This window comes from Ovis aries, chromosome 26 (assembly GCF_016772045.2).
Source record: "Ovis aries strain OAR_USU_Benz2616 breed Rambouillet chromosome 26, ARS-UI_Ramb_v3.0, whole genome shotgun sequence".
In the NCBI taxonomy this organism is placed as follows: Eukaryota; Metazoa; Chordata; class Mammalia; order Artiodactyla; family Bovidae; genus Ovis; species Ovis aries.
The window spans coordinates 31487358-31559446 of NC_056079.1; the positions used below are offsets into that span (position 1 = coordinate 31487358).

Consider the following 72089-nt stretch of genomic DNA (forward strand, 5'->3'; position numbering starts at 1 on the left):
GTCTTTCTTCCTTTTATTTTTTTCAACTGAATAAAGAAATGACTTGATGCTTTTCCTCTTGATAATGATGCTCTCTCCTTGCCTATAATGAGAAGGTTGAATACAACACCTTCAATATATGTGGATTCAAAAAGAGAAGGTCAAATTTTTGCAACAGAATTGAAAAGCAACAATTTGCTAGGATCTCTCATTAGCTAACATCACACCCAGAAAATGCGAGTGAAAGCAGAGTGGAAATAAAAATGTTTTGGCACTATCTATTGGGTTGCCACCTATTGTAATTTTAAAAATTGGAAGTTTGGAATTATTTGGGTTTGAACTATGGGTTCACTGATCATAGTGCGACTGTAAACGTCATTTATTCACCCAGCATTTACTAATATTTACTCTATGTTATCACTGCAGATGGTGATTGCAGCCATGAAATTAAAAGACGCTTATTCCTTGGAAGGAAAGTTATGACCAACCTAGATAGCATATTGAGAATCAGAGACATTAGTTTGCCAACAAAGGTCCATCTAGTCAAGGCTTTGGTTTTCCAGTGGTCATGTGTGGATGTGAGAGTTGGACTGTGAAGAAAGCTAAGCCCTGAATAATTGATGCTTTTGAACAGTGGTGTTGGAGAAGACTCTTGAGAGTCCCTTGGACTGCAAGGAGATTGAACCAGTCCATTTTAAAGGAGATCAGTCCTGGGTGTTCTTTGGAAGGACTGATGCTGAAGCTGAAACTCCAATACTTTGGCCACCTCATGTGAAGAGTTGAGTCACTGGAAAAGACCCTGATGCTGGGAGGGATTGGGGGCAGGAAGAGAAGGGGACAACAGAGGATGAGATGGCTGGATGGCATCACCAACTCAATGGACGTGAGTTTGGGTAAACTCCGGGAGTTGGTGATGGACAGGGAAGACTGGCGTGCTGCGATTCATGGGGTCGCAAAGAGTCAGACACGACTGAGCGACTGAACTGAACTGAACTGATTCTGTGTTATGTCCTGAGATATAAGTGTTTGTGTGTGTTCATTTGGTGGTACATAAATAAATAAAATGTGTAACTGGCCGTGTGTTTTGATAGGAAGCAAACAAGCAGAAAAATACAGAAGACGGTGTAGGGGCTAACAGCTACCGAACTTGAACTGGGGTGGAGGTGGTCAGGAAGATTTCCTGGAAGATGATGTTTGGACAGCATCCTTGAAGGACCAGGAGAAGTTAGCAAGGTGGTGTGGGGAGAAAAGTAGGCAGGAATCAAGCAAACTGGAGATGACATGAGAGGTCATAGAGCCCAGGAAGGCCTGACATAGTCACAAAGCCATAGGGAGACCTCTGTGGTGGGAACACAGGGGAGAAGTGGTGGTATCGTGATGAGAGATGGTTCTGGGCAGGCGGGCATAGCCTAGATTAGGAGCGCATGTGTGTGTGCTCAGCCGCTAAGTTGTGCCCAGCTGTTTTGCGACCCCATGGACCGTAGCTCACCAGACTCCTCTGTCCATGAGATTTTCCAGACAAGAATACTGGAGAGGGTTACCATTCCCTTCTCCAAAGACTCTTCCCAGCCCAGGGACTGAACTTGTGTCTCCTGCATTGGCCAGCAGATTATTACCACTGAGCCACCTTGGAAGTCTTTTAGACCAGGAAAGTCCTTGCCTAACATCCTGAAGACCTGAACACCTCTGTCTAAACAGAGGGGTGGCTAAGGAGAGCCATTTACCAGCAACTTAATTGCAGTAGAATCATAATGGATGTCAGTTAATATTTGCACTAAATTCTGCTGAAAGGGGAAAAAAGAAAAACCAAATCTGTCTTTTTGTCAAGTAGGCTAGGCAGTTAACCAAAGCTTTTTCATGCTTTTTCTGAACAGCAGAGGGCGCTAAATAGCATGAGGTGTACAAGGATGAGCCGAAGGAAGAAGGAAATAGTATTCCGGGTCTGTACTCTGTAGCTTTGAAAAAGTCAGATCACTTAGTTTAATTCTCAACATTTCGACACAACAAGGCACACACGAAATATGAAACAGAAAATGCTTTAGAATCTGACATAATTAAATATGCCACCATTTGCTTGCTCTGAGTCATCCATTGTATTCCCCGTGGTAAGAATCACTGTAAAAGAAGAGAAATTCTCAAGGCATTTTCATGACCCAGTGATTTTCACAGGCCCCCACCCTCAGTCCCATCCAGAAATTCTATCGTGGGTCTGTTTTACCATCCAGGAAAAAAAGAAGACAGCTTCCTGTTCTGAAATTTAGAAGGAAGGTACATTTGATAAGAAAGAAAATTGCATCATAGTTTTATAGGCTGTTCTATTAAATTTCTCAGGGGGAAAAAAATTGCTCTGAGAAGGGCTGTGATTCAGTTCAGCTATTTTCCTGATACACTTCAGGGTGTAGTTCATGTAATAACACTCCATTTCCATAGCAGGCCTTTTGTTCAAGGACCTCCAAGCACTTTTAAATGCATCATCTTCTCCACTCTCTCAGCATCCCCCATGAAGTGGGTAGCAGGCAGCAGAAGGGCTCGGCTCTCTTTTGCAGATGAACCACCCGAGGGCCCCAGCTCAGGGCTCCATCCACTGGCCTCCACAGCCTCTCATTCAACGTCACAGTTGGCCCAGCTGTGTCTCCCCCAGATAAACTTACATATGTTAAATCCTCAGGGATCCTGACGCTTCCCAGGGAGGAATGGCCGTGCAAATTGGAGATGCAGAAAAGTCAGTTTCCATTCATTCATACAGATGTATTGATCACTTGGTAAATACCAGAAACAGTTTTAGGCACCGGGCAGGGAACAAAGCAGAAACAAACGAACAAAATATCCAGGCCTTTCTGGAGCGAAGGCGCTCCTGGGGAAATTGACAATATACACAGAAAGGGAGTGAATTACACGCTATGCCAGGAGATGATAAACCAGGGGGAAAAATTAGAACAAAGTAAGGACGGGTTGAAAGGAGGGTGATTTTTAGGGGTTGCGGTCCTCATCGAGAGGGTGACTCTGGAGCTAGGAGGCTCCGCGGGACAGAACATTCCAGGTGGACAGAAGACTCCTGCAGAGGCGGTGAGACGGGGCCTTGCCTGGCGAGTTTAGGAGGCCGAGGAAACAGGTGGAGGCCAGTATGGCTGCAGTGGCAACAGGAAGGTGGAGAGAAGGGCCCACGGGGTCCAGAGACACCAGGGCAGAGGTCGTGCAGATCTTGGAGGCCCCCATGAGGACTCAGCTCCTGCCTCAGGGAAATGGAACACAGGGAAGGATTCGGCCAGAAGGCTTGTTTTCTCCTCTTTGCACACAGAAGCTAGCAGGACATGAGGGGCTTTATTTTTGACGCTTGTTCTTCTAAAACAAGAGGGTTTTGTTTTGATGTTCAAAATATAAAGCTACATAAACTATCTAATACAGCTATTTCTTTTCAAATTCTATATGTGGACTAGTTCCCCAGGGCTGCCTTCAAAAGGCACCACACGCTGGGGGCTGACAACAACAGAAAGGTGTCTTGGAGGCTGAAAGTCCAAAAGCAAGGTGGGCGGGGCAGTGGTCCTTCCAAAACACGCTTCTGCGCCTCCCCAAGCTAGCAGCTTGCTGGGCATCTTTGGCGGTCCTTGGTGGACATCTTTGGTGGTCCTTGGCCTGCAGCTGACTCACTCCAGTCTCTGCTTCGGTCATCACAAGGCACCTGCTCTCTGTGTCTCTCTCTTCTTACAAGGATGCTGGTCCTACTGGATAATGGGCCCACCCTGCTTCTATGACCTCATCTTAATGTAACCCATGACATCTGAAACGGCCCTGTTTCCACATGGTTTTTGGTGTTGAAGTTTAGCTGATTTATAATGCTGTGTTAGTTCCTGGTGTATGGCTATATATTCCCTGATGCTAGGGAAGATTGAAGGCAGGAGGAGGAGGGGACAACAGAGGATGAGATGGTCTGATAGGATCACTGACTCAATGGACATGAGTTTGAGTGAGCTCCAGGAGCTGGTGATGGACAGGGAAGCCTGGTGTGTTGCAGTCCATGGAGTTGCAAAGAGGTGGACACAACTGAGCAACTGAACTGAGCTGATATATATATACACAGGGCAGCGGCCGAGAGTGCCAGGCTATGACGTCGCAGGAACGGCCGAGAGGAGCTACCCCGCATCCAAGGTAAGGGGCGACGGCTGAGAGGAGCCACTCCGCACCTGAGGCCAGAAGCGGCGGCCGGGAGGAGTAACCCCACATCCAAGGAGCGGTGGCTGCGGGGGCGCAGGAGGGCCTAGAGGAGCCATCCCACATTGAAGGTCAGGAAGGGCAGCGGTAAGGAGATACACCTCATCCAAAGTAAGGAGCAGCGGCTGCGCTTTTCTGGAGCAGCTGTGAAGAGACACCTCACACCCAAGGTAAGAGAAACCCGAGTAAGATGGTAGGTGTTGCAAGAGGGCATCAGAGGGCAGATACACTGAAACCATACTTGCAGAAAACTAGTCAATCTAATCACACTAGGACCACAGCCTTGTCTAACTCAATGAAACTAAGCCATGCCCGTGGGGGAACCCAAGACAGGTGGGTCATGGTGGAGAGGTCTGACAGAATGTGGTCCACTGGAGAAGGGAATGGCAAGCCACTTCAGTATTCTTGCTTTGAGAACCCCATGAACAGTATGAAAAGGCAAAATGATAGGATACTGAAAGAGGAGCTCCCCAGGTCAGTAGGTGCCCAACATGCTACTGGAGATCAGTGGAGAAATAACTCCAGAAAGAATGAAGAGACAGAGCCAAAGCAAAAACAATACCCAGCTGTGGATGTGACTGGCGATAGAAGCAAGGTCCGATGCTGTAAAGAGCAATATTGCATAGGAACCTGGAATGTCAGGTCCGTGAATCAAGGTAAATTGGAAGTGGTTAAACAGGAGATGGCAAGAGTGAACGTCGATGTTCCAGGAATCGGCAAACTAAAATGGACTGGAATGGGTGAATTTAACTCAGATGACCATTACATCTACTACTGCGGGCAGGAATCCCTCAGAAGAAATGGAGTAGCCATCATGGTCAACAAAAGAGTCTGAAATGCAGTACTTGAATGCAATCTCAAAAAAGACAGAATGATCTCTGTTCGTCTCCAAGGCAAACCATTCAATATTACAGTAATCCAAGTCAATGCCCTAACCAGTAACGCTGAAGAAGCTGAAGTTGAACGGTTCTATGAAGGCCTACAAGACCTTTTAAAACTAACACCCAAAAAAGATGTCCTTTTCATTATAGGGGACTGGAATGCAAAAGTAGGAAGTCAAGAAACACCTGGAGTAACAGGCAAATTTGGCCTTGGAATGCCGAATGAAGCAGGGCAAAGACTAATAGAGTTTTGCCAAGAAAATGCACTGGTCATAGCAAACACCCTCTTCCAACATCACAAGAGAAGACTCTACACATGGACATTACCAGATGGTCAACACCGAAATCAGATTGATTACATTCTTTGCAGCCAAAGATGGAGAAGCTCTATACAGTCAGCAAAAACAAGATGAGGAGCTGACTGTGGCTCAGATCATGAACTCCTTATTGCCAAATTCAGACTTAAATTGAAGAAAGTAGGGAAACCGCTAGACCATTCAGGTATGACCTAAATCAAATCCCTTACGACTACACAGTGGAAGTGAGAAATAGATTTAAGGGCCTAGATCTGATAGACAGACTGCCTGATGAACTATGGAATGAGGTTCGTGACAGTGTACAGGAGACAGGGATCAAGACCATCCCCATGGAAAAGAAATGCAAAACATCAAAATGGCTGTCTGCGGAAGCCTTACAAATAGCTGTGAAAAGAAGAGAAGCAAAAAGCAAAGGAGAAAAGGAAAGATATAAGTATCTGAATGCAGAGTTCCAAAGAATAGCAAGAAGAGATAAGAGAGCCTTCTTCAGTGGTCAATGCAAAGAAATAGAGGAAAAGAACAGAATGGGAAAGACTAGAGATGTCTTCAAGAAAATTAGAGATACCAAGGGAACATTTCATGCAAAGATGGGCTCGATAAAGGACAGAAATGGTATGGACCTAACAGAAGCAGAAGATATTAAGAACAGGTGGCAAGAATACACAGAAGAATTGTACAAAAAAGATCTTCACGACCCAGCTAATCACGATGGTGTGATCACTCACCTAGAGCCAGACATCCTGGAATGTGAAGTCAAGTGGGCCTTAGAAAGCATCACTACGGACAAAGCTAGTGGAGGTGATGGCATTCCAGTTGAGCTATTTCAAATCCTGAAAGATGATGCTGTGAAAGTGCTGCACTCAATATGCCAGCAAATGTGGAAAACTCAGCAGTGGCCACAGGACTGGAAAAGGTCAGTTTTCATTCCAATCCCAAAGAAAGGCAATGCCAAAGAATGCTCAAACTACCATACAATTGCACTCATCTCACATGCTAGTAAAGTAATGCTCAAAATTCTCTAAGCCAGGCTTCAGCAATACGTGAACCATGAACTCCCTGATGTTCAAGCTGGTTTTAGAAAAGGCAGAGGAACTAGAGATCAAATTGCCAACATCCACTGGATCATGGAAAAAGCAAGAGAGTTCCAGGAAAACATCTATTTCTGCTTTATTGACTATGCCAAAGCCTTTGACTGTGTGGATCACAAGAAACTGTGGAAAATTCTGAGAGAGATGGGAATACCAGACCACCTGACCTGTCCCTTGAGAAATCCGTATGCAGGTCAGGAAGCAACAGTTAGAAATGGACATGGAACAACAGACTGGTTCCAAATAGGAAAAGGAGTATGTCAAGACTGTATACTGTCACCCTGCTTATTTAAGTTATATGCAGAGTACATCATGAGAAATGCTGGACTGGAAGAAGCACAAGCTGGAATCAAGATTGCCGGGAGAAATATCAATAACCTCAGATATGCAGATGACACCACCCTTATGGCAGAAAGTGAAGAGGAACTAAAAGCCTCTTGATGAAAGTGAAGGAGGAGAGTGAAAAAGTTGGCTTAAAGCTCAACATTCAGAAAACAAAGATCATGGCATCTGGTCCCATCACTTCATGGGAAATAGATGGGAAACAGTAGAAACAGTGTCAGGCTTTGTTTTTTTGGGGCTCCAGAATCACTGCAGATGGTGATTGCAGCCATGACATTAAAAGATGCTTACTCCTTGGAAGGAAAGTTATGACCAACCTAGATAGCATATTCAAAAGCAGAGACATTACTTTGCCAACAAAGGTCCATCTAGTCAAGGCTATGGTTTTTCCTGTGGTCATGTATGGATGTGAGAGTTGGACTGTGAAGAAGGCTGAGCGCCAAAGAATTGATACTTTTGAACTGTGGTGTTGGAGAAGACTCTTGAGAGTCCCTTGGACTGCAAGGAGATCCAACCAGTCCATTCTGAAGGAGATCGGCCCTGGGATTTCTTTGGAGGGAATGATGCTGAAGCTGAAACTATAGTACTTTGGCCACCTCATGTGAAGAGTTGACTCATTGGAAAAGACTCTGATGCTGGGAGGGATTGGGGGCAAGAGGAGAAGGGGACGACAGAGGATGAGATGGCTGGATGGCATCACTGACTCGATGGATGTGAGTCTGAGTGAGCTCCGGGAGTTGGTGATGGATAGGGAGGCCTGGTGTGCTGCGATTCATGGGGTCGCAAAGAGTCGGACATGACTGAGCGACTGAACTGAACTGAACTGAAGTGTATGTGTCAGTCTTTATAAGTTTGTTCTCAAAAAAGCACAAAATCTCTGTGGAATTCCCTGATGTTAACCTTGAGCAATTTAAAGCTGAATTTGGCAATAAAGAGTTCATGATCTGAGCCACAGTCAGTTCCTCATCTTGTTTTTGCTGACTGTATAGAGCTTCTCCAACTTTGGCTGCAAAGAATATAATCAATCTGATTTCACTATTAACCATCTGGTGATGTCCATGTGTAGGGGGTCTTCTCTTGTGATGTCAGAAGAGAGTGTTTTCTATGACCAGAGTATTCTCTTGGCAAAATTCTACTAGCCTTTACCCTGCTTCATTTGGCATTCCAAGGCCAAATTTGCCTGTTACTCCAGGTATTTCTTGACCTTCTATTTTTGCATTCCAGTCCCCTATAATGAAAAGGACATCTTTCTTGGGTGTTAGTTCTAGACGGTCTTGTAGGTCTTCATAGAGCCGTTCAACTTTGGCTTCTTCAGCGTTACTGGTTGGGCATAGACTTGGATTATTGTGATATTGAATGGTTTGCCTTGGAAATGAACAGAGATCATTCTGTCATTTTTGAGATTGCATCCAAGTACTGCATTTCGGACTCTTCTCTTGACTATGAAGGCTACTACATTTCTTCTAAAGGATTCTTGCCCACAGTAGTAGATGTAATGGTCATCTGAGTTAAAGTCACCCATTCCAGTCCATTTTAGTTCGCCGATTCCCAGAACATCAACGTTCACTCTTGCCATCTCCTGTTTGACCACTTCCAATTTACCTTGATTCATGGACCTAACATTCCAGGTTTTTATGCAGTGTTGCTCTTTACAACATCGAACTTTACTTCCATCACCAGTCACATGCAAAACTGGGTGTTGTTTTTGCTTTGGCTCCATCCCTTCATTCTTTCTGGAGTTATTTCTCCACTGATCTCCAGTAGCATATTGGGCACATACTGACCTGGGGAGTTCATCTTTCGATGTCTTCTCTTTTTGCCTTTTCATACTGTAGTCATGTACAGATGTGAAAGTTAAGTTGGTCTATAAAGAAAGCTGAATGCTGCAGAATTAATGCTTTTGAACCGTGGTGTGGGAGAAGACTCTTGAGAGTCTCTTGGACAGCAAGGAGATCCAACCAGTCTATCCTAAAGGAAATCAATCCAAAATATTCATTGGAAGGTCTGATGCTGAAGCTGAAACTCCGATTCTTTGGCCACCTGATGCAAAGAACTGACTCATTTGAAAAGACCCTGATGCTGGGAAAGATTGAAGGCAGGAGGAGAAGGGGATGACAGAGGATGAGATGGGTGGATGGCATCACTGACTCAATGGATATGAGTTTGAGTAAACTCTGGGAGTTGGTGATGAACAGGGAAGCCTGGAGTGCTACAGGCTTCCATGGGGTCCATGGCAACACAAAGAGTCGCATACAACTGAGCGACTGAAATGAACTGAACTGAACGGAATCTTGAGCAAAATGAAACAGGCCAGTTATGAGTTGTCTGGGCCTGTCAGCCCCAAAGAGTCATGTCAGCATTCCAGAACCCACTGGCCGTCACCTTCTTTTCACTGAGGAGAAAGAAACCCACCTCCCTTTCCTCCTGCTCAGAATCTGGAAGAGATCAGCAGGACCTCTGTAAAAGTCCAGCTCTACACTCACAGCCTCCTGATCATTCAAAACAAGATGGTGGCAGGAGAATCAAATAGCCTGAGCAGTTGTTTCTAGCTTAGCACAAGAATCCAGGAACTTCCCCAACAAGACTGCTTACAGCAAAGGAAAGGGGAAGAAGGACGGGCCTAGGTTATTCCAAGCTCTCACGAAAGAAAAAGATAATTTATGAGCAAGTACTTGGGAATAAGTACTGTCCAGAGCAGAGTGTGATTTAAACGTTGGACCCCAAGTCCTTGGTGAGGTAGCTTATGAAGGGGAGAAAACAGAGTTGTTCCCTGACATTCCCAGGCCTTTCGTTATATCATTGGCCAGAGTAGAGGAGGCCAGGTGGCCTGGATGGCCTGGACCTTAGCCTCTTCCTTGATATAGTGAAGCTTATCCTCATGGAAGAAGAGTCAGAGTTTGCTTAAAGACCTGTGGAGCTGGTAGGGAGTACATGGACCTGATGGAGAGAGGGCAAGGTTGTCAATTCTAGAACATTAATCACCAGTTATGGAGGACAAAGCAGGCACATTCACAAAACTCATTCAATCCTCACCAGCACATAGGAGGTGGAAGGATTAGTGTTCCCCTTTACAGATGAGGAAACCGCCCCACACAGAGATGGAGTCATCAGCTCAAGGTCAACAGTAACTCTGTAGGAAACCGTTTCCATTCTGCCAAGGTTGGTGTTACTGCAAGTTTTCTTCATCCCCTTGGAGACCAGACCAGGTCACCACCCTTCATTCCTGGCCGTTGGAGAATGGTAAATCTTTGCTTTAAAAGATGTTCAGCTCTGGATATCGTCTGTGCATTTCAACTGGATTGAGTTGGAAACCACAGAAAGTCACCCCACCCCAAACCCTCCCCAATATCAGAGCTAGAAATTTTAAAGATGAGAAATGCCCTGGGGTGAGGGGCCAAGCTGCTCCTTCTCATCAGTTTAGTGATATCCAACATCATTTACCCTTCCTCACCTCACTTTCCTCATGTGAAGACAAGCTGCTACTGCTTGGAGAAGGCAATGGCACCCCACTCCAGTACTCTTGCCTGGCAAATCCCATGGACAGAGGAGCCTGGTGGGCTGCAGTCCATGGGGTCACTAGGAGTCAGACACAACTGAGCAACTTCACTTTCACTTTTCACTTTCATGCATTGGAGAAGGAACCTCACTTTCCTCATGTGAAGGCAAGAGTTTCATGTAAACTATACTGTGGCTAAATGCTAGGATTCTGTTGTATACCAAGAAGGTGTGTCATAAAAAAAAAAAAAATCAAGAGTTCTTTGGGAAAGATTCAAGGTTCTCACAGAGCTTTGTAAAAACTGACAGTTGTCAGGCATTATGGTGCTTTAGTTTTATAATTTTGTTTATGTATCTGTTTCTGGTTGTGCTAGGTCATCCTTGCTCTGCAGGCTTTTCTCTAGTTGTGGCGAGTGGGGGCCACTCTTCAAGGCGTTGTGTGGGCTGCTCGTTGCAGTGGCTTCTCTTGTCGCGGAGCACAGGCCCTAGGGCACGGGGGCTTCAGTAGTTGCTGTGCAGGCTCAAAAATCTCGGTTCCCAGGCTTTCGGGCACAGGCTCAGTAGCTGTGGTGTACAGGCTTACTTGCCCTGAGGCCTGTGGGATCTTCCCGGACTGGGGATCGAACCTGTGTCTCCTGCCTTGGCAGGTGGATTCTTTACCTCTGGGCCTCCAGGGAAGCCATAGTGCTTTTATGATTATTACACAGCTAGCCATGAAATTAAAAGATGCTTGCGCTTTGGAAGAAAAGTTATGACCAACCTAGACAGCTTATTAAAAAGAAAGAGACATTACTTTGCCAACAAAGGTCCATCTAGTCAAAGCTATGGTTTTTCCAGTAGTCATGTAAGGATGTGAAAGTTGGACTCTAAAGAAAGCTGAGCACCAAAGAATTGATGCTTTTGAACTGTGGTGTTGGAGAAAACTCTTAAAAGGCAGACTGTGTGGAGATCCAACCAGTCCATCCAAAAGGAAATCAGTCCTGAATATTCACTGGAAGGAATATGCAAAGAACCAACTCATTGTAAAAGACTCTAATACTAAAAAAGATTGAAGGCAGGAGAAGAAGGGGACAACAGAGGATGAGATGGTTGGATGGCATCACCAACTCAATGGACATGAGTTTGAGTAAGCTCTGGGAGTTGGTGATGGACAGGGAAGCCTGGCATGCTGCAGCCCATGGGCTCACAAAGAGTTGGACACAACTGAGCAACTGAACTGAACTGAGCCAGGAAGCACTTACAAATGTAACAGGAACAGGGCCAAAGCCCTGACCAGGTAAATTGTACAGGAATCTTTGATAATAAAGAATTCTATTTCCCATGGGGAGTAAAGAGACAACCCAGGAACCCCAGGTCCCCTGGCCTGAACCAGTACATCTGGAATGTGGCAGCCTTTGTAGATAACTCATAGGAGCTCTTCTCACCCCCCACAAGAGTGTGCAGAGTTTCCCAGGACGGGGAGGATGCAACCCTCCCACTGGCTCAGTGGAGCTCTCTGTCTCTCTCCTCCTCGCCACCCAGTGCCCTGCCACTCACCCCACCGACCCCACCAGCAGCCCTACATTTGCCAGTTGAGTCTCATGAGCTTCTGACCAAGGAACATGTTGATGAGGCCCTGCTCAAGGATTCCAGCCTCGCCAGAAAGTTAAAGACAGGGGTCTCTCCCGTAGCCTCTTCTCAAACTGCCATTTCCCCAGATACGGTGAACTCTCCTGGAATAAAAACCGAGTAAAAGAGGCAGATCTAGAGATGTCTTCAAGAAAATTAGAGACACTAAGGGAACATTTCATGCAAAGATGGGCTCGATAAAGGACAGAAATGGTATGGACCTAACAGAAGCAGAAGATATTAAGAAGAGGTGGCAAGAATACACAGAAGAACTATACAAAAAAGATCTTCACGACCCAGATAATCACGATGGTATGATCACTCACCTAGAGCCAGACATCCTGGAATGTGAAGTCAAGTGGGCCTTAGAAAACATCACTACGAACAAAGGTAGCGGAGGTGATGGCATTCCAGTTGAGCTATTTCAAATCCTGAAAGATGATGCTGTGAAAGTGCTGCACTCAATATGCCAGCAAATGTGGAAAACTCAGCAGTGGCCACAGGACTGGAAAAGGTCAGTTTTCATTCCAATCCCAAAGAAAGGCAATGCCAAAGAATGCTCAAACTACCATACAATTGCACTCATCTCACATGCTAGTAAAGTAATGCTCAAAATTCTCTAAGCCAGGCTTCAGCAATATGTGAACCATGAACTCCCTGATGTTCAAGCTGGCTTTAGAAAAGGCAGAGGAACCAGAGATCAAATTGCCAACATCCACTGGATCATGGAAAAAGCAAGAGAGTTCCAGGAAAACATCTATTTCTGCTTTATTGACTATGCCAAAGACTTTGACTGTGTGGATCACAATAAACTGTGGAAAATTCTGAGAGAGATGGGAATACCAGACCACCTAACCTGCCTCTTGAGAAACCTATATGCAGGTCAGGAAGCAACAGTTAGAAATGGACATGGAACAGACTGGTTCCAAATAGGAAAAGGAGTACATCAAGGCTGTATATTGTCACCCTGCTTATTTATCTTATATGCAGAGTACATCATGAGAAATGCTGGGCTGGAAGAAGCACAAGCTGGAATCAAGATTGCCGGGAGAAATATCAATAACCTCAGATATGCAGATGACACCACCCTTGTGGCAGAAAGTGAAGAGGAACTAAAAGCCTCTTGATGAAAGTGAAAGAGGAGAGTGAAAAAGTTGGCTTAAAGCTCAACATTCAGAAAACAAAGATCATGGCATCTGGTCCCATCACTTCATGGGAAATAGATGGGGAAACAGTGGAAACTGTCAGACTTTATTTTGCTGCTGCTGCTACTGCTAAGTTGCTTCAGTCATGTCCGACTCTGAGTGACCCCGTAGATTATTTTGGGGATCTCCAAAATCACTGCAGATGCTGATTGCAGCCATGAAATTAAAAGACGCTTACTCCTTGGAAGGAAAGTTATGACCAACCTAGATAGCATATTCAAAAGCAGAGACATTACTTTGCCAACAAAGGTCCGTCTAGTCAAGGCTATGGTTTTTCCAGTGGTCATGAATGGATGTGAGAGCTGGACTGTCAAGAAAGCTGAGTGCCAAAGAATTGATGCTTTTGAACTGTGGTGTTGGAGAAGACTCTTGAGAGTCCCTTGGACTGCAAGGAGATCCAACCAGTCCTTTCTAAAGGAGATCAGCCCTGTATGTTCTTTGGAATGAATGATGCTAAAGCTGAAACTCCAGTACTTTGGCCACCTCATGCCAAGAGTTGACTCATTGGAAAAGACTCTGATGCTGGGAGGGGTTGGAGGCAGGAGGAAAAGGGGACGACAGAGGATGAGATGGCTGGATGGCATCACCGACTTGATGGACATGAGTCTGAGTGAACTCATGGAGTTGGTGATGGACAGGGAGGCCTGGCGTGCTGCGATTCATGGGGTCGCAGAGAGTCGGACACGACTCAGCAACTGAACTGGACTGAAAAGAAGCAGCTCATCTGAAAGAGGGAGATTTATGAGACTGGTGTCCACTCTCCTTGGAGGCATCACTCTCCCCTGGGCTGAGCTCTGCACCCCGAAAGCTCCTGCAGCTGCTCCGGCTATCCCCAGACCCCTCCCCTCCCCGTCCACATTCACCGGGAGCTACACCCCCATCTCTCTCGGTAAATTAAGCCCTCCTAGCCTCCCACTCTTGGAGGCCATGTGTTGAGCCCCAGGAGCTGACGTGTGGCAGTTATTAGCGCAAGAGGAAAAGTGCTTGCCTCATCAGAGAGAGCAGCTGGAGACAGAGCGCTTTGCAAAGGCAGAGGACTGACCTCCAGCTCCTCGGCTGGATGCTGGGGTATTGCAGACTCAGACAGTTCTCTCCCTCTCTCTGCAGCCTCCACCCACTCCTCCAGTTCAGTCCTGACCTTGCAGGGCCTGAACCACCTCCCCGGCCCACCCCCCCCCAACATCCATCTCCCTACATTGTGTCTCTCCGGTGAACTCATGCTGGGAGATTAATTGCTCCTATCACCCCTAATCCATCACACTTCCCAAAGATTGTTTTGACATCTAGTTAATTTTTGGCTGATGATTTATCAAATTCTTATTACCGTGCTCTGAAGGGGCTCATTTATTGTGTTGATTCATGGTAATGATAAAGGGGAAGCATTTTGAATTTTAACTACATTTCCCTCCTGCTTTTTCTACCCAGTGTAGCTAAAAAAAAAAAAAAAAAAGGAAAGGAGGAGAGGGGGGAGGGGACTGTAGCCAGGAAACTCTTAAACAATTCAAACTGTGAAAGAAAAGGGAAAGGGGGAAAAAGAAAATTCTTCCATTATGTGAGCAAAAGCCAAAAGTCTGAGAAAGGTTATATATATAATATATATATGAAGTACTCTTACCATCTGGGTCTGAACTACGTTTGGAAAGCTCATACCCCTAAGACTCTTAAACATTTATTGCCCTGTAATATTACCTAAATGTCTACTACCATTTTATTCAAATAGAACTTAATGGGAAATGATTTCAGGCATGTACCAGTGGAAATGTAAAATGAGTGTCTCTGCCAGGCCAGATGGCCAGCCACCTTTTAAAAGTGCAAAGAGACTTTTCTCTGCCACTCAGGTCACTTCCCAGACCTTCCAAATGAATCATTTGCCACTCGGCTCTCTTTAATAAACCCAGATGGCAGGAAGGGGCCCAGATCTCATGCCCACATTTTTATTTTTTTATTTTTTTTTAGAATCAGAGGAGCTGGAGCCTCAGAGATGGAGCCTAGAGGTGACAGGAGTGTCCCAAGAGAGAGGGACTTATCCCACAGTCACAGTTCCTGGAGGATGCAGGGGACACAGTTAATTCAGGCAGAAAGGCCAGGCAGTCACTTGCTGTCAGGCTCTGGGTCAGGTACTTCCACAAAACAGGAACAAGACTTCCAACCAAAGACAGGACGGGAACACGGAAGAAGGAAGGACTGTAAGAGGCCTTTTATTTCTTTCAAGACTTTTTTTGACGTGCACCCTTTTTTTTTTTTAATCTTTATTGAATCTGTCGCAATATTGCTTCTGTTTTATGTTTTGGTGTTTTTGGCCACGAGGCATGTAGGATCTCAGCTCCCTGACCGGGGATCGAACCCACACCCCCTGGATTGGACAGTGAAGTCTTAACCACTGGACCCCCAGGGCAGTCACCGTAAGGCTCACCAGGAATCCTCACAGGAAGGCCCTGTGAGAAGATGCATACACAGGCTTTTTGGGTACAACACAGACACTTTCTGCTGTCCTTCGCCCCAGGAATGTACCAGGGGGCGTCCAAGCCCCTCTTTCTCCACACTCCTCCCGACACCTGCCCTAGTTCCCCACCTGCCTGCCTTCTTTAATTCTCACAAAACCTGGCTCATCGAGGAAGTCAGGGTCACCCTGAAATGTGTAAGATCACCATGGATGTGGCTGCTCTGTGAGAAGGCATGTTTTACGGATGAAATGATCTGTTACGGTGGTGAGGGGAGACGAAAATACCAAACCCCTCCCTCCTCCCTCAAAATTATATGAGGCGATTTTCTCTCATTTTCTATTCCTTGAAAAATTAAATATAATTACTTGTCTCTTAAAACTGGGGAGGGGCAAGATAGGAGTAGGGCCTTAAGAAGTACAAACTACTGTGTATAAAATAAGTAAGATACAGGGATATATTGTACAGCCCAGGGGATATAACTGATACATTAAAATAACTTTAAATGGGGTATAATTTATAAAAATATTGAATCACCATGTTGTACACCTTAAACTAATAAACTAATGTAAATCAACTGGACTTTAATAAAAAGAACTATATACGTAAAAGTAGCAAAATTCATGTATATAATAGTCTAAGCTTAGAAATATATTTACTTGTATATCTGTTACATATATACACACATATGCATACATATATATGTGCTCATTAAAATAAATAACAAAATAGTAAAATTTATACATATAATACTCTTGGCTTGGGAATATATTTATATCTAATATATATATACACACTTAAATACATCGGGCTTCCCTGGTGGCTCAGTGGTAAAGAATCTGCCTGCCAAGCTGGAGATGCAGATTTGATTTCTGGGTTGAGAAGATCCTCTGTAGAAGGAAATGGCAATCCACTCTAGTACTCTTGCCTGGAGAATCTCTTGGACAGAGGAGCCTGGCAGGCTATACTCCATGGGCTCACAAAAGAGTTAGACATGATTGAGCAACTAAACAGCGAAACAAATACATACATATATAGTATACATAAACACAAACACTTAGAGGGGAATGAAAAAATGAAATTATTTCAATTTTTAAAATAGCTATTGATTTTGTCATATCTTAATTTACTTTTTGCCAATTGTGGTGTATTTTTCCCATTCTCCACCTTACCTTAGTTTACTAGCATAGGAACTTACTGCTGCTAAAATATTTCTTCCAACATTTGCAAACTCTATCTCACCTGTGACGTCTCTCGTTTAACTTTCTCCTGTGTGTGTTTGCATCTTCTCTATTTCACTTGATCAGTCTTGCCAGAGGTTCAACTACTTCATTAACCTTTTCCCAGATGAAGAACAGCACCACCAGTCAATCAGCTGGTCGGGCTAACGTCTTAGCACCATCCTGACCTCATGTCGGATCCATGTACAAATCCACTGGGACAAGATACACTCTGTATCTCACTTCTCTTCCCTCCCACCCCCTTTACTGGCCTCAGTATCCCCCCTGGACCACTTCTTCAGGATCTGACTTCCAGTTCCCTCTGTGACCTCATCTGCCCCTTTCTACTCTCTCGTCAGCCGCTGGCCAATGTGACCTCCTTGTTTTTCCTCCAACGAGCCAGAAAATCCCTCTTGCAGGGTTTCCCCATTGATGCTCTGTCTACCTGAAATGCTGGGAGAGTGCAATTGGTATTTTAAATCTTCTCAAATTCCATCTTCCATCTTGCTCAGTAAACTAATTCAGCTCCTACCTCATGATGAAAATAAAAGCCAAAAGATATCCAAGATTTAACATGGAGTGAGAGTTGGGGACACTAAGAGGAGCCGGGCTTGGTTGCCTAAGACAGGTGGCCAGGATGTGGGGAGATGCAGAAACACGCTCAGGGTGGGCACCATGGTGGGCAGGAAGGTGAGCACGTACAACGTCTCCAGTCTCTGTCTTCAGTGAGAGTCTTGTGGTCCTCCAGCTGTGTCAGAGGCTGACCCCAGGTTTCTCGATGTTTCTCTCAATTGCAAAACCACTTTACAGTTTAAAAGGCACCAACCACACATGGTGAATGTTCTCTGGGAAGCAGTTGTTCTTGACCCTTCACTTCCCAGCTAAGTCCACTTGCCAGCCACCTCTACACATATGCGCACACACCGTCTCCTTCCATCAAGTCTGAAATGAAGCATGTCCTACCTGGTCACAGGTCTCCACGTCTGCTGTTTGCCTGGGAGAATACATCTAACCAGAATCTCCTCTGTGCTCCCCACTGTCCCCCCAACACCCACCCCACCCTACAGACCCTTCCTCTCATCAGCATGAAAACAAGGTCAAGTTGATCACTGCTTAGAAATAAAATACCTCCATGGGCCCTCTAGCTTCCACCCTGTCTGTCTACATCCCATTCACAGCCAAGATGCCCAAAGAGGGTATCTCACTCCTGTCTGCACCTCCTCTTCTCTGTCTCACTCCTCAGTCCACCACATCAGGCCCACACCCCACGGCTCCACACTACTTGCCCAAATCCCAGCTTCGTCCTTAATCTGCACCTCTTATGCCTTCACTTTCCTGACCTCTCGGTAGCACTGAATGCTATTGAATCCCGGAAGTGCACCACCCCCAATCTGGCCCCATCTTCAGCAGTCAGCGTGGCACCGTTTACTGTTTTATTGCACTCACCCCGTTAGATCTTAGATTGCTTCTCCTCCCTTGGACTCCACGGGTCCATTCTCTTGGCTTTTTTCTTAACTCTCAGACTTGTTCATAGTTTCTTCTTCCTCAGCCCATATTTCCAGTGATGTCCCTTAAGTGTGGGTGTTCTTCAGAGTTCTGGGCTCAGCCCTCTTCTCTGCAAAATCTCCCTGCGTGAAACCATCCTGGTTCCAGTGGTCACCCTTATGTTGACGTCTTCCAGATGACAGATAGATTAAAGGATATTGGATCAACAGATAGATAAATGATAGATAATGATAGATGACAGGTGGATAGATGATAGAGAGATAGATTAATAGACGTTAGATAAATTGATAAATGATAGATGACAGACAGATTGATAGATGATAGATAAAGGTAGTTACGAATACATATCTCACTCAGACCTTCCTTCTGAATTGCAACCTCTTTCCTGGTGGACAGCCAATAGGCACTTCAAACTCAATATATCCACAGGCATTTCCCACTGACCACCCAAACCTGGTCCACTGATCCTATCTCAGGAGCAAGACCACTACCACCATCCCACCCAGTTTCCCAAATAAAATCTGGGGGCGCTATTTGGCTCTTTATTTTCCCCCTTTTCCCCTCCCTCTGCCACCTACCATTAGATGGAAGAGATCAGTTTCTTTCCATCTCCAATGCATTTGCCTCAGTTTTGACTTTCTAGTTTCCATGACTCCAACAAGCCTTGTCTACTTTCTGCTTTTGATTTATACTCTCAAAATTCATTCTCCATGCTTTGGAATGTGTTCTGATTACAAAAGTCCTATGTATCTATTAAATGTTAAAACCACGTAAGAACACAAAGATAAAAATGAAAATGGCTCATTCTATATATGTGCGTATATTGTATGTTGCATACTTTAAAAAAAAAATTGAGATCATACCCTATATGTATTATTTTGATACTATTCTTCTCCACTAAATAATATACCACAAAACATTTCCATGTTAACCATTTGTAACTATGCCAATTTCATAGGCAAAATAAAGTATTAGTATCTTAATTTACATTTCTTTGATGAAGTCACTTAAACATAATTTTATGTGATTTTTAGTTATTTGAATATGCTTTCCCTAATGATTGGTTCATGGCACTTACACATTTTGCTTTTGATGTTTATTTATTATTAATTTATTTTTGTATGAGACTTCTTATAGGTATTATATATGTCCCAGATCTTCCCAAAAATTGTGATCTTGCTTTCATTTTTACATATTACAGTTTCAGTTCAGTTCATTTCAGTCACTCAGTCGTGTCTGACTCTTTGTAACCCCATGTATCGCGCGCAGCACCCCAGCCCTCCTGTCCATCACCATCTCCCAGAGTTCACTCAGACTCAAGTCCATCGAGTCAGTGATGCCATCCAGCCATCTCATCCTCTGTCGTCCCCTTCTCCTCCTGCCCTCAATCCCTCCCAGCATCAGAGTCTTTTCCAATGAGTCAACTCTTCACATGAGGTGGCCAAAGTACTGGAGTTTCAGCTTTAGCATCATTCCTTCCAAAGAATACCCAGGACTGATCTCCTTCAGAATGGACTGTTTGGATTTCCTTGCAGTCCAAGGGACTCTCAAGAGTCTTTTCCAACACCACAGCTCAAAAGCATCAATTCTTCGGCGCTCAGCTTTCTTGACAGTCCAACTCTCACATCCATTCATGACCACTGGAAAACCCATAGCCTTGACTAGATGGACCTTTGTTGGCAAAGTAATGTCTCTGCTTTTCAATATGCTATCTAGGTTGGTCATAACTTTTCTTCCAAGAAGTAAGCGTCTTTTAATTTCATGGCTGCAGTCACCATCTGCAGTGATTTTGGAGCCCCCAAATATAAAGTCTGACACTGTTTCCACTGTTTCCCCATCTATTGAATTTAATATAATGGCATCTGTTAACATTTTCCCTTACAGTTTTCCCCTTGCTTTAATGCTTAGAAGTCTTCTCCTTGATAACAGGTAGAAAGTCAACTGTATTTTCTACTCTTATTTATGTATTTTTGAACTTTGTCATTAGATGGTTTCACACATTTGGAATCAATTTTTGACTATGGTATAAGGTGGGTTCTGTGGACATATTTCCAATTATTTACTCAGCTGTCGAAATATCATCTATTAACCAAAACATTTTCACATATACAAAATTCCAGAAATACGCTTCAGTCAGTTTGGGCCTTTCAGTTTAGTTTCCCTGATCTGTGTCTGTCACTCTCAGTTTTCACTATTTTAGTATTTATACTGCAATTTTTACATGCAAGAGCAGCAGCGCTTCATGTCTTCTCTATCAAAATGTCTTTGGTTGCTATATTTTCTATACAAACTTTAGTATTATTCTTTAGTGTTTTCCAATTTCTATTCAAGTTTTGATTGCAATTACATTAAAATTAAAGTTTTCTATCAACTGTTATTTAAGTAGTCTTTTGTATGTTTCAATACATGTATGAAATTTTCTTCATGTATCTATTGCAAATTTTCATGTGGTTATTTTCCAGAAATGGAATAATTTGCTAATGCTATTTGAGTGGGAGTTTTATTCGTATATTATCCAATAGTCTGTTTATAGTGTAGAGCAAACCTATGAAACCTCGTACATTTATTTTGTAGCTAGACAACTCATTAAGTGGGCTCTCCTGGTGGTGCAGTGGTAAAGAATCTGCCCGCCAGTGCAAGAGGCGCAAGTTCAATCCCTGGGTCGGGAAAAGAAAATGGCAACCAACTCCAGTATTCTTGCCTAAACCCATAAACTGAGAATCCTGGCAGGTTACAGTCTATGCGATCACTAAAGAGTTGGACGTGACTTAGCAACTAAACAACAACAATCTTATCAAATACTTTTTAATGCTAGTAGTTTTTCAAATCCATCCTGTAAATTTTCAAGGTTATCAAGAATAGAATATATGTCAAGAATATAATCTGTTATATCACATCAGATTTTTTCTTCTTTCCAATATTTAAGTTTCATATTTTCTTGTTCTATTTCTAGGACTTTCAGAATTCTATTAAGTAATAATGCTGGTAGGCAGTGTTTCATAAACTTAAATAGGACTGTCTAGGGTGTTCTTTGGAAGGAATGATGCTAAAGCTGAAACTCCAGTACTTTGGCCACATCATGTGAAGAGTTGACTCACTGGAAAAGACTCTGATGCTGGGAGGGATTGGGGGCGGGAGGAGAAGGGGACGACAGAGGATGAGATGGCTGGATGGCATCACCGACTCGATGGACATGAGTTTGAGTGAACTCTGGGAGTTGGTGATGGACAGGGAGGCCTGGGGTGCTGGGATTCATGGGGTTGCAAAGAGTTGGACATGAGTGAGCAACTGAACTGAACTGAACTGATAGCTGTTTTATTAAACATATTTATGTCTCTTTATTTAATATACCTGTTATTCACCACTTTAAAGTATTTTTATAGTTCAAATTTCATAAGAATGTGTTTGTAATTAAATAGGATTGGAAATTTTACAAATTTGGGGGGAAAATCTACTAAGATAATGTCATAATTTGACTTGGCTATTGGTATGGTGAATATTATTTAAAATAGATTAATGCTAAAGCATCTTTACATCTCTGGAATAATCCTTTTCTGGCGACCCATAGTCAGCCTTCAGTGTTCTATTGGATGCTTATGTTTGTGCTTACTAAGTCACATCAGTCGTGCCCAACTCTTTCGGACCCTATGGACCATAGCCCGCCAGGCCCCTCTGTCCATGGGATCCTCCTGGCAGGAATACTGGAGTGGGTTGCTGTGCCCTCCTGCAGGGGCTCTTCCTGACCCAGGGATTGAACCTGTGTTTCTTAAGTCTCCTACATTGGCAGCCAGATTCTTTATCACTAGCACCACCTGGGAAGCCCATTCTAGTGGATACAATTTACTAATATTTCCAGGATTTTTGCACTTAGACTCAATTGTGGGATTGACTTATAGCTCTTATATCTGAAGTATTAATTGTCATCTGGCCAACTGGGAAGTTTTCCACCTTTTCCTCTGCTCTGAAATGACTTAGGATAAGAAGCATTTCCTTCTTGAACATTGTCCCATAAAATATTTTGGGGAGATATATATTTTGCTCATTTTTCAAATGCATCCATACTTACTGGTAACTTTCTAAATAGTCTAAATAATTGTAGATTCGATTTGCTTTTTATTTCATTCCGTGCAAAAGTTGTATTTTTGCCTTTCTAATGTCCAACTGATAGATGGTTTATATACGGGTTTTTATTAGAAATTTTTATTTTTGCATCATGATCAGACAGTGGGGCCTGTAAAATTTCTAGTCTGTGAAATTTATTGAAGATTTCTTTGTAGCCAAGAGTGGGATTAAATTCTCATAAACATAGCATGGATGTTTCAAAAGAAGATGTATTTCTATTTAGAAAGTACATGATTCTGTATATATTAAGACGTCTGATGTATGTTTCATTAGACTCAATGTCATTATTTACCGAAAGTTTGTTGAACTTACATGCTGGATTGTCGGCAATATTCTTCCTGGTCCTTGGCATTGCCCTATGTTTTTCCTACTTTATTTTTAATCTTATAAGTCATTTTCATAGGATTCTGGGAGGCAGAAATCAGACATTCACAATCACAACTTCGTTTTACACTCAAGTCCCTAGAGAAGTCTTTCTCAAATGCAAGTATCGTAACAACACTTTTTGTCTAAAACTTTTAAAATATTGCATTTCCACTCCCTACTCTCTATCCCTTCCCGTGGTGCCCTTGGGATAGAAGGCAGACCCTTTAAAATGGCCAGGAGAGCCCTTCCAGTATGGATCCTGCTTGCCTCCTCCTCCTCCTCTCCTGACACTCCTCCCATGTAACTCGACCCATCAGGCATTGAGAAGCTGGGCCTGCTCCACTCTTCTCTCTTCCTTGCTGCATGATTTCTGCCCCTGCGACCCCATAACACTCAGAACATATTCCTCACCCTCTGCCTTCACTTAGATTCTGCTTGCCCCTTAGGACAGGGGTCCCCAACCTCCGGGATCTAACGCCTGATGATCTGAGGTGGAGCTGATGTAATAATAATAGAAATAATGTTAGTTACTCAGTCATGTCTGACTGTGCAACTCCATGGACTGTAGCCCGCCAGGCTCCTCTGTCCATGAGATTCTCCAGGCAAGAATGCTGGAGTGGGTTGCCATGCCCACTTCCTGACCCAGGGATCAAACCTTGGTCTCTCATTTTGTAGGCAGATTTCTTTACCATCTGAGCCATCAGGGAAGCCCTAATAGAAATAAAATGCCCAATAAAATAATGCACTTGAATCTCAAAACCGTCCCTCACCAGTCCACGGAAAAATTGTCTTCCGTGAAACCAGTTCCTGGTGCCAAAAGGTTGGGGAACCAGTGCTCTAGGTCTCAGCTTAGATATCGCTTATCACCCTAGAAAGAAAAGTGAAAGTGAAAGTCGCTCAGTCGTGTCCGACTCTGCAACCCCACGGACTATACAGGCCATGGAATTCTACAGGCCAGAATACTGGAGTGGGTAGCCTTTCCCTTCTCCAAGGGATCTACCCAACCCAGGGATTGAACCCACGTCTCCCACATAGCAGGCGGATTCTTTACCAGCTGAACTCCAAGGGAAGCCCAAGAATACTGGAGTGGGTAGTCTAGCCCTTCTCCAGCGGATCTTCCCGACCCAGGAATCGAACAGGGGCCTCATTCATTGTAGGCAGATTCTTTACCAGCTGAGCTATGAGGAAAGCCCTCCCACCCTTGAGCTGGGTCTATAACTCCTTCTGAATTCCAGCTTACTTCTTGTTGCTGTATTTAGTATTTATCTCCTTGTGCCATAATTGCTTCCTGTTTCAATTAGTTGTGAGTTCCTGTGCCCAGATATCAGGTCACATATTCATGGCTTAGAGAAGTGCTCTTCACAGAGTCAGCACCCAACAGAACTGGGCCAGGGTGAAGGCTACAGGAACACTTCCGGTCTCACTGTGTGTGGATCCATGCTGATGACCAGGCACCGGGCAGAACTGAGCTTTCAGGCTGAACACTTTGGACAAGTAACAATTAAAAGTATAAGTGACTTTTTTTATATACTAAAAAGTGTTATGCTCCGTGTCCGTGTCCCCTACCCGACCGAATGAACAAGTCCACCAAAGTAATGCAAAAGGCATAAAGGGAGTTTATTTTGTCCTAGCCTCTGACACAGCAGAATGCGGCTGGACCCCGAACAAAGAGGTATGGCGGTTTATATACAGTTTGTCCCTTAGTCCAGCAACAGGCATAGTTGGCACTACCTGATTGGTTACATGCGAAGCTGAGCTCATACATTCCCCTGATGCTGCTTCCTATGGTATGGAATGTTTAGCGCAGGAGCTACTGACCTCCTTATTTGGTTATGGAATGTTTAGCGCAGGAGCTACTGTCCCAGGTCCCTGATGTAGTTACACACCTCACTAAGTCTTCCGATAACCTAACAAAAAGTATAAGTGACTTTTAATTATTATTTTAATGTTCTTTAAAATAAAAACAATTATTTTCTGGTGGCAACCTAGAGGGATGGGATGGGACGGAAGGGTAAGAGGGAGGTTCAGGAGGGAGGGGCCATATGTAAACTTATGGCTGATTCATGTTGTTAAATGGCAGAAAGCAGTACAACATTGTAAAGCATACATTTTGTTTGGTTTCTTCACTTCAAGTCAAAGAATAAACTTTGCTACTCTATGTTGGACGGAAGCAAAGTCGCCCAAAGTTAATTTTGATGTAATTGGATGTATTCATGGTTTGCTTCCGATGTGTGCTTTTGGACTAAGAAGTAGATTTCCATCTAAGGGATTCCATTTTTCACACTTAATCCACCAGGAACTTAATTATATGTAGAAAATGAAGCGGATGTCTAATTTTGTGAGTGGTTTGAGGGGCAAATCGAACTGAAAGACATTCTGGTTTGCCTCTTGGTTACCTCCCACGTGACCTTGGGAAATGCATTTCTTTCCCCTAAGCCTCAGCTTTCCTCACTTGCAAAAAGAGAGTAATCTCCCCCAACCTCAGAGTATTCTCATTTAAATCAAATGGTATCCATCACTCCCAGGGGCACAGTGCCTGCTATCAAGTAGGTGCTCAGAAATTCTGGTTCCACATGCTCTTCTAACCACATGAGTTATTTCCTATGACTTAGTTATTTCTTACGTGATAATCTGTTTAATGTTCGTCTTCTGAATGCACTGTGAGATCCATTTGTTTTGTTTTCTGATCTGTCTCCAGAACCATGAGTCCAGCCCACTGCAGGCTCTTTGTAAATATTTGCTGAATTCCTCATCAAGTGTCTCCTCTTCCCATGCCCTAGCTCTCATCTCTGCCAGCTACTGTCTGCCTTGTTAATTAATGGTTACTAAGAACAGTCTTAGGTGTAAGATTGATATAATTTTATTCACAATTTTGGGAGGAATAAATGAAGGCCAGAGTTATAAAGAAACTTTCAAAGTCCCTGACACTGGAAATGCCCCAAATCCAACTATTATTCTCTCACATGAACTATCCATGTTATAGGAATTCACCAAATACTCACTTTATCCATAGGACCCCTTTCATGATTTCGTACTCTGTAGAGTCGTATGTCAATTCAGCTCAGTTCAGGTCAGCCGCTCAGCTGTGTCTGACACTTTCCTACCCCATGGACTGCAGCACACCAGGCTTCCCTGTCCATCACCAACTCCTGGAGCTTGCTCAAACTCATGTCCATTGAGTCAGTGATGCCATCCAACCATTTCATCCTCTGTCGTCCCCTTCTCCTGCCGCCTTCAGTCATTTCCCAGCATCAGGATCTTTTCAAATGAGCCAGTTCTTCGCATCAGGTGGCCAAAGTATTAGAGTTTCAGCTTTAGCATCAGTCCTTCCAACGAATATTCAGGACTGATTTTCTTTAGGATGGACTGGTTTGATCTCCTTGCAGTCCAAGGGACTCTCAAGAGTCTTCTCCAACACCATAGTTCAAAAGCATCAATTCTTCAGCACTCAGCTTTCTTTATAGTCCAACTCTCACATCCATTCATGACTACTGGAAATACCATGCTGCTGCTACTGCTAAGTCACTTCAGTCATGTCTGACTCTGTGTGACCCCATAGACGGCAGCCCACCAGCTTTGACTAGACAAACCTTTGTTGGCAAAACATTTTTTGTCTCTTCTTTTTGATATGCTATCTAGGTTGGTCATAGCTTTTCTTCCAAGGAGCAAGTGTCTTTTAATTTCATGGCTGCAGTCACCATCTGCAGTGAATTTGGAGTCCAAAGTCTGTCCCTGTTTCTATTGTTTCCCCATCTATTTGCCATGAAATGATGGGACTGGATGCCATGGTCTTAGTTTTCTGAATGCTGAGTTTTAAGCCAGCTTTTTCACTCTCTTTTTCCACTTTCATGAAGAGGCTCTTTAGTTCTTCTTTGCTTTCTGCCATAAGGGTGGTGTCATCTGCATATCTGAGGTTACTGATATTTCTCCCAACAATCTTGATTCCAGCTTGTACTTCTTCCAGTCTGGCATTTCTCATAAAGTACTCTGCATATAAGTTAAATAAGCAGAGTAACAATATACAGCCTTGACATACTCCTTTCCCAGTTTGGAACCAGTCTGTTGTTCCATGTCCAGTTCTAACTGTTGCTTCTTGACTGGTGTACAGATTTCTCAGGAGGCAGGTCAGGTGGTCCATATATTAAAATGGATAACCAACAAGGACCTATTGTGTAGCACAGGAAACTCTACTCAATGTTTTGTAATTGCCTGTATGGAGAAAGAATCTGAAAAAGAATGAATATATGTATAACCGAATCAGTTTGTTGTACACCTGAAATTAACACAACATTGTAAAACAACTATGTTCCAGCATAAAATAAAAAAAAGAAAGGTAGAAAAAAACAGTAAGTCAGAACCTATGAGAGAAAGGAATCAGAAAAGAAATATATATGTGTGTGTGTATATATATATATACACATAAATATACACACACATATATGTATATAAATATAACTGGAAAAGACATATATATATATATAAAAACTGAATTGCTATGCTGTACCTCGGAAACTTACACAATATTATAAATCAACTACACTTCAAATTTAAAAAAGGAAAGAAAAGGAAGAGACCACAGCTCCCTCTCCGGGGATACCCAGAGAGAAGGTATCTTTCTACAACTCAGGAAGAAAGCTCTCCCCAAGAACCAAATTTCCTGGCACCTTTGACTTCCCAGCCTTCAGGAAGTTAAGAAATAGATATCTGTCGTTAAAAAAAATATATATATATGTATATATGTCAGCTTACCTTGCTTGTCTAGTCTTGCTGGGGACTGAGAAGTAAGAACATGTCTTTTCAAGATAGAATTGTGTGTTCATCGTGGCTGGGAAGGTAGAAGGGTGATCCTGGGAAAGTAAGAAAGAAACATGATTGGTTAACCATTTCCCTTCATCCCACAATGGACAGTTACAGGAGTGTCCAGGCCCTGATTGCCACAACAAAACCGGTCAGCTCCCAGTAAGGGGGGAGTGAGTGAAGTGAGTGAAAGTCGCTCAGTCGTGTCCGACTATTTGCGACCCCGGGGACTAAACAGTCAATGGAATTCTCCAGGCCAGAATACTGGATGGATGGCCTTTCCCTTCTCCAAGGGATCTTCCCAACCCAGGCATCGAACCCAGGTCTCCCATATTGCAGATGGATTCTTTACCTCTGAGCCACAAGGGAAGCCCAAGAATACTGGAGTGGGTACCCTGTCCCTTCTCCAGCGGATCTTCCTGATCCAGGAATCGAACCAGAGTCTCTTGCATTGCAGGTGGATTCTTCACCAACTGAGCTATCAGGGAAGCCCCATATAAAGAGTGACTTGGAAATGATGGTGAACACAGGTAGGGAAAAGGCTAAAGAATGACAAATGTTTCTTGTTAAATAGCAGCTTAGGTGCTAGATGGGATCCAGCCTCTCTCTCCAACGTTTATGCAGAGAAAGAAATTTAAAGAACAGAAAGAGAGGGAGGAAGGGGGAGCCAGAGAGAGAGAGGAGAAACACCACCAACCAAGCTACTTGGGCTTGGATTGGCCGCTGCATGACTCATTAGCTTTCCCGAGGAATGATCAAGAGTGTCATTAGGATGCATTAAGCATCGTCTAACAGGGCCTGGGGAGTGCAGGAAGGCTCTCTCGCTCCTGCATAATCGATGCCGATTACTCAAAACTTGCTCCTCTCGGAATATCCTCACCCCATTAGCACGAACCCTTGTCTCTCACATACAGACTTTCACCTCATCCCTTGAGTCTTTCCTCTGGGGATGGAGGAAGCCCCGGGCTTTCCAGAACAACCACCCTGGACTCCTCAACTGCGGAGGGAAGAAGGACAGGGCGGCATTAAAGAGCTTCCTCAATGTATTTCTTGTATCAGCTCGTTCCGTGGGGCGCCGGATGTTTGGGTTGGCATCCGTGTCCTTCTCGCTCTGCCTCTGGCCTTTCACCTCGTCTGCTTAAATCCCTCCTACACAGCCATCCCTTTGCCTTCAGGCCGGCTTGGTCCCCTCCACCCCTGCTCCCCCTCCCCGCTCCCCCTTCCCTCCTCCCTATCTCATTTTCTGTCCCTTTAAATGAGGTCACCCTGACTGAATGAAGGACAGGAGGCCCAGAAGAGGTCAGACATTAGCACTGCTATAACTGCGCTGCTACTGAAACTGGGCAAACCCATCCATCACTGGCTCCACCACTCCATTAGGCCTCCCGTGAAATATGCCCTGCTCTGAATCGCATAGCCATACATCTCCCGGTCTAGACACCTTCCTGTTGTGTGAAGATCAATGCCGCACGGTCGTGCATCATGTGTCATCCGGTAGCCCTCACTCTAATAACTGTGCCTCTTCTCTAGTCTGCAGGATAAATTATGGCTCTGAGAAAGTACTATATTATTCAGCAACCTTGGTCACTAATGGATTATTGGGTTTATTGGTTGATAATATGAGCTCCCTTTCTCTCTGGCTTTCTTTCCCCCTCCCCTCCGTTTTTTGGCCGAATCTCGCTTTTATTTATTTATTCCTCTCTATTTCTATTTGATTTGGCCCAGGCGTTGAGTGATGGTTGCTTTAGACTTCTGTCAACATATCCCCTGAATCAAACCCCGAAAAAGGATGATGCTCTGAGATAAGCCCAATCAGAAAGAATTCTCTGTGGTCACCTGTGAAATGATGGACTGAGTCCAGGGACGTTTTGTTTTGGCTTCGGTTTGCTGAGGCTTCCGTGGAGGTGCTTTCTAATCGGAGGGCAGCTTTAGAGAACCAAGTTCAAGTTGGGCACCCGGAGAGGCACGTGTCCCATGAGTCTCAGCGTCACAGCCTCCTTCTGCACGGGCTTTTCTGCGTCTCTGATTACTTCCATTCAGCACTGCAAGATGCTGATAATTGCTATGGTAACACTGACTCTTAGCTTTCCTCTCTGGAAAATGGGTCAGGGGGGTGGAACTCAAGTGGACACAAAAGGAGGAAGAAACCAATTAGAGGGAAGAACTCTGAAGGTTTAAGTGTTAATGCTGACCCATATTAACTCTGGGGGAGAAACGATGGTTTCCAATTAGTAACTTTTGAGAACAATGAAATTTTACACTTAAAATGGTAGGCTTCCCTGGTGACTCAGTGGCCAAGAATCTTTCTGCCTACCAATGCAGGTGGCCTTCCAGCCCTCATCCAGGAAGATCCCACATGTTGCAGAGCAACGAAGCCCACGCGCCCCAGCTATTGGGCCAATGTGACCTTTCATGTTCTGTCCACTCTTTAGATGCTGTGATTTTATGATATATATGGCAAATAGCACTGTTTGAGACACTTTTTAAAAGACATAATTTTCAGCAGTAATCACTGGGAGGGAGATGTGGTTGACCACAGAGGCTCTGAATGCCTTTTTCCCGTGTGTTACTTCATATCTGGGTTCCCAGGGGTAGATGCTTGTTCTGATGCTTGTTCTTTCCATTGTTCTGCTCAACTGTGCTTCTGAACAAGAGCACCAGGGCAGAGTTAGGACCTGGGCAACGCTGGAAAGGGAAGAAGCAGCGGGAGCCAGAGGCTCAGAAAAGATCTTCATCTGATCCTCAAAACATGAACCATGTAGCCATTTCCCCAGTTCACTCAAAGCCTAAAGCCACTTGCAAAATTCTCTCTCTGACCTCACATATTTCTCTTGTCCCCTCAGTTCTCAGGCCGAAGAGCCCTGCCCTGGGGCCAGCTAGGGCCTTGCACCACTTCAGGGCCTAAGAGTCTGAATGTATCTTATTTATATGTTGATTTTTTTAATTAATAGACTTATTTTTAAAGCACTTATAGATTTACAGAAAATTTTAGCAAAAAGTACAGAGCAATTCCCATATAGAGAATTCCTATATCCCCTTCCCTTCCCTTAACATAGTTTTCCTTATTATTAACATCTTATATTAGTTTGATACATTTGTTACAACTGATGAGCAAATAGTGATTCATCATTATTAAGTAAAAGAAGGTGGCATCTGGCCCCATCACTTCGTGACAAATAGATGGGGAAACGATGGAAACAGTGGCAGACTTTATTTTCTTGGGCTCCAAAATCACTGAGGACAGTGACTGCAGCCACAAAGTTAGAAGATACATGCTCCTTGGAAGAAAAGCTATGACAAACCTAGACAGTGTATTAAAAGGCAGAGACATCACTTTGCTGACAAAGTTCTGTGTAGTCAAAGCTATGATTTTCCTAGTAGTCATGTACAGATGTGAGAGCCGGAACATAAAAAAGGCTGAGCACCAAAGAATTGATGCTTTTGAACTGTGGTGTTAGAGAAGACTCTTAAAAGTCCCTTGGACAGCAAGGAATTCAAACCAGTCAATCCTAAAGGAAATCAACCTTGAATATTCATCATAAGGATTGATGCTGAAGCTGAAGCTTCAATACTTCAGCCGCCTGCTGGGAAGAGCCAACTCATTGGGAAAGAAACCCTCATGCTGGGAAAGATTGAGGGCAGGAGGAGAAGGGGGTGACAGAGGATGAGATGGTTGGATGGCATCACTGACTCAATGGACATGAGTTTGAGCAAGCTCCAGGAGTTGGTGAAGGACAGGGAAGCCTGGTGTGCTGCAGTCCACGGGTCACAGAGTCAGACACGACTGAGTGACTGAAAACCAGCAGCAATTTGTTAAGTAAAGTGAGTGGTTCATGTTAAGTTTCACTCTGTTGTACATGCTGTGGTATCTGACAAACGTTATCTACCAGAACAGCATCTTACAAAGTAGCTTCCCAGCCCTGACAACTGTCTGCGCTCCATCTATTTAACCCTCTATCTTTTTCCCCAAGCCCCTGGAAACCATTGATCTTTTTAGTGTCTCTATAGTTTTGCCTTTTCCAGAATGTCTTACAGTTGAAATCATGAAGTATGTAGCCTTTTCAGGTTGGTTTCTTTCATTAGCATTGGTTTTTCCTTCCGGTCTTTTCATAGCTCAGTAGCTTATTTCATCTTCTCACTGAATAGTATTCCACTGTATGAATGAACCACAGCTTATTGATCCATTCAGAATCTTACTGAAGGTCATCTTGGTTGCTCCAAGTTTTTGTCGTTATGAATAAAGGTGCTAAAATCACCCACATGAAGGTTTTTATCTGGATGAAAAATTTCATCTCTTTAGATAAATACCAAGAATTGTGATTGCTGGATCGTATGTTAAGGGTATGTTCAGTTTCATAAGAAACTTCCAAACTCTTTTCCAAACAAACTGTACATTTTGCTTTTCCACCAGGAACAAATTGGAATTCTTGTTGTTCCACATCCTTGCCAGCATTTGGTGTTGTCAGTGTTTTGGACTTTAACCATTCTGGTACATGTGTAGTGAGATTACATTGTCATTGCAATTTGCAAATCCCGAAAGATATGTTGCGGAGAAGGCAATGGCAGCCCACTACAGTACTCTTGCCTAGAAAATCCCATGGATGGAGGAGCTTGGTGGGCTGCAGTCCGTGGAGTTGCTAAGAGTTGGGCACGACTGAGCGACTTCACTTTCACTTTTCACTTTCATGCATTGGAGAAGGAAATGGCAACCCACTCCAGTGTTCTTGCCTGGAGAATCCCAGGGACGGGGGAGCTTGGTGGGCTGCCGTCTATAGGGTCGCACAGAGTCGGACACGACTGAAGCGATTTAGCAGCAGCAGCAGCAAAGATACGTTGAGCATCTTTTCATTTGTTTACTTGCCAATTTTGTCTTTTTACCGTCACAGTCCAGGTTTCTGCCTCTGCTAATCAGGCTCCAAGTCTCCCAGTATCCCCAGGAAACTTGCAAATGAAGTTGCCTGGGCAAAGGTGTCCACCCTTCCTAAGAGAGAATGTTTGTGTGAGTGGGGGAGGGGTGGGGAGGGAGAGGATAAGTACAATGCATGGGGTGCCTAAATGGGGCAAAACACACTTTATGCACTTTATTATGGTTTTCTATTTTAGGGTCACAACCATTCTACTAGATAGATGTGGCAATCCCCATTTTACTAGCAATTAATCTGACATTCACATTAAGTAGCTTGTGTAATTATGGAGTGAGGGTCTAAGCACGGAAGTTGGGTTTCTTATTCATGTTTGTCTTGTTCTTGGTCCATTGGCTTTCCACCGTAACACGTGCTTCTCTGGCAGCGGCAGCCCAGTCAAGGAACACCCTCCCTGTCCTTGATTCCCTTCTCACAACTTCCTCGGGGTACCAGAGGTACCAGTGGAAGGTGGCTGATGCCTCGTACTGAGCCTGCAGTGGGGCGTGTGGGACCCATAGATTCCTTTGCTGCATCAATGAAGAATGGAGCAGGGAGAGGGGCAGGGAAGTAGAATTGCAGCCAGATCTGTGTGAGCTACAAGCAATCTTGCAGTCATTTCTCAGTCTTCCCTGAGCAACCGTCCTCTGGTGCCTGGTCTGAAGGACTCTGTGCTGGTGTGAGGGCGTTAACCAGGAAAGAACATGGCTTTGCCACTAGCTTCCCCTCCCAAGAAAAGCCAATGCTCAGGTGGGCGTCCATGCCTGTCCCTATGGCCCAGCCTTTGAGGCTCAGGACACAGACCCACCATCAGCCCTGAAATCACAGATGCAGAAACATCCCTTTGTCCAAAGGAAAATCAACAGTGAGCATTTCTTTGCATCATCCAGGCATCTCCTCAGGTGAGAAAGGAAGTCTGTAGGGCTTCTGGAAAGGAAGCCAGCCTGCTGGACTGCCCAGGACACCCATTCCCCACGGGGAGATTGCTCTGCCTGCTTTTGCCGCCTCTCCGTGCCTGGCACTAATCTGTTGTTTGTTTGAACTTGACAGTAATGTATTTACCTAATTAGGAGATGTCAGAGTTCCCCAATATGTAACCGGGAGTTAGGATTTCCTGATGGCTTCCCAGGTGGCTCAGTAGTAAAGAATCCGCCTGTAATGCAGGAGACGTGGGTTCGATGCCTGGGTTGGGACGATCCCCTGGAGGAGGAAAGGGCAACCCACTCTGGGAAATCCCTTGGACAGAGGAGCCTGGCAGGCTACAGTCCTTAGGGTCGCAAAGAGTCGGACACGACCAAGTGACTGAGCAGGCACACACAGAGAATCAATCACAGGTCTGCCCCCCTGGTGAAAGCAGCTCAGGATATGAGGAGGCTCTGAGACCCTGGGTTCCAGCAGCCCCTTTCATGCCTTCCAGAAGTCTGATCACGCCCTCTGGCCCTTCTGTGCCTTGGCTTCCACTCCTTTAAAAGACAAGAAAGCAACCGCACCTGACTTCCCCTCCCACCCTCCGTGAAGAACCAAACGCATCATTCTGCTTGCACTTCTCAGAGGTGACAAACAGTGTCAGAGGAAGCCGCTTCCTACAGGGGAGCAATTTCTGTTTACATATGTGATGCCGCCCCCCGCGGAAATGCTGGCTGCCCCGTGGCCCGGCTGGGCGATCCGGAGAGAGTGTCATAGGGTATGGCTTCCACCTTCTGCCAAGAGAACAGATTTGCTGCCTGCTCTGAGGACAAATCCTTTACCAGAGGTAAGTCCTGGCACAGGTTCTCAGATTTTTCTTTTTTTTAAGTGGGGCAGGGTGGTAGGGTAGCTCTAAATCAGAGCCTGAGAAGCAGGGAGGGAACCATGCAAACAAAATCAACCGGATTCCAGGTCTGAGAGTAATGGGCTCCTGTGAAAACTCAATATTCTCCTTTAACCCGTGAAGGATGCAAATGAATGAAATCATGTTCTAGTAAAAGTAGAAGTCGAGGAGGAATCGGCCATAAAATGTTCCTGGTTGTAGGCATCTAGACGTGGAGTAAGTTTGCTGGGTGAAGTTCAGCAAGAGCCAGGGTGAATGAGAGGCTGCCTTTCACATACTCATGCCACTAGTTAGAAGGTGACCAGAGCTGTCATTTTCCACAATAGGATATGTAGATGACCACAAAAAGAGGTGTGTAGCTACTGGAGGTCTCATAAGATAACCTGGGGATTTCTCAGCTTCCGCGGTCTCCAGCAGAGAGTCCTCGAGGCTTTGGCAGCCAGAAACCTGCAATCAGCTGCGGGCTGTATCTCTCCCTCCAAGACACAGCCTCAACCGACCTCGGAAGCCCCTGCACAGATAGTAGCCCCCTTGCAAGACACAGTGGAATGGTCCTTAAGGTCCCCCCAGGTCTGCCCTGGTGGCTCAGTGGTAAAGAATCCGCCTGCCAGTGCAAGAGACACAGGTTTGATCCCTGGGTCGGGAAGATCCCTTGGAGAAGGAAGTGGCAACCCACTCCAGTATTCTTGCCTGGGAAATCCCATGGACAGAGGAAAAAGGGCAGGCTACAGTCCTTGGGGTCTCAAAAAGAGTCAGACATGACTTAGCAACTAAACAACAATGTCCTGTCAAGAACATGTGTCTTCCCTCTTCATCCATCCCTGAACTCCCCTGCTCAGGTGCATCAGTGACCAAACTGACCTTGGGAAAATATACATGAGGTTTTAGGGAACCAAGGGCCTGACCAGAGAGGGTGAGTTTATAACTACGTTTCCTACTGCTCAGGAATGAGCTAGACCGACTGACTTAGGAGCATGCCTTGTTGTTCTTCAGTCGCTCAGTTGTGTCTGACCCTTTGTGACCCCATGGACTGCAGCACGGCAGGCTTCCCTGTCACTCACTATCTCCCAGAGTTTGCTCAAACTCATGTCCATTGTACCAGAAAAGTACAGACCTGATGAGAATGATCTGGAACACGGGGAGATGGAAATGAGGAGATAACGTCCGACCAGAAGGTATGTGTTTTTATTAATATCTCCAAAAAATAAAAAAGAGAGAAGCAAATGCATGTCCAGAATGGGGCTCTTACTTTCAACCTGACAGGCTGTCCTTCTCACCTTGACCATGGGGTCCACCCAGCTCACCGTGGTCCACAGAGTGGGCGGCTTGACACGTAAGAGGTACAGACGCCATGTTGGAAAAGGAAGAAAAATAACCCAGGTCTGCGCCTCCAACCTCCACACAGAGCACGTTTTGGGGGCCCGGCACATCGATGTCAGAAAGCCTGAGGTGTACTCATCACTGTGCGTGCCCATTCAGAACCTGGTTCCAAACGGTCCGGGCTTCATTCTGGGTCAGAAAATTCTCCCTTTAATTGAATATCTTCCTCTCCTACAAATTCTTGCACCAGAAGATATTTCTATGTTGGTATTTCTAGTATTTCGGCCCAAGGAAGGGAGTCAGGTGGCCACAAGAGTAAAGGATGGCTTGACTTTTTATCTCCCTGCAATTTGGTGTGGTCATTTGCCAAGTTACCCTCAGCACCCTAGGACTAAATAAATATATAGAATTAAATCATATCTGGATAAATCCTAAGCCTAGAATACTCAGACAGATTATTTTAAAAGACCTGTTCCAGAAAGGAACAGAATAGTAAATACAGGTATTTCAAGAAAACTATCATGGCAACCTGGCAGCCGGAGGTCATACAATGAACCTGGAATCTAATCTTGAAGGGCAGTTGCCTCAGAGCAGTATGTTTTACAACCAAACATTCTTGTCATCCCTTCTGTCCCCAAGATAGACAGACGTGTGATATTCTGGAAAGCGCGGAATTCTGGAAGCCTTGGACAAAGCTGACCTGGATCCTAATGTTGAATCTGGTATTTACTAATTGTGTTGCCTTGGGCAAGATCCTTGAAGATCTTCAACTTCCACTGTTATGAAACCAGAATAATAATGTCTACAATTAAGCTGTAAATGCTAAAGAAATGATTGCTGTTAGGATGAGAATAATAATTATCACTACATCGATGCATCATTGTTAATGATAAGACATCCTTTCAAATTAGAGGAAAGGAAGACCACAACAGAGATCTTAAGGAAACAGAAGATAGAATCTGGTCTCTGAATTTGGACTTGCCCCAGGGCATTCTGATGTCTTGGAAAGACGTCTCCGAATTGGAGGAAAGAAGCCTGCATAAAGAATGCTAACAAACAGGACTAAAATTTCAAAATTTACACATGTTAGACCAACAAATGCAAAAAGACATAGAAATACTGAGGAGATCCCTTAGTCGATGCTGCCAAAAATGCTATTATGTATTCACCCAACTGGAGTTCCTTCTAACAAACGGCCACGGAGCATATGGCTACCTTGGGCATTTTTTCATTATCGCCGAGTGTGTCTGCAGTCCCATGTCGCTAAACTCCATCTGTATCTCTGTCAATGGAAGAAATTTCCATCAGGAAATATCAGCAGGAATCAGGGGAAAGACCTTTCCAATTTACCAAGATCAAAGGAAGTAACGGCAGGGTTCCCCTCCATCCGCCTTCCTTTTTCCCCAACTCCAGCCAAAAAAATGTCTTATTTTCTTGCCCAAAGATTATCCCATCAGCCTCCACTGTGTGCTCAGGGGAAGCCCCTGGGTGGTCCCCGGGCTTGTGGTGCTGCCCATGATGAACAAGTCTGTATTCTGGGTCACGGGAGCCCTTCCACTCCCTCACTGGACGGTAATAAAGGGAAGAACAAGGGAGGAAGGGTCTCTGCCTCCTGTGAGCACTGCTCCGAGGGGTCATGAGAAGGAACAGCCCTGGGTATCTTGTTGATGCGCCCTGGTCTCTTGAACCTTTCCATCCTACACAGCATCCATGAGGAACAAGAGTGAGGTCATTTAAAAAAAAATTTTTTTTTTTTTTAATTTGGCTGCCTCAGGCTAGTTCCAGCACTCAGGTTCTTTTCCTAGCAGTGCGCAGGACTCCCTAGTTGTGGCACATGGTCTCAGAGGTTGCAACAAGCGGGCTTAGTTGCTCTGAGGCTTGTGAGATCTTAGTTCCCCGACCAGGGATTGAACCTGCGTGCCCTGCAGGTGGTTTCTTTACCACTGGACCAGCAGGGAGTTCCCCTGGGGCAGGTTTTGACCTTCAGGCAGTGATGCATGTACCTTGGTGGGCAGGTGGGTGGGTGGGGAGGGAAGCCTGTTCCCATGGTTGGACGTGGGGACAAGAGAAGGACAAAATGCCACTCTCGGACCTTCCGCTGTGTGCTTTGCAGTCTGACCATTGAGATTTCCGTTTCATGCTGAACAGTATGAGCCGTGCTCTCACGCACCATCCGCTCATATTTTTAACTATAGACTTAACCCACCGTCATGTCAATGAACTAGCTGGAAGTTAAGTATTGAATATGTGCTACTTTTAGAAAATAGAATCAGGATGTGGAACCGCCTCTCTCCCTGCCCCACTCAGTCTCTAAACACTGAACAGGGGGAGAGAGAAGGCACAGACCAAATGGATTATCTATTGACTTTTCCGGAGATGGTTTCCTTGTATTCACATATGTCAATTTATATGACATACTTATTTTTAAATGTACTTACATGCACAGTGATGTGAAGGATCTACTTGAGACCTCAGTGAACCATCTCAGCACTATCGCTCTCCGTCTACCTGAGAAAAAGGCTGTGGAAACATTGTCACCATTTCAGCCATCCCATTAACAACACAGGCTTCATTTAGGTGGTATTTGCCAAGAGAGTCTCACTGATTAAAAAACCTCCAACCAATTATCTTTGACTTCATAGAGCCCATAAGTAAGTGAAAACCAATTGCAATTCTCTCTGAGAAAGCTACAACGGAAAGAAAGATATTCAGCATGGATTTTGCAAGCTTGTCTATCTGAAAACCATGGCACCCCAAGACAAAGTTATCTCATCAGTGTCAGAGTACACAATCCACATGCCTCGACCAGCAAAGGACATCATAGGCCTAAGTCCTCACCATGGGCCTCCAGTCCATAACTCAGGCTAGAGGACAAGGGGGCCATCAAGACACCTGAGACCCAGCCTCTATTTTCACCCCAGCCTTGATTAACTTCCTTCTCACAGACCATCAGAAATTGCTATTATAACTACATTTCTTTGCTCTTCTACAAGACACTATATTCTCTCCTCCAGTGGGATATCTGGAGGTGCAAAGTGAAACACTGACTGATTTCTGTCCTGACCCCAAGCCTCTCCTGTCTTTTTCCCCAGTCCCTATATCACTTTGCCAGAATAACATGAAATGGCTACCAAAATCTGGTCTGTTTATCTACACAACTCTCTATTTATATATTTGCATTATCAATATGATGATAGATACATAAGCATCTCATTTTAATCTGACCACCTCCTGCTCCCCATTTAAGGTCCAGCTCTCATTCTGGAAATAAATTCTCCTTCCCCTAAACAATCCCAGGACCTTCTGCCTTCAGCACTTGATATGTAAACCCCTTTCCGTCTTAATTTACAATCACTTATTTCTATTGGTTGAATATACCATTTCTTAAGGATTAAATTGATCACTGTTTCTTGTCTTTCCACAGCACCTTTTTGTTTAACATCTAGAAGGTACCCACTAAGTGTTGATTAAGTAATGAATGAATAAACAGCTTTTAATTAGACAAAATAAACACAGGGTATCATTTATAATAGAGAAAAACCTATGTTCCATTCCTACAAATGGATGGAAGATAAGGATATGATAGTGTGAACTTGGCCTGGCCGTGCACAGAAAAACAAATGCAAGGAGCTCAAAGAGAACAGACTGCAAAATTCCAAGCTCTGTTCTCTCTACCGCCTCCCCATCTCCTGAAATTACTTCTTGCCACAATGATATAGGACTCACGCCGCTCTCTGGGATACCCCATCCATCTTCAGGAGCCCATAGTCACAGGAAAAAGGGAAAAGGAGAAAAAAAAAAAACCTAAGCACGATTCACCATTGGTTTTGATCCCCAGCCAAGGCCTTCCACCCGCAGAAATCTCCCAACTATCACATTTCTACTGCTCTGGCCGATAACGAAGATAATTGTTCCATCCACTTTGTCAAAGCTGAAATGAAAAGAGGGCAAAGCAAAATGATGCCATCGTAAATCACAGGGCTGAGACAACCAAAGAGGGACAAGATAGCAACTTCATTAAGGGTTATGTATGGTGCCATTAAGTTGGCGGGGGGTCACCTTTCGTGTCAGGCCTGGCCTCTGTGATGCATTGCCAGCTCTTCTTTCCAATAAAATTAAACGGAGATGTAAAACTGATTAGGGCCATGTTTGCTCCAGCCCGTGGCAAAGGGAATAGCACAGGGGCTCACTGACGGAAGATTGCCCCTGATGCATAATGACAGCGATTCCTCTTCCTGGTCATTTCATTGCTTGACCTTGCCCATTAAAAGAAGCCCGGCTGCGTGGGAGGAAGAGCCCCTTCATCTCCCGTCACTCCATGACCCCATGGCAGCCCCTGTCCCCTGACCACTGGGCCTCATACTAACAACAAGACCAGAAATGCTGCCAGCTGGGGTTGGGGGAGTGGTGGCTGGTTCCCGTGGATATGCATTGTGGACCACGATGTTGATCCACGGGAACCACGTTAGCATTTCCGTAAACAGCTCAACTCCTCCCAGCGGGCTGCAGATAATTCTGCCCTCCACTCTCTTTCAGACACTGACACGCTGAAAGTTAGGGGCTGGCCTGCTCCGTCTGAGCCTCACACTCACAGTCCAGGGTTTCTCTGTGTTATCTCAGACCTTGCTGAGGTGTGGAAGCTGCATAAGAGGGACTGAATTTATCCTTACAATCCCAAATTACGCCCTTCAGCGCTTTCTGAACTCTACAATTTGGGCAGTTTCCATAGAACCAAACTCTCCCCATTGTTTAGTCAACAAATAATTATTTGGGGTCTTGTTGTTGTTGTAGTCACTAAGTTGTGTCCGACTCTTTGTGACCCCATGGACTTTAGCCTGCCAGGCTCCTCCGTCCATAGGAATCCAGGCAAGAATACTGGAGAGGGTTGCTATTTCCTTCTCCAGGGCATCTTCCCGACCCAGGGATCGAACCTGTGTCCCCTACATTGGCAGGCACATTCTTTACCCCTGAGCCACCCAGGAAGCCCATTAGGGTCTTTTGGGCCCCAAACACTGTGCCAGACATCAAGATCAAGTGGTGAGACAGGCATTCACGCTCCTGCCGTCACACAGCTCACGGTCAAGTGAAACTTTCCACTGAAATAATATCAACAACTCACTCTGATGAAAGGTTTACCATAAGCCAAGCATTGTTCTAGGAATCTACCTGTATTAAACTCATTTAATATTCACAACCATAGAGGATGATTTTTATTCTTATCATCATTTTACAAAGAAGGAAACAGGGGAAGATAGGGCCTAAGTAACTTGTCCTGAGAAGCATGTGAGGTACGTGGTGGAACCAGGATTTCAGGTGCTGTGACCTGAAGCCAAGAACTAAACCTGAAGGAAAATGCTTCATTAATAGTTTCTACGTCTTCTCTGTCTTCTCCCGACCCCCATGAATTTGCTGATACATTTTATATCACCTTCAAGAAGAAAGAGTATATTTTTAGCAAATGGAATTCCAAGCTATTTCTCCATTTTCCTATAGCTTAGGTTTGCCAACAGATAAATGCCATTTATATTTATCCCAGTGTGGCAGCCCATGGGGTCACAAAGAGCTGGAGATGACTTAGCGACTAAATAACAACACATCCCAGTTAATAAACATTTTATGTCACAGGATGTCAGGTCCTATAGCATTTTTTGCCTTGAATTCACTTGATGTCTGAAGTTGATATTTTATGGTATATAGATATATGGGAAAATGGGTAATGCTTATTTATCCATCCTCAAGCTTTATATCCTGATCTGCTGCTGGCCAAAATGATGGCAAATAGTCATAAAAAAAACACAGACAAACAGGGCATCAGGAAACAGCTTCGGCCGTGGCTGTGGTCTTCTCGGTGTTACTGGCTCTTCCTCCTTTTCTCAGCCTAACAGTGGGGAGCAGACGACAGGACCAGTGATTCTCCGGCCACTGTCTTCAGGAATCACAGCTGTGACGGGCGCACGTCGACAGCACCTCATTTCCACATTCGCTAGTATGCATATGACCTCACTGTCACAGCCACCTCACCCAGCAGTGAAGAGAGATCCACCCATTCCAGACTCATCAGAATTTTGCGGCCTCAATGTCTGTCTGTCTGTCTTTGTCCCACCACTTTCTCGGCCCTGAGGGAATCCAGGGATTTCAGCTGCCCTGAGTGGGAGGATTGTGAACGATCAACAGCAGGCCCTCTGCCAACAAAGTGACCAGGCCAGAAAAGGACTAAGTTAAGCCAGACGGTCTCCACTTACGGCATCTAAACGTGACCCCGTGTCCAGGGGGAAGAGTCAAAGGCTTTGGATAAATGAAGACGAGGACTCTGCCCATTTCCCACTTGATGAGTCACGTGATGTGGAAAGAGAAGTCCCAGCAGCCCACCCAGCCGCCCACCCTGCAGACCAGAGGCAAACCCGGAGCAAGCCTGCCCCCGTTGCAGTATCACACCTTCCTGCCCCCTCCCGCTGGCTTGTCCACCCAGGCCCTAGACCCTGAGCTCTCCTGCGAATGGCCAGAGGGTCATTTCCCACACCGGAAGGTCCTGACACCTTTTCTTTGCCTCAAGGGCTCTAGTAAGTAATTTTTCATTTATACGGCACATTACAGCTTTCACAGAATTTCAGTCGGACTGTGACCATACAGCCTGTGAGGTGGATTCCAGACGAGGAAAGCCAGGCTCGGAGATGTGCTCGAGGGCACTCAGCACTTCAGTCACAGAGCTGGCCTGGAGAGATGGGCGGTCTGCTTCCGCAGGAAGAGAATTTGCACCCCTGCCTGGCAGAAGAGGCAAGTTTCCCTTGAGCCCCGTCTGCATAGCACCCTCCAGTCACACCAGCACCCCTGGACACCAGGACTGCTTCCCGGAAATGGCCAAGGAAGCAGACAGGGGCCTCCACCTCCTAGCCTGCCCCACACCCACCTCTAATGACCTCAGGTCCCTGGGACATGACCTTCCCTCCCTCTGCCCGGGCTGGCGGCACCCATGTGGGGCTGGATGCAGAGGTAGCCCAGGCTAGCAAAGCTCATGGCCAGAGCAGCTATGAGCCAGGCATCTGCACTGCCTCTTAGAAGAAGTAAGATCAGCAGGAAATGGTCATTGTGAGCATCTTCATGAAAGACGTGTTAGTGATCCTTCCCCTCCATCTGCCCTGCAGAAAACACATGGGGTTTGGGTCACTCCCTTACGACTCCTGGAGCAGAGATGCTCAAAGTAGGGGATGTCTCAGCCTCCTCCCCTTCCTGCTTCTTATCCCTGTTCAGTTCAGTTCAGTCGCTCAGTCGTGTCTGACTCTCTGCGAACCCATGGACTGCAGCACACCAGGCCTCGATGTCCATCACCAACTCATGGAGTTTACTCAAACTCATGTCCATTGAGTCGGTGATCCCATCCAAGCATCTCATCCTCTGACATCCCCCTTCTCCTCCTGCTTTCAATCTTTCCCAGCATCAGGGTCTTTTCCAATGAGTGGTTTCTTCCCATCAGGTGGCCAAAGTATTAGAATTTCAGCTTCAGCATCAGTCCTTCCATTGAATATTCAGGACTGATTTCCTTTAGGATGGACTTGTTGGATCTCCTTGCTGTCCAAGGGACTCTCAAGAGTCCTCCAACACCACAGTGCAAAAGCATCAGTTCTTCAGTGCTCAGCTTTGCCTTTCTTATGCCTGTACTCTGGTCTAATTCAAAATTATGTGAACAAGGGTGGCCTTATGTTTAAAAAAATAAAGTCTCGGAAAGAAAATACCTAAAATTGGAGTACCCATCCAAGCAAAAACAGATGGGTGCCTCATGGTGAGCAACGCTTTCAAGGAAGACAAACTTTTATGATTCAGTCAACAAACATCAGCTTTCACTCTCTGTGATGAACTAGGCTGGAGGAAACATAAAGGACAGGATGCTTCCACTGCTCTTAGAAAGGCCTCCCTGGGGTCCCTGGAAACTGCCAGGAGGGGGTCCCTGGAAACTGCCAGGAGAGAGTCCTTGTGCCTCAGTCCAGAGCAGCCCCCCACTGGCTGCCTAAGTAGGGGTGCAGGGTGGGGGAGGTGGTGCTGGAGCAAAGAGAATGCAGGAAAATGCTAGAATCGCTCCCAGGCCCTTCTCACTCATGTCCCCTGAGCCAACAGGACGGCAAATCCCTGGAAGCTGCTCGAGACTGCCTTTTCCTCTGTCCTTATTTAATTTGCCTAAAGGATTATGGCCCACGAGGCCCCAAAGCCGTACGTGACCCAGGGTGTCGCATGGCCCAGCTGTCTGCTGCCCACCCATCACCTCCCGTCCCCAGCTGTTTCTGCCCAGCCCTTGGCCTTGTTCGGGAGTTTCAGACGATGTTCTGAGCTGTCCTCGGAGTCCACTGAGGCACATCAGCTCCCACTGTCGGGCTGTGAGGCGACCGAACGGGAAGCCTTGAGCCTTCCAGCAGCCCCACCCCACTCCCCACTCCACCCAGGCAGAGCAGCCCCATTTTTTTCCATCGGTCGTCCTGGGTGAGCTGGGGGTTGTGTTTGGAGAAGGGATCTTCCCGGGTAAAACAGAAGCCACTTTCGAGAACCCCTGAGGAGGTTATCCGAGGTACTTTCCAGCTTGGATATTTTGTGAAGGATGATTTTTCTTTGATGAAAAGAATTCGTGAAGAGTTTACCCTCACTTTGATCCCAGGGAGATTCTCCCCAGAAGTCCCTCACCTCCTTCCTGGGGGTGTAGTTCAAGGAAAATAGCCAAGCCCCTTGTCTCCTAGACCCAGGTCACTATTGACCCACCCAACCAGCGTCGATGGAGTAACTATTGGGTGCCAAGCTGGTTGCCAGCTATGAGTCAGCGTCCTCTCAAGAATCAGGTTTTCTGGAAATTCCCCACTGCCTGCTGTTTAACACCACAGGGCTTTGGGTCAGACTGACCTAGGCTCCAGACATAAGTCATCATCTGTGCATCCACAGGAGGTGGCCGGGTCTTTCTGAATCCCTGTCCTTGTCTGTAAAAATAAGGTCGTAAAGATCAAATAATGACGTTGCTAAAATTATACAGTGTAGCCAGTGTGAAAACACTTAACACATGGTCAGCACTCCAAAAATGTCAGTGATGTTTCCTTTTGGGTTAAATCCGTCTCAGCTGAACTAGTTCAGCTCCCTGTAAACTGCTCTAACTGCAATATGACCCATTCACTCCATCTTCTGCCTTGAACCAAGGGATTTTGCTTCAGCCTCTGGATCCTTATTCATGCCTCCAGGTAAAATTCAAAGGCCATCTGCCCTCTTGTGTGTGTGCGCGTGCTCAGCCGTATCTGACTCTTTGTGACCCCACAGACTGTAGCCTGCCAGGCTCTTCTATCCATGGATTTCCCAGGCAAGAATACTGGAGCAGGTTGCCATTTCCTCCTCCAGGGGATCTTCCAGACTCAGAGATCAGACCTGTGTCTCTTGCATCTCCTGCATTGGCAGGGGGATTCTTTACCACTGTGCCACCTGCGAAGACTCATCTCCTCAGTTAAGGCTTTCTTAATTCTCAGACACAAAAGGAAGCTGGTGATAGGTAGGGAAGCCTGGTGTGCTGCAGACCATGGGATCACAGAGTCGACACAACTGAGTGACTGAAATGAACTGAAGTGAAAAGGAAGCTTCCAAATCCCCAGGGCATACTTCTGTTCTTTCTGTTGTAGCATTTAATGCATTGTATTCATTCATGGTTTCAGGGAATATTTGTTGAGTGACTGCCGTATGCCAACCCTGTTCTAGGCCTCGTGGAAGACACCAGTGATGTGCAGACAACTGCTTGTCTGTGACGTTCTCTGATCCTCCCAGCCCCATCCCTCCGCACCCCCACCAATGAAGAATCTGGGAAGGCAGGATCCCACGACATTACTGGCCTAGCTAAGTGGCCTCACCCCTGAACAAGGTGAGTTTTCTCAAAGACTGGGCAAGAGGCAATTCTGGTAGCTGCGCCTATGGTCATGAAATGGACAAGAGCAGGTTTACTAGAATCTTCTTTAAACTGTGGGCTGGGAACCCACAAGAGTCTGGCGAAACCTGGGGTCAGCTCTCCCCATCTGTCTATCGCATCAGCCCAGGCCTCAGCTCTTTATCACCTGTATCTGCAACCGGCAACCATGGCAAAAGGAAGGAGCAGAGGAGACACAGGTGGACTGTAGGAGTGAATGAAGCGTGCAAATCTGAAACTTCACTGAACGGCTAGTGGCCCACGGAGACGCACGGGAACCCTAAGAAGACGTCAGGGACCCACAGCTGGGCCAAAGGGCCTTCCGACCACTGGGCTCAGCCCTTGGACGAGTCCCAGGGGCGCTGGAAACGAGAAGATGTTAGCAAGGATTTCTGTTGCGGCTCAAGCCCCTGCGCTTGTCACCTTTGGAGAAGACGTCACGGAAGGCAGCCCTGCCGTGGGGAACAGAAGTGGGGATGGAGCCCAGAGCTCTGGACACGGCTCCCTCCTCGACCAGTCACGGCCAAGCCAGGGACAAGATAGAAGGGAATGCGAATGCGAATGCTGAGTGGCTGAAAGGTTAAAATCCCTGAATCGCTGGGACAGCGTTGGCACTGGAGGGAGCTGCGGTTAAAGGCCACGGAGTGGAGACAGTGTCCACGAGAAGCTCGAGGCTGAACAGGCCCCAGGTCAAAGGCCGGCTCCTTCGGAGCACTGCAGTCGAAAGGGAGGGCTCGTGTGTGTGTGTGTGTGTGTGTGTGTGTGTGTGTGTGTGTGTGGTGTGTTGCCTGTTTATGTGTGCTTGTTTGTAGACTAGCTTGTGTGTGTATGTGTGTGTGTATATATGTCTGTCTGTATATGTTAGTGTATACGTGCATGTGTGTCTGTGTGTTTGCATGAGTTTGTGTGTGTGTGTGCGTGCGTTGTGTATGTTAGTGTGTGTGTCTGTGTGTTTGCATGTGTGTATATGTGTTTGTGTGTGTGTATTTGTGCTTGTGTTTGTTAATGTATGTGTGTCTGTGTGTGTGTGCATAAGTGTTTGTGTGTATGTGTGCGTACTTACACATCCGTGAAGTCAGGCAGCGTTGTTTCAGGCTGCGTCTGTTTCCAGCGTCTTCCATACTTTTTTATTATTGTCATTATTGGAGTATTATTGCTTTACAATGTTTTGTTAGGTTCTGCAGTACAACAACATGAATCAGCCGTAAGTATACCTATACCCTCTCCCTCTTGAGCCTCCTCCCACCCCTCTAGGTCCTCACTGGGCACCAAGCTGTGCCATACAGCAGCTTCCAACCAGCCATCTGTTTCACTCATGGTAGTATGTCTATGTCAATGCTACTTTTCCAGTTCATCCCAGCCTCCCCTTCCCTGCTGTGTCCACAAGCCTGTTCTTTATGCTTGCATCTCTATTCCTGCCTCACAAATAGGTTCATCTGTACCCATTTTTTTAGATTATATACATATGCATTAATATATGATATTTGTTTTTGTCTTTCTGTCCAGTGTCCTTTTTTTAGCTGAGTAACACCTGACAGTAAGTTAGGGAAAGCCAAGAAGAGGCAGAGGCATGGGTACAATGTTGCCATGGAGGCTTGAAGAAAAGCAAACCCAGAAGAGGGTGGGCAGATCAGCTTGGCCCATTAGAGACTTCTTGGAAAAGCAGCCATCAGTGTGACATTTGAGAACTGCTGTGATTGAGAAGAGTCACGGGTGCAAAGAGCTCTTACCCACAGTTTCTAGAGAGAAGTGCTGCTCAACAGGAGATTCCACCCAAACTCTAAAGTCAAAGAGGATTATCGTGACACTTCCCACCTGGCATAGCGCTGAGTACAGAGTTCCTTCTTCACACAGACCAGATAGATGAATGGATGAGTGGATGGATGGGAGGGTGAATAAATGAATGGGTGGATGGATGGGTAGATAGATGTGTGGATGGGTGAATGGATGGGTGGGTGGATGAATAAATAGGTGGATGGATGGATGGATGGATGGATGGGTGAATGGATGGGTGGAAGCATGAATGGATAGATGAATGGATAGGTAGATGGATGGGTAGATGGATGGATGGGTGGATGGATGAATGGGTGGATGGATAGATGAATAGGTGAATGGGTGGGTGGATGGATGAATAAATGAATGGGTAGATGGATGGGCAGATAGATGGGTGAATGGATGGATGGATAGGTGGATGGATGGATGGATGGGTGAATGGATGGATGGATGGGTGGATGGATGGATGGGTGGATGGATGAATGGGTGGATGGATGGGTGAATGGATGGATGGATAGGTGGATGAATGGATGGGTGGATGGATGGATGTGTGGATGGATGAATGGATAGGTGGATGGATGGATGGATAGATGAATGGATAGGTGGATGGATGGATAGATGGATGGATAGGTGGATGGATGAATGTGTGAATGGATGGATGGAAGGATGTGTGGCTGGATGAATGGGTGGGTGGATGGATGGGTGGATGGATGTGTGGATGGATGAATGGGTGGATGGATGGATGCATGAATGGATAGGTAGATGGATGGATGAATAGATAAATGGGTGGATAGATGGATGGATGGATGGATGGATTGGATCAAGGGAAGATATTTCAGGAAAAAAAAAAAAAAACCTTAGGACTGTGTAGGGAGTGGAGAAAGGAAGAGGAAGGGCACTGAGTGCCGAAGTCAAAGAGATGGCTCATCATGGCCACCTTCTCATCTACTGCACCCCTGAAGCACGCTGAGCCCTAAAACAGGCCTGCTTCCGGGGCCAGAGGATCCACCGTGGGTGGACTGACAACGCGTACACAAAGGGTGGTGGACAAGAAACAAGGCAGCTCAGGTAAAGGCCTGGCAATGGGACGCCAGGAAGGGATAGCCCAGAACAGAAGAGGAAGAGCCCCCATCACGAGGGTGCTTCACTCCAGACTCTGGCAGCAGGGCGAGGATGTGCAAGGCAGCCAGCCACCCACCCAACGGTCAGCGAAAAACCACCTCTGCTGGGGCTGCAGGAGAGGGGTCACCCCGGCTCCACCAGCCACCTCTCCCTCCCATCCCTTGCCTGCCCGCCCCACCCAGGCACTGATCTCGGAAGGATTCCTCTTCATGTCTTTATACGGACGAGTTAATGTAAACGATTTTCAACATAAGCATGTTTTTCTGCTCCTTCTCCCTGACCTTGGCATTTTCCTTCTCCATCCCAGGCTCAGTGCTGTCCTGTGGCCAGGTTCGCCTCTCATTTGTCAATGTTTTTATTGAATTTTCAAATGCCAGTAGTACACATAAATCAATGGCTTTCTTCTCCCTACTGGCATATCCCTGCCACATGTGGTCATTCATTTTTTTAATAAGTCCTCCTCTCCTTTCCCCCATTTATAAAAATGCATCGTGTTCCCCCACCACCGTCCATCACTCGGTGAGCTCGGCTATTTGTTGCCCCTGAGTGCTTATTCATCAACGTTTTCAAAAGCAAAATCACTCTTCGCCTCCCGCTCTTATTGTGCCATCAATCTTGACCAGGGGATCAATAAACTTCGCTTTTGCAATTTTTCCCCCACCCTCCTGAGCGGACTCTCTCCAAAGTGCAGTCTTTTTATTTACATTTTTAACTGATCGTCAGCAAGGCGGGTGGGGGGGTTGGTACGGCGATGTCAGGAGGCGAAGGGCTTTCATTTGCTCCCGAAGCAGCAATAACCATCCATGCATTGGTCATTTAACACGGTAACCCAGAGAAATTGATACTCGACTCTTCCCTGCCCGGGGTCCACCCGCATAAATCACTGCTTGAGGAAACAAAAGCCCTGCCCCTGTGTCTGGCTGGCAGGCAAGCAGGCAGGCAAGAAAAGAGGTGGAGTGACTCACCCACTCAAGTCTCCTTGGAGAGGAGGCACGCTGGTGTCCAGGGATTTTTCCGGCATTGTTTTATATGAGTTAAGGGAAATTTGAATTGAGAGAACCTAAAAGGCAGAGAAAAGAACAGACTGTGGAGTCTTCAATGGAAAGACGTATGAGATCAGACAGGTCAAGGGGCCTTGACCCAAGTGGCCCCTCCCATCTCCTTCCGGGTTATGGATGCCCCAAGGTCACAGGTCTTCTGCCTGCTCTGTGCCTGTTGCAGAGAAAGGGGATGATGCTTGAACTGCAAAGCTGCAGGCCAGCCAGTTGCTTAGAAAGTCAGAGGGAATTTCTTGCTGCTGCTGCTGCTAAGTCACTTCAGTCATGTCCAACTCTGTGTGACCCCATAGATGGCAGCCCACCAGGCTCCCCCATCCCTGGGATTCTCCAGGCAAGAGCACTGGAGTGGGTTGTCATTTCCTTCTCCAGTGCATGAAAGTGAAAAGTGAAAGTGAAGTCACTCAGTCGTGTCTGACCCTCAGCAACCCCATGGACTACAACCTTCCAGGCTCCTCCATCCATGGAATTTTCCAGCCAAGAGTACTGGAGTGGAGTGCCATTGCCTTCTCCGAGGGAATTTCTTACCCCTACTCTAAAGAGACTTCCTATTAAGTGAGGTAAGTCAGACAGAGAAAGACAAGTATCAGATGATATCACTTATATGTGGAATGTAAAAAAAAACAGGGCTACAAGTGAACCTATATACAGAACAGAAATAGAGTCACAGATGTAGAAAATGAATTTATGATTACCAAAGGGGAAAGACGGGGGGCGGAGATAAGTTAGGAGGTTAGGATTAACAGATACACACTACTATAAATAAAACAGACAACCAACAGGGACCTACTGGATAGCACAGGGAACTATATTCGATATTTTGTAATAACCTCTAATGGAAAAGAATCTGAAAAAGAATACGTGTCTGTTTACACATATATCACTGAATCGCTGTGCCTTACACCTGAAACTAACACAATATTGTGAATCAACTATTCTACAATTAAAACAATAAATAAATAAATACAAAAAGGCTTCCTCAAGGATGCCTTAAAACACGGGTAAGATCATGAGGATTAGGCAGCCCAACCTTGAGTGAAAGATGAAAGAATGTTGCCCGCCTTGCTTCCGTGTTTCCACTGCCACGTAAATGATGAGGCCATCTGAGGGCTTCTGGGTACCGTGGCTGGAAAGCCTCGTGGGAAAGTGTTGCACGATCATCACTGAGAGCTGTGCAGTGTGACCTGTCCTCCTTCAGCCACCAGGGTCTCAGCCTAATGAAGACATGCGTGGGTTCAGGGAGGCTGGGGAGGAGAATTTCTACACTTCCTACCTGCTCTGCCTCAGCTGCTTTTCACACACCGTCACGTAGATGCTGGAAACACCTTGCCAGGTAAGTTTTGTGTCCATAGTCCAAGGATGCGTCAATGGCTACATAGAGTTTCAGCTACCTGCCCGAGCTGTGAAATCGGCATACAGATCTCTCTGACTCCAGACCCAGGCCTTGGCAATACCCAGTAAGCTGAGTCTTCTAACTTGGACCGGAGGACCACCCCCCACCAAGGCGCTCTTTGGGAATCACCCACATCTGACCACAAGGCTGGTGACAAAGGAAATCCAAGGCCCAGGGGGAAGGAAAGTAGTCCCAGGGGTCCTGTGCCTAGGACCCAGAGGGGCTGCTGGAAAGAGCAATGCATTGGATGATGATGGATACTGAACCCTAAGTGGAGGCAGGGGTGACCGCTGCTCTTGGGGAAACCCTCTGCTTTCTTCATTCTTAGCTCTAAAACAGAGGAGTTAGGCTCAGTACCTAAGATCTCACTCCTTTATCCATCTATCTATCTATCTATCAATGACATTCAGATGGCTTTATATATATATATATATATATATATATATATATATGATGGAATATTACTCAGCCACGAAAAGGAACAAAATTGGGTCATTTGTTGAGATGTGAATGGACCTAGAGGCTGTCATACAGAGTGAAGTAAGTCAGAAAGAGAGAAACAAATATCATACATTAACACATATATGTGCAATCTAGAAAAACGGTACAGATGAACCTATTTACAGGGCAGGACTAGAGATGCAGATATAGCGAATGGATATGCGGTCATGAGGATGGGGAGGGGGAATTGGGAGATGAGGTTTGATATAAACACACTACCACGTGTAGACTAGAGAGCTAGCCAGAAGCTGCTACACGGCACAGGGAGCTCAGCCTGGTGCTCTGTGATGACCTAGTGGGGTGGGATGGGAGGAGGGGTGGGATGGGAGGCTCTAGAGGGAGGGGATACATGTACGTATATATGGCTGATTCACTTTGTTCTATAGCAGAAACCAACACAGCAATTATACCCTGATTTTAAAAAGTACCTCAAGTCTCTTCCAGACAGAAAATTTCTATAATCTTCCTAGCGTCGTCACTGGCATTTGCAGTGCAGCCTGGTATCATAGAATACACAGAGGACCAAAGTGTGGCACTGTTAGAAAGCAAGTGGCAAGTGTCCTCAGCTCTTCGGGGACCCCGGGGGCTCGGGGTGAGAGAGCTCACGTGGGCACCAGGCAGACACACTGCCTTCTCTGCGCCATCTCCTGCGCTGTGAGAGGGAAGCAGTACCAGGAGATTGAGACAGACTGGGAGGCTATAGATCTGGGGATTCAGAGTTTGGGATTTCACGGAGAAGTAAAATGCTAACATAAAAATATGAAACCAATAAAATCGTGTGCACCCGACATAGTACAGTCAACTATTTGACAAAATTCATCCTTCAAAAAGATTACCATTGACTGTCCCCATTATACAATATCACAAAGAAAGGTCATTTTAACTCCCTAAGTTTTAAAACCATGAAACTCACTGTGAACAAGTTCTAACCCCCAGATTTTGGAACCACAGGAGCAGCCTACCCACCATCAATCTAGAAACTGGAGCCGATTATACAGAGTGAAGTAAGCCAGAAAGAAAAACACCAATACAGTATACTAACACATATATATGGAATTTAGGAAGATGGCAATGACGACCCTGTATGCAAGACAGGAAAAAAGACACAAATGTGTATGGCGGACTTTTGGACTCAGAGGGAGAGAGAGAGGGTGGGATGATTTGGGAGAATGGCATTCTAACATGTATACTATCATGTAAGAATTGAATCGCCAGTCTATGTCTGACGCAGGATACAGCATGCTTGGGGCTGGTGCATGGGGATGACCCACAGAGATGGTGTGGGGAGGGAGGTGGGAGGGGGGTTCATGTTTGGGAACACATGTAAGAATTAAAGATTTTAAAATTAAAAAAATAAAAAACAATAATAATAAATAAAGACTGCCTGTCTTCTCCAGGAGAGAAAGACAGCAGTTCTAACTACACTGATAAGCCATCCTTGAGCTCCACATGACCGGAGTTCACATCTCTGTCACTGAATATATGTGCATTGCCCTGTGTCTTTTTTTTTTTTTCCATTGCATATATAAATTTCCATTTCTTCAATGAGATTCTTCATTCCTGAAACACTGGGGCTATGTCTTGCTTTGGATTTTTCATCACCAAGTACAGTTATTCTCATGATTTTGGCGGTGCCCATCTGAGACTGGAGGGTGAGCTCATTTATGTGGGTCAGCTGAGACAGATGGTGAGAGTGGGCCGGAGTGGAAGTGATCTGTTCTCAGGGTGATGTCAGTCGAATCCATGGGAAGCACAGGGAACCAGACCCAAGAGCTCTGGTCTCAGCCCCTGGGCAGCTTGCTCAGCCATCACCCCGGTCCCCCTGGAGCCCACAGCTGCAGCAAGTCCAGACACAGGGAGCTGAGGGCCCTGGAGAAACCAGAAGTTCTGAGCAGGGCGTCCTGGAAACACCCGCTGCCCGTCCCTGGCTGACCTCAGGAGAGTGACGTCACAGTAAACAAGGCTTTCAATCAATTAACATGGGCTCCAAAATGGCTGAGCTTAGCAAGCCCAGCAGAGGCTGCTGGCTCATGAGCTCTGTACTGTGCTGAGCGAAGCCCAGGAAAGGCACTCATACACAAATACACCACTTCGCCTGAACGCCGTCCAAGCCGTCAATCTCAGGGCTGCTCCAGTGCTGGGTACCAGGCTTATGCAATTGCAACTGTTTTGCTAATAGGCCAGAAATAAACAATGAGTGACCGGTCATCTTGCAAAGCCAGCTCCCCTGCAAAGGGGAGAGAGGAAGGGGCGCCAAGGGGACTGAGGGAGGAAGTGTCTGCCAAGATAATAAATCCAAACCCAAATCTCCAGCATTTTGTGGTTTGACACTTAATTGATTAACTAATTTGAGGCAACAAGATTGAGTGTTCCCGCAGATTAGCGTCGAAGGGGTAATTACAGCCAAAGCTCCCATCTCTGAAGATCGTGGCAGCTGCAGCCCCACATGGGCCAAGCCGGCGTTAAAGCCTATGTCTTACGGCCAAACAGATACAAAGGGTTTTTTTGGAACACGTCCCTTTTCGGCTCTGCGTGTTGGGATTGCTCTGGAAAGGTCATTTGGTGCCTTATCAGCATAGACAAAATCCCCTGCCTGTAATGTACGTGTTTATTCTCAAATTAAATATATTAATGTATTATTTGTTCTTAAAATGTCATGGACTAGATAGTGAGCTTAGCCCTCCTGGCAGACCTTTGAAGCTTAAAGAGTAATGTAATAATAGTACATTAATCCTGAGGCCGTTCAGTTGCCTCCCTGCGGAGGCCCCGGACTCTGCTACACGCTCCTCAGTGCTGAATTTGCTGCCCAGGAGCCTCGGAGCCTGTTTCTGTAACAACAGGAGGCTTACTTTAGGAGGCTCTGCTGAAGCTGGAAAGGCCTGGCCCCACTATTATTTAGGTGGACTAATCTAACTGTGAACTTGAAAACAGGCCTACATGCTCCAGGGTTTAAAAGAACTCAGGGAAATGGGAGAGGTATCTTAAAAGGTAGGGGCTTCCCAGGTGGCACTAGTGGTAAGGAATATGCCTGCCAAAGCAAGAGATGCGGGAGACTCGGGTTCTATCCCTGGGTTGGGAAGATCCCCTGGAGGAGAGCATGGCAACCCACTCCAGTATTCTTGCCTGGAGAATCCCATGGACAGAGGAGCCTGGCAGCTACAGTTCATAGGGTCACAAAGAGTCAGACACGACTGACTGACACGCTTCACTGCGTGAAGCGACTTGGCGCACACGCAGTGTAGAGACAGCCCTGTAAGGAAGCTGGGACAGAGCGGGGTGATTGTTCTGCAGCGGAGGCCTCAGCCGGTCCTGGGGCTTGGATCCTGGAGCATTCCCTGCACTAGATGCTCACTGGCCATCCCCGTGGAGAAGGTATGACCTGGATAAAGCAGTTCCCTGACTCAGCGGACATGAGCTTGAGCACGTTCTGGGAGTTGGTGATGGACAGGGAAGCCTGGTGTGCTGCGGTCCCTGGGGTCAAAAAGAGTCAGATACAACTGGACTGAACTGAACTGAACTGAACTGCTGCCCAGGGCAATTCTCAGTGACCATGCAGCTGTGAGCTGTCAGCAGGCGATGTTCCCAGTTCCTGAGACATGGGTGCCCTGAGCCTGGAGAAGCGTCACAGTATCCACTACGTGTGGCAACCCGGTTGCGTCTCTGGACTATGGTATCGCCCTTCCCTGAGAAATTTACCTACTTTGTATGTTAACCAGCTGTTCCAGCCCTCTGCTGCCCTCTAGTGGCTACTGATCCAACTACCCTGACCGGAACTGCCCGCCGGTTGGTGATAACACCAGGCTACGCTTACAGGGAAGTTGCCGCCAGAAAGATGCTAAAGTGCTACTGGTACTCACTACAGCCTTCCCTCGACCAGTTTTTCTTCTACCCTGTCTGTCCCCAGGCTTTCACTTGCTTCAGCCTTGAAGGCTTTGGGGTCTTTAAGAGGTTTCTGATTAAAATAAAATACCCTTGGGGCCATTAGCACCATCCCCCCGTTATTAAGTAACTTTAGTTATATTTGTTGAGAGCAAAGTCTTTCAGCTTCCCCGGTGGCTCAGATAGTAAAGAGTCTGCCTGCAATGCAGGAGACCCAAGTTCAGCCCCTGGGTCAGGAAGATCTCCTGGAGAAGGAAATGGCAACCAACTCCAGTATTCTTGCCTGGAAAATCCCATGGACAGAGGAGCCTGGCGGGCTACAGTCAACGGGCTGGCAAAGAGTTGGACATGACTGAGCGACTAACACTTTCACTTTTAGGTCTTTCCAGGAGTAGATGGTGAGACATGAGAGCAAAGAGGGATCAATTACTGACATTCACCACTTCAGTATCTCCAAAAGCCGCCTAGAGTTAATTGGATGACATGCCTTGCTTTGCAAACCAGAGGAAATGGAGCTCGTCCTGATGGAAGGGGCACAAGGTTTGGAGGTACTGGCTCTGGATTCCAGTCCCAACCCAGCCACTTACTGTGTAGTGCTGTTTGAGTCATTTATCTAAGGACCTGCTTCTGCATCTGCAAATATGATCATTACCCACCCGACAAGTTTGTTTGCAAGAGATGCAGTTAGGCACAAGCATCAAAGCTCTCTCCAGGGCTCTGAGGCCTTCAAGAGTCAGCACTGTCAGAGACCAGTCATACAGCATTTTCTGATAAACCCCACAGGGTTCCACCTGCTGAGGACACCACATCCCAAACTGTCATTCCAACTGTCCCCACATCCAGTGAGAAAAATGAATTATTATTATTATTTACAGGAATGACTCCAATACCCAAAGAACAGACAGGTATGAAGACAATTGAGTAGAAAAATACAAACCTTACCTCTTGAATTTCACTCTACCCTTGTGTAGTCACAAAGTTACCTCCTGGCTTGGAGGGAGAAAAAGGTAATCCAGGGAAGGGTGGGTGTCTTATCTGGCTCACAGCAAGGCCTGGAAGTGCGTCCATGGGGCTGGGACCGGGTGTCTGACTGTCCTCTTGGGCGTGTGCTTCCTAAATGGAAGCCAAACAATGATTGCGTGATTCATCCAGGAGAGATCTCCAAGACAGAACCAAACGGCCAGACTGTCAAAACATGTTGAGAGAGTGTTTTCAATTGATAATGGATTCCAAACAGGTGAAGGCAACCAGGAAGTTGGGTTCTAGGGCCTGGGAGTCTGACCAAGTCATTATTTAGAGATCACAAGAATGAACCAAAGTCAAAGCGATGTTATTCCTCTTCAACAGAGATGAGAGAACAGAAAAATGTTGTATCCCAAACCCCTATATACAATCTGTAAATTAAAATTTTAAATTTTCAAGTATATGCATGTATGTGTAAATAGATACACACACATATACAATATTTTACCTCATATGTCACATATATGCTGAATACTTAACTGACAGCCACAAATTCTAGGAACCCAGGTGAGAATCAGGAGGGGAAGATAAAAATACTTCTGAAAAACTAAAATACATACCACAAAATCAAGCTTTAAATGTGATTGTATGGTGTCTTCCCATGTAATATTAGATACTAGGATAGACGTCAGAAAGTAAGAGGAAAATAAAATTAGCAGCAACAAGGAAAGTGTGAAACTGGAAAATAATGTGTTTGTGTGAAAGAGTGATGGAAGCTTGAAAGCAAGAGCAGCCGTTTAGAGTCGGGACAAGATGCTTCAAGAGGTCTTGGAAGCTTCATTGCATCACCGCTCAGTAAAACCACTGCCCGGGGATGTTTTCAAGACAACATGGGAAACTTTAAATATGTTTGTACTAGAGTACTTTGTTTAGGCAGAAAGAAAAGTGGGTAATTTAATTTGAAGTGATATTCATTTGAGAATGTTTTGTTTTGTTATGTAAATGTGTTTGAAGAAGAGAAAAGCTTCAGTTATCATGAAATCAACAACAAGGTCGACTACAAGAAAGCTACAAAGTGTGTATGAGAGAGAGAGGGAGAGACAGGGAGAAAGAAAAAGACAGACAGAGCCAAGAATACTACTTTTACGGAAGAAATTGTCTAGAAGTTAGGTGCACCTTTAGCAGAAAGATGAGTAAAAGACTCAAGGCTGATATTTACCTGCTCTAAAGTGCTCTCGATTGACACTGAGGTTCTTCAAATTCCCAAATCTAAGCAGTCACAGGGGAGGAGCAGACACAGGGAACTGATTCGACCAGAAACAAGAGACCATATTCTCTGAATTCACAGGCATCGTGGAGTCAGGCTTTGGAGGTCTGCTAGCAATGTTCTACATTCTGATTTTCTTTTACAGCCAATGGGAAGTTACATGGGCACATGTCAAGTATCTGAAGAGTGAAAGGCTCTCTTTCAATAGATTATTTCCTTTCTGATGTAGTCAGTGTTTTCATCTCCGGAGCAGTAGCCAAACCTGACTGTTGCAAGGGCCTGGGGAATATTTGCTCAAGTCTCTCCACCTCCTCTCCAGGGACTCCAGGAGGCTGAACAGCGTGCCAGCAGAGGTGGGGCAACCAGAGAGCGGAGCTGATTTAAGAGGAGAGAACAGGTAAGCGTTAGAAGGGGAAAAAATGACAATGTTGGCTTTCTTTCCTTTAGCGGGCCTTTCTGAACCTGGACTCTGCATAACAACAGAGGCTCCTGGGTAATGTAACCTGAGGGCTACCATCCAAGTCGCCTTGGCAGCCAAGTGCAAAAAGGAGCCACCCAGAAACAGCCAAGATGGCAGCTCCAGAGACGCCTGGGCGCAAGTCCACGTGATGGCAGAGAGGTGTCCTTCCCTCCATAACCCTTGCTCTTGGGACCATAAAGGTCAGAGAGAAAACAGGCTGAAATCCTTTCCTCCTGTTCCTGTAATGGTATTAGCAACGACTCTTTCTTACTCAATCGCACTCCCAAAGGATTTTCAATAAACTTTTTATGTGCCATAACTGTTACATTAAATAAAGCTGAAAGTATTGAGTAAACCGACTGTAAATCACTTTAGATGCCTTGGAATTACATTAAGTGTGAGAATTATGGATCTTTTTGCTGCTTGCAGAAACAGGGAGACGACAGAGCCAGGGGTTTTTATGCTGCCAGCCTCTTGAAGATTTTTGAAACTATTTCTTTATGCTTCATGACAGCCTTCTCTAGCACACGCCTTCTTCAGGGGTCAGAGGAGGAAGAGGAAGATTTGGGGTGCAGGTGGGCTGGAGAAGATGCAGGGAGGACCCTGGGTCTCCTCTCCCACTCGGCCTCAGTCACTACAGGCTTCAACTTTTCTTTTTTAAAAAAAAAAAGATGTTTGAGGTACATCCACTTCTACTTAGCAGATGAAGATGGATTTGGTCCAGAGCCTTGCAGGGTGTGTGTGTGAGTGTTCATGAACGTGTTCTTTCTCTGGACTTGGAAGATGTTTTCCATGCAGGTCTCACCAGCTGTTATTTTTGTGAAGTTAAAACCCCAGCTTTTATGGCATTCAGGTTTGACCGTTCTTCCCAAGGCCTCTGTGGGGTCAGAGCTGTGTTTTGCAGGGACCTGTCAGACTGCAGAGAGTGGAGGAAGTTTGGAGAGCTTGTTGATCAAAACGGAAACCTCTCAGACTGATATTCCCCAGCACCCCCTTGGATGTCAAAGCAGGTTTGGATATGCTCAGAATTAAAAAAAATAATGAAGTCTGCTCTCCAAAGTTCCGAGTGGCTTCTCTCAATGACCAGTTCCAGACACAGAAATTATGATCAGGGGCTTGTGACAGCAAGCACTATGACCAGATCAAAATGGTGCCAGGAAGGTAGAAACTTCCCTGTGGGAACAGCAGAGGCTGAAAGAAGATACCATACCTCCAGGCCAGAAACGGGTGTGACTGGTGATGTATGTGCCAAATCCTTATGACCCCGTGGACCGCAGCCTGCCAGGCTTCTCTGTCCATGGAATTTCCCAGGCAAAAATACTGGAGTGGGTCACCTTAACCTCCTCCAGGGCATCTTCCCAACCCAGGGATCGAACCCGCGCCTCTTACATCTCCTGCACTGGCAGCGGGTTCTTTACTACTAGTGCAACTTGGGAAGCCGCGTTGCTGATGAATAATTCCTAGGAATTCATAGGAAGGTTGGAGGAGCAGCGGTGTGGAGAAAAGAACTCTGAATGGATATTCCCAAGTTCAACAATCTGGCCTTCGAAGCCAGAGGACAGTGGAACTAACCTACAACGCACTACTCTCGCCTTACCTGCTAAAGACCAAGTTCCTGTCTTGTCATTTAAAAAGTTAGCAGGCAACACGCTCCTTTTCAGCCAGTTCGTGGATTTGTACTGATTAGGGACCAGGATGTTATTCACATGATCTGGGCTCATAATCCAGCTGGAGAAACAAGACACCCCCAAGTTAAATAATAGAGAACAGCCGGAGAGGCTGTGTTCCTTAGAGGGCTGGGTGGCATAAATCTTAATTGTTGCGGGAATTTGGAAAAGAAGACCAGAGGGGGTTGAAAAGTGCTCATGGGATAGGTAAAGCCCAGGAATGACTGTCCTACAGCTGAGGGAGAGAGGTTTTCTGCAGAAAGGAGAGCAGGGTGCAAGGGGTAAGCGTGGATGCTGTCAGAGGCAGAGGAGGGAGGCCCTGATGGGGACTAATGGAGCCAGTGGGGTGGGGAGGGGGGCATCGTGGGCTGATCGTATAAGGCCAGTGGAATAGAGTTTCTGGCCACGTAAATAACCCAGGAAGTGAGTGTTTGTAGGAGTTTCTCTGGACAGCCCTGTCACTGGCCATGGCACTAGTTAAAGCTGCTTCAGCCAAGAGTTGCATCTCAACCAAGTGGAAGCCAAGGGTGAATGGAAAGGCCCCGTGGGAGGAAGCCATACTGGGTGCTTTCCAGTACATGGGGGGCATACTGGGAGCAGTGGAGCAAGAGGAGAGAAGGGGGACCACCAGCGCCCTGCTCCCTAGAGGCTGGGCAGTGCCCTCCAGTTAGGTCATGGAGATCTTGAACCTGGACGCACTGACCTGGGAACCCCAAGACCTGGGTTTGAACCTTGACTTGACCCTGGTTGATTCAATGACACTGAGGGAATGACTTCATGTCTCTTGACCTCAGGCCCTCACCTGGAGGCTGGACAACCTGGAAACTCACTTTCAACTCTGAGTCCTCCCTGACGGCTTTGCCACCTGCCTTGCGTGGTCCCTCAGGAACAGGCCAGAGAGAGGAAGGCAGGGCCCTCTTCTTGGCTGGGTCGACAGAGGCCAGAGGGAGACCTCCTAGCAAAATCCATTCATAGCGAATCAGACAAAATGCTTCTTCACTGAGGTCTCTCCACTCCTGAGAGATGGGCTTTGAGCTGCCTAGTCTCCAGGAGCCTTGATTTCCACATCTGTAGAATGCTGAGGCAGATAATGAGAGGAACGCCTGAAACCCCGAGCGGCAGGGGTGTGCAGGGCAGTGTTTGTCTGTTTGTCTCCAGGGGCAGTGAGGAGATGGGCTCGCGAGGGGCACTTGGCCTGTAGCTTAATGTGAGGAGACGGGAAGCCCAGTCCCAGGCTTTCTCTGACTATCCCAGACAGTGCTTTCAAAACAGCAAAACTCGCAGGGCGAGAATAGAGAGGCAGACACGGAGAACAGACTCGTGGGCACGGTGGGGGAAGGAGCTGCTGCTGCTGCTAAGTCGAGGGTGGGGCAAACTGAGAATGTAGCATTGAGAGCTACGCGTTGCCACGTGTAAAACAGATAGCAAGCGGAAAGTTGCTGTACAGAACAGGGGGCTCAGCTCAGTGCTCTAGAGGGGTGAGATGGGTGGGGGGCGAGAAGGAGGTTCAAGAAGGCGGGGATATATGTGTACTTATGGCTGATTCACGTTGATGTATGGCAGAAACCAACACGACATTGTAAAGCAATTATCCTCCAATTAAAAAAAAAAAACAGCATAATCATAAGCTTCCAAGGTAACCATCAGAGACTTGATCAAACAGTATGGATGTAGGTGTCAACATTTCGATGAACAAATAAATAAATGAATGAAGAAGAGCAAGTCAATGATGGATCTTTAAACAGAAGGGATGCAAAGAGACCCGACTCTGTCTCCCACACAGCATCCGTGCTTACAACATAGGGGTGGAGAAAAAATAGGTGAAAATTCCACAGAATCGTCTTGGGAATTACTGCGGTCCAGGACCTGAATCAGCTCTGTGGACCAAAGGGTGACTGTAACAGGAGGCAGTTACATCCTAGTGGAAGCAGTAGCCATGAAATCAATTTAACACCAAATGCAAGCATTTCAGAGGCGTATACATGAGGAGAGGGGGACAAAGACCAGTGGCAGAGGGGACGGTGGTGACAGGGCGGCAGGACAAGACAGCACGGGCAGTCAGGGAAGACTGCCTGGAGGAAGTGACACCTGGGATGTGATCCCAGCGGTGAGCAGAGGACCTAACAATCCCAGTCGATATACTGGCCCACGTCTCTCTTTCCAGAAAGTTCTTCCAAATGTGTGTTTCCATTCTGGTAGTCAGTGCGAATTGGGTATGTGGCTGACACATGTATCCTTGCATCTTACTTCTAATAACTTACACAGTAATTTGCCATCGCTCCTGTCTGACTCTTAGCGACCCTGTTGACTGTAGCCCGCCAGGCTCCTCAGTCCACGGGATTCTCCAGGCAAGAATACCAAAGTGGCTTGCCATTTCCTTCTCCAGGGAATCTTCCCAACTCAGGGATAGAACCCAAGTCTCTTGCGTCTCTTGCATTGGCAGATTTTTTACCACTATCACCACCTGGGAAGCCCCATACAATGACTGTGAGATAAAAACCACTGTTCCCGGAAGAGACACATATCTGAATATCTGTACTCACCAGCCACCGTGAGCACCCCCAGACCCCTCAGCTGCCCCAGATAAGCTGGGCAGGAGAGAGCCCAGCCCTGCCATGCAGGCCAGGACCCCGGACAGAACATCACCCTTGGCTGAGCCCTGTTCTGATGAGGGAATCTTAGCGGAAGAAGCTCCCCACAGGAACCCCTTCTGTTTTGCTGATCTTGTAAATCATCTGAATTCAACGTGTCACAGGCATGTCTTACAATCCACAAGATAATGCCCAGATTTCGGAGTGCAAGAGCGCTTTAACCTCTGTGTACTCCAGCCCGGTTCCCACAAAGCGTGTCTGGTTAAAAACTGCAGGGCTCATGGTAATTGCTCGCCGTGTGGGGAAATGATCTAGAGCTGTGTGAAGAGAAGGAGAAAATGCTGAGGGCAAGTCACCTGGGTTTTATTATGCTCGCCCGAAAAAATAATTAGCACGGCCTATGAAATCATACTGAGAGCGTTTGTGGGCTTTCTTTCTTTTTTCTTCCCAGAAGGAAACTATAACCTACCTAGCATTTTTCCTTAAAAGGAGGTGTGGGGTGTGTATGTGTGTGTCTCCCTGACAGTCAAAGATGAATGAAGATCTGATATTAAAATACATATCACAGAAAAAGAAAGGGTGCAAATGAACTTATTTGCAAAACAGAAGTAGAGTCACAGATGTAGGAAACAAACGTATGGTTCCCAGGGGAAGATGGAGGAAGGGTAAACTGGGAAACTGGGATTGACACGCCCGCACTCTTACGTACAAAATGTGTGTGTTAGTCGCTCCGTTGCTTCTGTTTGCGACCCCATGGACTGCAGCCCACCAGGCTCTTCTGTCCATGGAATTCACCAGCCAAGAATACTGGAGTGGGTAACCATTTGCTTCTCCTGGGGATCTTCTTGACCCTGGAACTGAACCCAGGTCTCCTGCTTTGCAAATGGTGACTGCAGCCATGAAATTAAAAGACCCTTGCTCCTTGGAAGGAAAGCTATGACCAACCTACACAGTGCATTAAGAAGCAGAGACATTTTACCACCAAAGGTCCATCTAGTCAAAGCTATGGTTTTCCAATAATCATGTATGGATGTCAGAGTTGGACTATAAACAAAGCTGAGCACTGAAGAATTGATGCTTTTGAACTGCGGTGTTGGAGAATACTCTTGAGAGTCTCTTGGACTACAAGGAGATTCAACTTGTCAATCCTAAAGTCCTGAATATTCATTGGAAGGACTGATGCTGAAGCTGAAACTTCAATACTTTGGCCACCTGATGTGAAGAGCTGATTCATTGGAAAAGACCCCGATGCTGGGAAAGATTGAAAGAGGGAGGAGAAGGGGAGGACAGAGGATGAGATGGGTGGATGGCATCACCAACGCAATGGACATGAGTTTGAGCAAGCTCCGGGAGTTGGTGATGGACAGGGAAGCCTGGCATGCTGAAGTCCATGGGGTCACAGAGTCAAACACAACTGAGCGACTGAACTGACTCCTGCATTGCAGGTGGATTTTTTACCTGCTGAGCCACCAGGGAAACCCAACGTTTAAAATAGACAAATAGTAAGGACCTACTGCGGGCTTCCCTGGTAAAGAATCTACCTGCAATGCAGGAGACCTGGGTTCTATCTCTTGGTGGGGAAGATCCCCTGGAGAAGGGATAGGCTACCCACTCCAGTATTCTTGGGCTTCCCTCGTGACTCAGATGGTAAAGAATCCGCCTGCAATACGGGAAACCTGGGTTCCATCTCTGAGTCTGGAAGATCGCCTGAAGGAGGGCATGGTGGCCCACTCCAGTATTCTTGCCTGGAGAATCCCCATAGACAGAGGAGCCTGGTGGGCTACAGTCCATGTGGTCACCAAGAGTAGACCAGGACTGCGTGGCTAAGCACAGCACACAAGGACCTACTGTATAGTGCAGGGAGCTCTGCTCAATACTGTGTAATGGCCTATATGGAAATAGAATCTAATAAAAAGAGTGGATGTATGTACATGTATAACTGAATCACTTTGCTGTACACCTGAAACTATCACAACACTGTAAGTCAGCTATACTCCAATAAAAATCAAAAAATAAAAATAAAATAAATACCACATCAAGAGCAACAGGGAGGCCTGGGTATGAGATACTCATCAACAGCTTGCCCCCGATCATCCCCCCGGCCCAGTTCAGGCTCCAGGCTGAGGAGGCTTGCCCTCCAGGCCACTACTGTTGGCCAGCAAGCAGACAACCTTGCTTAACTTTGAATAAATTTGGAAGGACTGTTTCCAGAGGCCTGTGTTTACTGCTGATCAGAGTGGGGTCTCCAGAGCTTCTGTAGGAAATTATAGAGCCGCAAAGGGGGCCATCCCGTCACACCTCAGCCCCCAAGGCCAAAAGCAACCTGAGGGGTGAGCACCTGTTCCCATTCTTTGGGGGAGTAAGCCTTGGAGAGTTAGCAAGTATTTTTTTACTATTTCTCCACCCTCAATCATAAAGGGGAAAGAATATACATATTCTAGAGTATAAGTGTCATTGAATTAACGCAGTAGAAGTAGCATTTGTCAAAGATTCCAGCCTCACAGAAATGTTTTCCTTTTTGGCATGTAGCTAGATGGTCCCAGGGGGTCAGCAGGTTTGGGATCACTAATTGGATGAGTAAAAAGTCCTGGTGTGATTGTTTATTCCCTAGATCTCTTGGACACACAAATCTCAGGAGGAGGGAGCAGCTGGGTAGAACAGAAAGCGTCCTGTCCTGGTGCTTGTTGCAGAGAAGAAAGGGGCTGGGCTTCACTCCTGGAATAGCTGGGGAGTCCAGGCAGGAGAAACAGGTTGGTCTGCATTTCTCAGGGGGTAGGGGGGCACATGTGCACGCTCAGTCTGACTCTTTGTGACCCCGTGGACTGCAGCTCACCAGGCTCCTCTGTCCGTGTGATTTCCCAGGCAAGAATACTGGAGTGGTTAGCCATTCCCTACTCCAGTGGATCTTCCCAGCCCAGGGATCAAACCTGCGTCTCCTGAGTCTCCTGCATTGCAGGCGGATTCTTTACTGCTGAGCCAGTGGGGAAGCCCCCTGGGAAAAGAGGGTGTCATCCAAAACAGAGCCCAGAGCTGGATGACTTTGGGAGCGCCTTCACCCTTTCTGCCCTGGGATTCCCTGCATGCTGCCGAAGTCTGAGGCACGTTTAAGGTCTGGAAAGAGCACAGCAGCTTGCTGAGCACCCTTGCCTGCTCCCTCTAACTCGCATCTGTCAAGCACCAGGAGACGGTATTAATCAGCTCAGCAGCAGTAACAGAATACCATAGATAGTTGACTTGGTCAAAGTGTATTTTCTCGCAGGTCTGGAGGCTGGACGCCCAAGATCCAGATGCAGGCTGATTCGGTTCCTGGTGAGAGCTCTTTGATTCGCTTGCAGGTGCCCGCCTTCTGTCTGTATCCTCACAAAGCTTTTCTTCTGAGCTGGCAGAGAGAGAACAAAAGATCTCAGCTTCTTCTTATAAGATCACTGGCTCTGGGAAATTCCCTGGTGGTCTAGTGGTTAAGAATCTGCCTGTCGATGCAGGGGACCCGGGTTCAGGCCCTGGTCTGGGAACTAAGATCCCACATGCCACGGAGCAGCTAGACCCATGAACCATGACTACTGGAGCCCATGGGCCTGGAGCCTGTGCCCCGCAACAAGAGAAGCCTCTGCAGTTAGAAGCTAGCGTGCCACAACTGCAATTAGGGAAAGCCTGCACACAGCAGCGGAGGGCCATGGGCTGCAATGTAATACAAGGAGATGTATGCTGAGGGCTGTCTGCTCTAGGAAAGGCAGAGCTTTCTTAATAAATAGAAACTATGAGATGAAAATAAATACATTTCTAAAAATAATAATAATTTTTTTTAAAAGACCACCAGTTCTATGGATTAGGAAACCACCCTTGTGACCTCTCTTAACCTTAACTACCTCCAGAAAGCCCTATCTCCGAATACATTGGGGGTTAGACCTTCTGCATATGAACTTGGAGAGGGGAACACAATTCAATCTATAGCAGAGATCAGTGTTGCTTTTCTTATCCCTATTTTCCAGATAAGGCAACATCCGGAGTGGAGTGGTTAACTCACTCACAGAACATAGGCCAGCAAGAAGGTGGGAAAGCAGGTTCTGGCAGCCAGGACCCTCAGCTCCAGCCCAGCTCAGCTCATGGCACCTCAGTGCTTTGCTCTGACTCCACGCTTACCCCGTTCTGAGCAGCCTCCGATGATAACTATTTTCCACCCTGTCTTTCAGGTCAATGCAAAGCAGCCTCAGGCCTCTTCTGTTCCAGTCCCCTGGGCAGCACGGTGGCAAGGGCAGCTAGGTGTCCACTCCCCCGAGCAGCTGGCTCCTCCAAGGATGACCCTGAGCTCCGGGGCTGGCTTTACGGCTTCAAGGCTCGCCGGCACCACCCGGTGAGAGCATTTCTTCATGGCCCAGCTGATAATTTATTTAGTTTTGCTAAGTGTTCCCTTCCAGGGAAGGGGGAGCTGGAGGGGGTGGGGGCGGTTGAAAGGAAGATGGGTTGCTGTCTTTGAAAAGCCGACTCATAAATGTTCAGGTACGTTGCTTTTTCTGTCGGCTAAGCAGCTTTCCTAGCCAAAAAAATAATCACGCTGTAAGCATCTCCCAGGTCTTGAGAGAGCAGACGTATTTTATCTCTCCTTGGTGACGGCTCTGAGCAGCTAATGCTCTTGCATTTTAAGCTTGAATAGATTTTTGTCCGAGGCAGCTATACTTTGTTGCTCCTTCTGTAAAGATCTTTGTACTACTGGAAAACAAAAGAAGCTTCTTTAAAGGAAAGTGCCTGTCACTGGGTGTGCAAGATATTATTGTTTGGTTGCTCAGAGGCTATTCTCAACAATCCATTCTTTTGCCCTTTCCTAGCATCCCTTTCAGTCAGAGGTAGCCCAATGCCCCGAGTTGTGCCCCATGTAATACAAGGAGATGTATGCTGAGGGCTGTCTGCTCTAGGAAAGGCAGAGCTTTCTTAATAAATAGAAACTATGAGGTGAAAACCTACTGCCTAATTCTTACTAAGAGCTTTTAAATATGGTTGGAATACTTGGCACCACAGCAGCCATTTTGTAACCATGAGGCATCAAACTCAACAACACAAAGCCATATTCTCAGGATAGCAAAGTGTAAAGAAAGAGCCCTAACCTTTTTGATGACAAACTTAAACTGCTGAATTAATGTTTTACTATCTATAAATTAACTTTGGAACTCCCTGTTGAGGAAATAATAAATATATATGTGTCATAACACCACTGATAAGTGGGATTCAAGTTACTTGAAGACAAAAGTATGCCTAACTAATACACTAGACCACAGGGTTGGTATTGTCACCAGGGAGAGTTCACCTTATTTAAAAAAAATCCTCTGGGATTGATTCTTTTGTGATGAATCTGGTTCCAGTGAGTGCCTAAAAGTGAAGCAGACAACTCACTACTCCGCAGTCCACACAAACCAGCAGAGGTGTACCTCTCTGGACCATTTTGTGGTGGTGTGCATAAAAGTCTTGTACTGACTCATCCTTTGGAATAACACCATCAGCTTTACCTTGACAGATGCTAGGAGGAAATTCCCTGTGACCATCAATACCGCATCCATTGTGCAGTTGTTGCTGAGGTTGTTCTATCACGGTGTCTTCTGTCCGAGGATCCCAGCACAGTCCTGCGTCTGGTTTTAGTAACGGAAGCAGTCATGCTATTGCCACGCTTAATAATGGGGTTGACTGGACCTCGAGTCATCAGACCACCTTCAGTAGTAGCCTGTTGGCCTGCAGCTGAAATTTCCCTGGGAGGGGAAATTCCATCTCAGTTCTTTCTCCAGGACCCACCTTTTGCTGATGTGGGTGACCCCTTTCTCCCGGGGCTAGACTGAGAACCCTCAACTCACTTCATCCCAGACGGTAATGAATCAAGGCAAGGTGGTACCATGCCCACAAGGAGTAACACCGCCCCCCGAGTCTCTCTTGGGGGAGCCTCTTGGTGACAATACATATAGAGATCTCATTGGTCTCAGGAGACACTGCGGGGAGCTGGTCAGACTCGGCAAAGGAACATCGGAAAGCCTTTATGCTGGGGCTACGTCTAGTAACTTCTCTTGCTGTTTCTGGCTCCAGGGAAACCATTTGCCTCTGGCCTGTCTGAGTTCCAGTAATGCTTTGTCACCAGTACCTTTCTTCGTTATTTGCATTTGCTTCACCTTAGGGTGTGAGAAAAACTCGGAGACTCTGTGCTTCAGAAGAGTAAGAGCCTGCATACGTGACAGATAAGCAAACAGAAGCCCAGGGAAGTGACTTGACACCCTGTGGGTGGTACAGGGCCTACATCTCTGACTCCTCATCCAGTGCTCTTTCCACAAGGGTCCTGGACCGAACAGTCTCACTAGAAACAAGTTCATGAAGCAGGAATTTCCTTTTTTTTTTTTTTTTAACATTTATTGCTTGTAAACTTTAAATTTTATTTTATTTTATTTTCGGTTGTGCTGGGTCTTCGTTGCTATACACGGGCCTTCTCTAGGTGCAGCGAGCAGGGGCTACTCTTCACTGCAAGTACGAGGATTTCTCATTGCAACGGCTTCTCTTGTTATGGAGCACAGGCTCTGGGTGCACAGGCTTCGGTAGTTGAGGCACGTGGGCTCAGTAGTTGTGTCTCTTGGGCCCTCGAGCATGCAGGCTGGGAAGCAGGAATATCTTGAACCCAGTTTCCACTCACTGCGCTGCCCAGAGGCGGTTGACAGTGAAAGGCCCTTTCCCTCTTTGGAGAGAGCCGTCTTCTGCTTCTGTATCTCCCACACTCCGCAGGGTCCTGACTCCGTTCATCTCAAAAACGCTTCTACTGTGTTGCTCCTGTTTTGTCCCGCCGCTGTCTTGGTGTGTTATGTAAAGGTCATGGGGATTGATAAACATGACAAGGCATCATCTCTGAAAGATTTCATTCCAGTGTAGGGACAGGAAGGTAACCTGATGATAGAGGAGTTTTTTGTTGTTGTTGTTTTTTTTTTTTTCCAAAGACTGTTCTGCTTTCAGAACTAGTAGATGTTGCTAGAAGCAGCTTACTCAGGGATAAGTTTTTTGTGTGTAACCAGTAATCTTCGTGGTAATCACTGTAAGGAGAGCAACATGTTTCCCCACATCTTCTTTATTAAATAGTAACCCAAGGAACACTGAATAGGTCGCCTGAATCAGGCTGCAGCCCCCTCGTTAGAGTCCTGGGTCCTGGAGCTCCTCTTCTGCAACACACAGCTGCTCTTTCTCCCAAACCCTCTGTCGCAAATAATGGTACCACCGTTCTTCCAGCCAGTCCCTCCATAAGGCGGGGAGTCATTTTATGCCTCTGCTTTTCCTTCGTTTCTTCCATCAAGCCATCAGCCCCAGCTCCTAAATATTTCTTAAATGCCATCCTTTCTTTTCTTCCAAACAGCACCTACCCATTACCAGTGTTCATCAACTCCCATCCCGGGCTATTACACGTGTCTTCCACTAGCCTCCCTGGTTCTGGGTGGGCCCATCTTTTCTTTTCAGGTAATATCTCTGCTCTCCTCTTGTGTTTTCTGCAGACGTTAAGAATGACCTTCTCCTGCTTCTCTCTTGCTTTCTACCCCTTGTGAACAGATGACAAATAAGACACCTTATTACTGAATCTTTCCTTGAATTTTAGGTACTATTGAGAGTTCTTGGAAATTTGTGAGAAGTGTCAGTACATACCATTACCTGACCTCTCAAACACGCCGGCCACTTTTCTTTCTGTAATCAAGATCCATAACAAACCTAGTGGGCATCAGGGAGTGATTTTTGCCTCCCAAGGAGAAAAGCCTCTAAATTCCTAAAAAAAAAAAAAAAAAAATCAGCAATATGGATGGACCTAGAGATTATCATAATAAGTGAAGTAACTCAGAAAGAGAAAGACAAATAACATATGATATCACTTATATGTGGAATCCAAAATATGGTACAAACTTGTCTATGAAACAGAAACAGACTCAGACGTAGAGAACAGACTTATAATTGTCAAGGGGGAGCAGGACACAGGAGGGTTAGGAGGGAGTTTGCAGTTACCAGATGCAAGCTATATGTAGAATGGCTAAAACAACAAGGTCCTACTGTATAGCACAGGGAACTATATTAAAGTATAATGGAAAAGAACATGAGAAAGAATGTATGTATACGGATAACTGAGTCACTTTGTCATACAGTAGAAATTAACCCAACTATAATACATCAACTAGATGTCAATAAAAAAGGAAAAAATAAATAAAACACAGCATATACAGCAAAAAGAACAAAGGAAGCAGCACAAACCAAAAGGCACAAAACTAGATGATAAAGTAAGGAAGAACTATCATATAAAAATGAAAAGAAAAGCAGTACCAACCCCTGGAGCGTAATACTGGATAATACAATGAGAAAAGGCCACAATTTTAAAAATGAAAAGAAAAGCTATCTGGTTTAAGGGGAAAGACTCTGAAATTGATGTGAGTGACAAAATCTACTTAATTGTGCATCATTCAGGGACGTCTCTGAGATCACAGGAAGATTCTTGCAGCAGAATATTGCCTTCCCTTATAGTCTGTTTCAGGGATACATAAAAGCATGAGGGTGGAATTGGAAGTTACCTAGGCTGAAGTACGGTTAGTCCAGTGTTTGCAGATTTTGGGGAAACATCAGTCCGGTAGCTGTGTATCATCTGGGACAGAAATCTAAAATCAAAAGACACACTTTACAATACATAATGAATTAACAGACAAGAAATTCTGTATCTCAAGCCAAAAAGCTTCCAATATGCAAACAAAAGCAGCAACAACAATGAAAATCTGTTAGAAATTAGAAATACCAGTAGAAATGGTTAGAAACCCAATGTTGGTGTGAGCTGTTAAGATATGCGCACATTATATTAATAACATCTTATTAGAGGTAAAGAGGATAAAATATAAATAAGGACCAGAAGGATGTTCATAGATTTGCTGAACATCACACCCATTTTCTTGGAAAAATGATTCTGATACTCATCTGAAAAAAATAATTTAAAATAGCTAAGAATTTTATAGAAAAATACTAAGAAGCAGCAAGTGTTATCAAATATTAAAATAAATCCTAGAGCTATAGTTGCCTAAAGAGTGTGGAGTGAGTGGAAGATTCAAAGAAAGCTCAATGAAATAAAAGATATGACACCCAAAGTGCCAAATATTCTTGATAATTATTAAACTTATTTACTATTAAAAGTAATAAATATTTCCATTTAGTGTAGCAATTAACACATTTATTTCATATTTAATAAAATGTATAATATGCAAGTGAGCATATTAATAATATAAAATACTAGTAATAAAATTTTAATATTTAATAAATTTAACATAATTTAATAAAATGTAATAAAGGAAGCAGTAGAGAATACAGCAAATGGTAATGGAGAAAAATGACCATATCAGTCAAGGAAAATATCAAATTAAGTTCCTACTCCAGAGTGAGTGCCTGACACGTATTTAGGGCACAGTAAATATTGGTTAAAAGAAGAAATGGATAAATGAATGAATAATACATTAAATTCAAGATGGATTAAATACGTGGCAAACCATAAACCACTACAAGGAATTACAGACATATATTGTACTGCTCTCTAATTGGAAAAGGCCTTTCTAAATGTACAAATGATAGATGGGGTAACAAAGGGAATATTCACTGTTCAACTGGCTCCCTAATGATTTTCAATCTCTCTTTATGAAAAAAGCCAGCAAGCTAGGACAATAATTAGCACACAAATATGGCATACAAAGGATTAGCCTCCCTCATATATAAAAGTCTCTTAGAAATAAAAAAGGCAAAGACAAGTACTTCAATGGAACATAAACAGAAACTGGATGAGGAGACAAGTCTAAGTGGAGAAAGACAAAGTGCCCACACATATCTGAAGAAATGTTCAGCCTCTTATTTTCTGAAGAACTGTTCATCCTTG

At 45.7% G+C, this 72089-nt stretch overlaps 1 long non-coding RNA gene across 1 annotated transcript; it reads right to left on the reverse strand.

Moving 5' to 3' along the window:
* Window positions 1–22317: 22317 nt before the first annotated feature.
* Window positions 22318–49536, reverse strand: LOC132658682 (uncharacterized). The gene is made up of 4 exons (XR_009598607.1): window positions 49384–49536; window positions 27529–27626; window positions 24687–27005; window positions 22318–24309 (listed from the first exon to the last, which is right to left on the reverse strand). It is a non-coding gene; the product is annotated as an uncharacterized LOC132658682 (long non-coding RNA).
* Window positions 49537–72089: the final 22553 nt, after the last annotated feature.